Source organism: Solanum lycopersicum, chromosome 3, assembly GCF_036512215.1.
Source record: "Solanum lycopersicum chromosome 3, SLM_r2.1".
NCBI classification, from domain to species: domain Eukaryota; kingdom Viridiplantae; phylum Streptophyta; class Magnoliopsida; order Solanales; family Solanaceae; genus Solanum; species Solanum lycopersicum.
This window is the reverse complement of record NC_090802.1, coordinates 57373193-57440048: the sequence shown is the minus strand read 5'-3', so window position 1 is coordinate 57440048 and position 66856 is coordinate 57373193. Positions and strand designations below refer to the sequence as shown.

General features: G+C 32.0%; 6 protein-coding genes across 7 annotated transcripts; 2 read left to right on the top strand and 4 right to left on the bottom strand.

Annotated features, from left to right (window-relative positions):
• Positions 1-7963: 7963 nt before the first annotated feature.
• Positions 7964-11094, bottom strand: LOC101254770 (transcription factor MYB54-like). The gene is made up of 3 exons (XM_010320038.4): positions 10710-11094; positions 8986-9366; positions 7964-8291 (listed from the first exon to the last, which is right to left on the bottom strand). The coding sequence occupies exons 1-3, from the start codon at positions 10822-10824 to the stop codon at positions 8065-8067; spliced, it is 723 nt and encodes a 240-aa protein (XP_010318340.1). The 5' UTR covers positions 10825-11094; the 3' UTR covers positions 7964-8064.
• A 7344-nt stretch (positions 11095-18438) lies between these two features.
• Positions 18439-24307, bottom strand: LOC101254462 (DNA polymerase epsilon subunit B). Its single transcript, XM_004235337.4, has 13 exons — positions 23945-24307; positions 23666-23846; positions 22481-22634; positions 22233-22364; positions 21712-21789; positions 21099-21203; positions 20912-20992; positions 20675-20805; positions 20497-20591; positions 20314-20413; positions 19895-20009; positions 19694-19804; positions 18439-18948 (listed from the first exon to the last, which is right to left on the bottom strand). The coding sequence occupies exons 1-13, from the start codon at positions 24108-24110 to the stop codon at positions 18808-18810; spliced, it is 1590 nt and encodes a 529-aa protein (XP_004235385.1). The 5' UTR covers positions 24111-24307; the 3' UTR covers positions 18439-18807.
• Positions 24308-25107: 800 nt separating this feature from the next.
• LOC544313 (glutamate decarboxylase) lies at positions 25108-29373 on the bottom strand. The gene is made up of 5 exons (NM_001247112.2): positions 28938-29373; positions 27419-27619; positions 26564-27032; positions 26377-26429; positions 25108-25870 (listed from the first exon to the last, which is right to left on the bottom strand). Exons 1-5 carry the CDS (start codon positions 29229-29231, stop codon positions 25379-25381), a joined length of 1509 nt encoding a protein of 502 aa, NP_001234041.2. The 5' UTR covers positions 29232-29373; the 3' UTR covers positions 25108-25378.
• Positions 29374-30098: 725 nt separating this feature from the next.
• Positions 30099-40859, bottom strand: LOC100191113 (D-cysteine desulfhydrase). Of its 2 annotated transcripts, NM_001247439.2 has the most exons (10): positions 40478-40741; positions 40314-40379; positions 38779-38973; positions 38363-38473; positions 35673-35764; positions 34240-34332; positions 32722-32779; positions 32529-32642; positions 31967-32064; positions 30309-30648 (listed from the first exon to the last, which is right to left on the bottom strand). In NM_001247439.2, exons 1-10 carry the CDS (start codon positions 40721-40723, stop codon positions 30444-30446), a joined length of 1278 nt encoding a protein of 425 aa, NP_001234368.1. In that variant the 5' UTR covers positions 40724-40741; the 3' UTR covers positions 30309-30443. The 2 variants fall into 2 exon arrangements, with proteins under 2 accessions (XP_019068125.1, NP_001234368.1); XM_019212580.3 differs by lacking the exon at positions 38363-38473 and having other exon boundaries at positions 30099-30648; positions 40478-40859.
• Positions 40860-44821: 3962 nt separating this feature from the next.
• On the top strand, positions 44822-50673 carry LOC101254177 (serine palmitoyltransferase). Its single transcript, NM_001329228.1, has 12 exons — positions 44822-45098; positions 45202-45267; positions 46858-46946; positions 47216-47361; positions 47438-47562; positions 47635-47728; positions 47833-47996; positions 48193-48354; positions 49156-49282; positions 49405-49571; positions 49677-49784; positions 50327-50673. Exons 1-12 carry the CDS (start codon positions 44973-44975, stop codon positions 50420-50422), a joined length of 1470 nt encoding a protein of 489 aa, NP_001316157.1. The 5' UTR covers positions 44822-44972; the 3' UTR covers positions 50423-50673.
• Positions 50674-52532: 1859 nt separating this feature from the next.
• On the top strand, positions 52533-66223 carry CNGC15 (cyclic nucleotide gated channel 15). Its single transcript, NM_001329227.1, has 13 exons — positions 52533-52621; positions 54447-54966; positions 56080-56271; positions 57410-57508; positions 58251-58388; positions 58710-58958; positions 59188-59448; positions 60034-60179; positions 60670-60747; positions 63559-63688; positions 64617-64863; positions 65580-65742; positions 66115-66223. Exons 2-13 carry the CDS (start codon positions 54463-54465, stop codon positions 66221-66223), a joined length of 2316 nt encoding a protein of 771 aa, NP_001316156.1. The 5' UTR covers positions 52533-52621; positions 54447-54462.
• The last annotated feature ends 633 nt before the right edge of the window (positions 66224-66856 follow it).

The following is a 66856-nucleotide window of genomic DNA, read 5'->3' as shown; positions in this document are numbered from 1 at the left end:
AAACAAAAGCCAACTCGTAACAAAACTAAAAGCAATATCCCAAAACTAAATCCAAATACTCGTTAAAATTAAAAGAAAAAAGAATTATTATAATATTTTGTGTAATTATTTGTTATTTGACTTGTACTATTCATATATTCTCTCTCTATATTTGATGATTCTAATGGAGTTCATGGAGTAGTATTTTTGTGAGGTTAGTGGAGTGATGACGTGATGAATGGGTTAGTGGACTTATTTATTTTATATTTTCTTGATCATGTTAAGGCCCCGTTTGGATTTATTTATGGTTAAGTGTAAATGGTAGTTACGATTTAATTATATGTATTCTTGTGAGTTCTTTGAATTTAGCGTCTGTGATAGTCTTTTGACTTTAGACATATTGATGTGTTACGTTTATATATATGTGTTTTAATATATAAGGTCAAAATTAAATGTAATTTATTTCAGATACAACAATTTGTCTATGAGGATTTGAGTGTGTCTAGGATGCGTTGACTCTCTCGCTGTATTTCTATGTTTCATAATGTGTCTGGAATGTATTTGATATCATAGATAATGTATTTAGTGTGATTTGTATGTATTTGGGACTCTATCTCTCGCTTGTCTCTCTTTCCTCTGTTCTCGCCTCTCTCACTACGTAGTTGTATTCCAGAGTTTATAAGGCATATATATATAGATATTATAATTTGAGAATATGATCTAAAGCTATTAATTAGTAAGACAATATGTGATTTGGAAAACTAATTCTACCTATAATATGAATGTTTATGTAATTAAATAATTTTTCTCTGTTTAAAAATAATTTCAAGATAAAATTATTTTAGCTTGTTTATAGTGTTTAAAAAAATAAAAAATAAAAACTTAAAAGCCACTTAAAATTAGTTTATTTGTGTTTACACACTTGTCTTTTTTCATTTATTTATTTTTAATACAAAGAAAACAAATTCCTAAGTATATATATTTTAAGGACAAGCAATATTGGACTAGACTATTCTTTGAATAGATATTCTAGATAAGTTTTTTAAAAAGATATAAAGTGCTCGAAAATGATTAAAGTAGTTTGAATCGGACAATTATTATAACTATACCCTTGGGTAAATTTATTAGAAGTGAGAGAATCTTTGAAAGAACTATTGATATCTTTAACTTTAGAGACTACTTTCTTAGTCATTGCTAAAATATATTTTTTTTCTAATTTAGAAATATAGATTAAAGTGATCTTCACCTTGAAGAAAGGTTGACTAATGTTTGTCTTAAAAAATTCTGATTAATATTACAAAATATTTTTTAAAAACAATTTAATTTTTAGTAATATTATCAAACAAGCTCTTAATATTAGAACTCGTCTGAACGTGAACTTTTTCTCTTTAAATAAAATTAAATTTGATTAAAAATTTTACTTATTTTTTTTTTAAAAAAAATTTAAAAATTTAAGATAAGTTTTAAGTTTGAAGAAAAATTGTCTTGACTAGTTTTTAAGAGAATGCATTTTATAAAAGTTAATTGCATGTTTAAATACAATTTTAATTTTAAAATATTTTTTCAAAATATGTCAAACGTCAAAAGTAATACATAAATAAAAATAGTATATGGTACATGAACATTTAATAAGGAGTACTGTAGTGTGTATCATTTGGCTCTTAGCACATATTAATAAGTAATTGCTCTTAACTTTATGCAATGTGCCAAATAAAAACAATATCCAATCAAAGTAAAAGAAACCTTTTTTTTTAATGCATTAATGTTTGCCATAGAGGGTTAAATATATTAATTATTATTAACATCCTTTTTATAATAAGAAATGTCAGGTGGATATAGGTGTCTTTTGAAAGCAATAAGAGTGTCAACTAATTTAGATAAGGTGTGTATTTATTAAATATTTTAGTGGGACAATGATTTTAATTAGCAATAAAATAGGGGTTGGATGTTTTTTTTACATTTTTCTTTATTTTGCAAAGGTCCAAATTAGTTTTTGGGACACTAACATGACCATATAAGAATAAAATGAAATGGTTTAATTGTTTGTTCTTAATTTTAATTTTTAAATATCGTATTTTGAAGATAAGAAAATTTGAATTTATTTAAATTTAATTTTGTCAGATGAATAAATTTGAATATGTTAAGACACATTATAAATAAAATGAATGATGAATAATATATTATTATTAAATTTATTTTTGAAGATAAGAAAATTTTTGAATTTTATTTAATTTCGAATTTGTCAGAATAATAATAATAATACACATTAAAAAAAAAAGATGAACGATGAATAGTATATTATTATTGGATTTATTAAAGATGTTTGGTTAGAAAATAAAGCAAAAGTACACAAATAATACGTTTGATATTTTTAAATCTTAAATGCAACTCCCATTCATACATTACTAATTTTTTACTTATTACCCACTAACAAGACCTACTTTTATGTACTCATTAATTGTTGTATTATATACATACTTAATAGCCGTTATCATTTTTCTCGTGAATATATTATTGTCGATTATTACTTATTATTATTACATTCTTTTTTTGTCTAATCACTTTGATTTATTCAATATTCTAAAATTAGATTTTAATCAGGTTTAGTTTATTATAAATAAGTAAGTAAATTTTACCCTCAATATTAATTATATATTTTTCGGGTTAAATCAACTCCCATTTTTTATTATTCATATTTGTAATTATAGGAGTAATGAGATGATTGTAATTTGATAACTGTTTAACTTGAAAGATAATATATATACAATTATACTATTTAAATATAATTAGAGAAAATGTTATATTAGTGTGTGTATTTCATATATTAACATTCTGATTCTTTTTCTATTACTAAAAAGATAATCTAATTCATTCGATAAGTTGTGTTATTTTTATGAATATATAATTTGGTGAAAACTAAAATTATTTTGTGAGAACAATTTAGAAATGTTTAATCCTTATTTTTATGACTTTTTATTATTTCAACTAAGTATTTGTGTATTATCTCCATAAAAATATGTCGATGAAAAAATATTTTCTTAATTGTTATTGTTGTAGTTATTTACCTAATTTTGAACAATAATCAAAAAGAGAAATGATTGTTGGGTTTTGTTTTTCCTAAATTTCTTACCATAAATAGGTTTTTATTTTAGAAAAAGATTTTGGATTGACTAATCTTTTTCTGGTAGGAAAAAATTTAGGACTCTATAAATAAAGACACGTTTCTTCTAACTTAATGAGCATTCACAATGTAATCTTAATGCCTTTGAGAGTTTTGATTTGGAGGAAAATTTATGGGTCACAAGCTTGACACGCTATCACTTGTGTAAACCTCCAACGTATTTCGAGCAAATTGATTGAGGTTAATTCTCTCTATATTTTGTACTCTCATATTTATATTTGAGCTTCAGAAAAATTACTACATTGATCTATCTTAATCTTTTTGCTTATTAAGATTAGATCTATCACTATATGTCTGTACATAAAGCTACACTTAAAAGACAAGTAATGTGGCGGCATACCTTTAAAATTGAGAATAATATTTATCCTTTTTATTTTTTTAAATTTTTTTTGATATTTTTATTTATTTATTAATATATTAGAAAACCTAAAGTTGTTTCTTAATAAATTTTTTTACAGTTAGAAAAACTCAAAAGTCGTTATTATAAATTTAATAATAATTTATTGTGCAATAAAATACTAATATAAATAGAAAAAAGTTAAAGACACTTGAGAAAGTGAAAGATAAAGAGAGAGTATAGTTTCTAAGATTTTATTAATAGGTGATATTTAATATGTGATATGACACTTTCCCCTTTGCTCACACTTCAACCAAAATAATAACAGCTGAGGCATTACCTCAAAAACCTAATGAATTATGTTTGTGAGGAAGAATTATTTATATATAAATAATATAAAGAACTATATATAAATTTTGTAAAAATAATTACATTTTTATGTTAGTATGGTTTTTCATACTTATTATATTCATATTTTATTTTGATTTAAAAAAAAATAATGACTATTAAATAGTGATAGGGTTGTGTGAGTGGATGTCAACGAGAGTTCAGATGATTATGATTAGTTTTATATTTTTTTCTTCTATTTTTGTGATTAAGATAGTAAGAAAGATGTTATATTATTTATTTTTTATACGCATTCTCTTTATTTTGTGTTTATATGAATTTTTAAACTTTGTAGTTTGTGATTTTTTGGATCAAAAGAATTTATGACTCTGTAGAATGTAATATTTTTTCTTTACCTTTTCCTTCCTTAAAGATATTTAAATATTTATATTTTTTGGACGAATTTTCGATTACAAATCCTTTGTTTAAGCTTTAAATGACACTAAAATCTAAAGAATAATATTTAAGTCTCTTGAGTTTTTCATCTTTATTGTAATAGTTGGCTAATTTTTTTTAATTTTTTTTTTTGACGATTTCTCCTACTTCTCCATTTTTATCATAAAATAATCAAATATGATAGTTAACAATTCAATTATATTTTTTAATGTAAAACTTAATGACATTTGTTTTCATTACTTCACAATATTTTACTATCATAATTTTAAAAATAATTTAACAACTGTATTCATAAGATTTTATAAAAAAAGTAAATTAACATTTTATATTATTATACTTTTGACACATATTATATTTATACTTTAATTTGACTTGAAGAATAAGATGAAGACTATTGAATAGCGCATGACTTGTGGGAATGAATATCGACAAAAACTTAGAAGATAGTGCAATTTCTTCTATTTTTCATTGATTAAGGTCATAAGAATTATATTGTATTATTTATTTTATTTTATTATGCATATTTTTTCTTGATTTGTATTTATAAGATTATCTGATTAACGTAATTTTATTAAAAATAGTTCAAAATCACATTATATAACTTAGTTGGAAGTCTACACATTACCGATCAAGTGTTTTTCTCTATGAAATCAATATATGTTTGAATATCTTTATATGCACAACTCTTTTATTAATAACTTTTTATATATTTTATCATGTTTAATAACCACACAGGTATATACTAACTCAAAACGAAATGACAATTTACGTACCTAATGAAATGATATTGGAGTTTATATGTTCCCATACATCCAATTCACCTTCAAAGATCAAATACAATATAATTATCATGACATACCATTTGCAATGAAATTATGCTATGCTTATTATTTTAAAAATTGATAATATTGTAAAAGAATGTTATGAAATACATACTTAGTATCGATGCCATTATTGTAGAATTGAAAACAAAAAATTTTTGTAGTAAATTTGGCTTTGCACCCTTGTTCTTAATACTAGTGTCACCACATTAGGAAAATGTATAAAATATGGTAAATTGAATAGGAGGGACCAATTTATAGATTTTTAATATAATCTAGTATGTCCATTTAATATTTAAATGGACGGACTAAATTTATTCATTACGAAATGTTTTATGTTTTAACTTTATTTCACTAGTAACATATATTAATATTTTATTATCAATAAAAAGATTTTAAAGAGTTCAACTTAAATTGACTAATCGAATATATATTGCAAAAAAATTTGAATAATCGAATGTATTGTTGTGCTTCTTTATCAAATCTGTTTCTCAAGCCAAAGTTAAAGGGAGAGAAACCTTTTCCTTTTAAATATAATTCGAATTTTATTACGTCAGATTCAATCTTTTTCTTTAATTTTCTTATTTTTACTATACCACATTTTTGTATTGCATAAAATGTATAAGAATGTTTAACACTTGAATAGAGTGTAACAATTCAACAAGTTGAATATTAACTGCATCCTATATCAAAAGTTTTTCAAATTGCAATATTTCAATTTTTTTCAGAACTCACAAATATATTGCATTTTTGCATGATACATAACAAACTATACATAAATTATGTATTCGATATATAATATAACTATAAACCAGATCATACAAATTTAGGTTTAAAATAATTGATATTATGTATATTACATCAAAAATGATTATTAGAAGTTAATTGCCGCTAAATATGTACTTTTAGCGGCATTTAGCTAGCATTGTTTGTATATATTTCTAAAGTTTTTAGCGACATTAGTTTTAATGACAATTAACTAATACCGGTAAAAACTTTAGCATTTTTTATTAGTGTCAATATTTATTACAGCAAAAATTGTTTTTGTTGTAATGTATATCAATAATAACATTTGTACCAGATACATTGTACACAAACAAAGTTTGTAATGCATATGATAGAGGTGGAGTGATGCATCCGGATATTAAGAGAGAGAAAGGGAAAATAGAACTTTTGTAATTAATTCAAATGATAAAATTTTATCATTTTAAATAGTGTAATTACATAATTTATTTTTCTATTATTGAACATGTTCAAAACTCACTTTTTTTTGTTGGGCTGGTCAGCCTACCCAAAGCCCGGCTAACCAATAAACATTTTAGGGCTATGCCTTACAACATTTTATCCCCCAATTTCTATCTAGTTTATTAACATGATCGAAATATATAATAAATACACTTCAATTGCGTATGTTGTGTATATATATATAGAAAAATTTATACATATTGTGTATTCATAGGAAAATTATACATATTGTGTATATAAACTGTAGAAAAATAAATTATGTAATGAGTTTTGAACATTATACTTTATGAACATTGTTCAAATCTTATACTTATATGGTAGATTAAGTAATTTTAGCTATGAAGTATTTTTTATTCATTACAAAATTGTGTTTTTTTGGTAACTTTTTGTGAGGTTTATTATTATTATTATTATTAAAATAGCAAATAGTAAAAGGTTTATAAAAACTTCCTTGAGATGTTTATTTGTTTACTAAAAGTGTCTATATTTTAGAAGATTAGATACAATATATGCAGCCCAATGTGTGTATATATATATATTTTCATTTACAAGAAATGAAAAAGCGAATATTTGTTGAGAATTTGTCAATACATGACAAGCATGTTTAGTGATTTATGCATAACATAACCCGTTATTTTAATATATGGTAATTGGTAAAAAAAAAAGGGTAATTTTTTGTGGTTATATTATAATTTATTTTTGTATTTATAAAAAAATAATGATCGGGGTTATTTATGATAAATTTTATAAAAAAATGAGTGAAAAATTTAAATAGATGATCAAAATAAGAAATCCAAATGACCCGTTGAATTAAAGAAGTTAAAAAAAAACACCCTTCAACTTTGCTAGAAAAACAAATATATACCTAGTTTTTTTATTTAAATAAAATATCACAAAAAATGAATGTAAAATTTAACTTATTTATTCACTGATGTTTTGTTAGACAAAGAAGGTATAGTTAAGCCATTTATATAACAGTAGAGATATATGTGAGCTATTTCTATGTGATTTAAAAGGGAAAATGCACAAGTACCCCCTCAACCTATGCCCGAAATTTCAGAGACACACTTATACTATATTAAGGTCCTATTACCCCCTAAACTTATTTTATAAGTAATTTTCTACCCTTTTCGGCCTACGTAACACTAGCTTGAAAAAAAAATTCAATCAGCGTTGGGCCTACAAGATAATGCCACGTAGACCGAAAATGGGTAGAAAATTATTAATAAAATAAATTCAGGGGTAATAGAACCTTAGTATAGTATAAGTGTGTCTCTGAGATTTCGAGCATAGATTGAGAGGGTACTTGTGCATTATCCCAATTTAAAATACCAAAATTCAAAAACCTTTGGGACATGAAATAGTACTTTAAGACTGTTCATGTTCCTTTTTTTGACGATCGGAGCACAATGGCAACAATCTATCTCTATGGCCATGAAGATTGAAACCACAATATATTTAACTCTTTTTCTCATCTCATTTTTTTTTTCCCAAAGTCAACTAGTAATAATTATAACAATATATCCACGCCATACACGTCCCTTATGCATGCAAAAAAACTTCATAATTTTACAGGATTTTCTAGTTATAAGAGGTCCTAAATTGTGCAGCATATTATAAATATATATATATATATATATATATTGTCTTCACTGAATTTTTTCAGTGAGAAGTTTTTGTCTCATAGATTTTTTAAAAATATAAAAAAATGAAGAAAATTAGGATGAGTCTCCAACTGATAGAAAATCTATAAATCTGACTGGAGCCTTTTTGGTTTGTGAAGAAATATTATTATTATTATTATCACAGCCATTTTCTTGTTCCACTTCTTCATCAGTGCCCCTTCTAATTGCAATATGATCTATCACTTCACTTTTATTTGAGCCTGCAGTATTATTATTATTCACTTGTAGAAAATCATAACACTCCACTTCTTCATTCTTATCTGCAATTTCCACACCTAAATTAGTCACATGGCCGTAAGCTGATAACACGTAAAATAATTTATACACTATCAAGTCATGCATGCATCGTCTAAATATAACTACAATAAATAACAATCCGTCATGACTTCATTTATGAGGTAGTAATAATTAAGGTCGATTTGCATTATATCCTCCCTAGACTTCATTTATAAGATTTCACTAGATATATATAAATATTCTATAGTCTCATCTTTAATATACTATTCCAATAATATTCTTCACTCCAGCCAGCACATGCACTAAACAATGTAGATTTTCATCTTCTATTGTTTTTTTGAGATAATGCACAATTACCCCCTCAACCTATGCTCGAAATCTCAGAGAGAGACTTATATTATACTAAGGTCCTATTACCCCTGAACTTATTTTATTAATAATTTTTTACCCATTTTTAGCCTACGTGGCACTATCTTGTGGGCCCAACGATGATTGACATTTATTTTTCAAACTAGTGCCACGTAGTCTAAAAAAGGGTAGAAAATTACTTATAAAATAAGTTCAGGGGTAATAGGACCTTAGTATATGTTACTTCAAGTAAGAAAATCAATCATTATCCTCAGGAAACTAGATAAAATATTTTCAAAACACTTTGACCAACCGATCGAACAGAGATAAATAGGTAAATAAAACAATGAATAGTTTACGTATACATACCTTGATCGATGTTGAATCGCCGAGGATTAATCATGTGGTTGAAATGAAGCTCTTTTGAATAAAAGGAATTATAAGTAGTACTGAATTGGTATTGTTGATGATCAATATAATTTTTTCTCATATTGTTATTGTGATGTTGTTTTTGGGCAGCTCTATTGGAATAAATCTTGGATCTTTCTCTACATTTTCTTGACATAATAACATGCCAATGATTTTTGACAGCATTATCAGTACGTCCAGGAAATAACCTAGCTATCATTGCCCATCTATTCCCATGAATTCTATGTGATGAAAGAAGTCTTTCTTCTTCCTCTTCTGTGAATGGACTTCTGTTTATTCTTGGATCCAATTGATTGTACCATCTCAACCTACAACTTTTCCCTGTCCAAAAATTTAATGAACATCATATTACATAAATATACCTCATTTGCATATCATGATATTAATACCTAAATCTTAAATTTTTTCATTATAATAGGTAATTAGGTGATCACTCTTGCTAATGTTAAAATGAAAGAATTTTCTCAGTGTATACAAGTTAAATCCATGGTCTTTTTTATATATATATATATATATATATATATATATATATATATATATATATATATATATATATATATATCAGACGTGCGAACATGCAGGGGCGGACCCACGTGGATTCCAGGCAGAGGCGTAGCCACATGTAGTGAAGGGGTGTTGACCGACACCCCTTCGTCAGAAAATTATATTGTGTAGCTAGGATAAAAATATTTTTTATGTATATATATATTACATATTGACACTTCTTGGCTTCTACACGATTTTATTTCTTTAGATTTTGACACCCCTTAGACAAAATTCTAGCTCCGCCACAGGTTCCAGGGGTTCAACCAAACTCTCTCGGAAAAATTACATAAGGTAAATTTTTTATATTTCTCTCAATATATATATTTTGAACCCCCTCAATAACAAAAAAAAACTGATAGTGCAGTGGTAAGCCCCCCTGAAATTAAGCTTCACATCACCAATTTGAATTGTTGTGATACACGTACTACAAGTGTGGTTTTAAACCCAAAAGAATTTAAGAATTCCATTTCTAAAGACTTAGTTACATGTTTATACATTTATTTTTTGAACCCTGAATGAAAATCATAGGTCTGCCGAATGCGGACGTGCATGCAGGGCTTAAGAGGTTACGTTCCATCCAGATTGATCTCTTTCGACATAAAATTATTTGTATTATGATTGATGTTTAATAGTATTGATTTTTTCGTGTGTTTACTTTTGATGAGTTCCATATATAGGCTCTTTAAGGGTGGGATGATTTCTTTATATGGGATTAGATAATTAATGATTATCATGCGCGCGATCACCTCATGAGCTAACTTTTTGAGTTAATTGTTAAACTAAGCTTAAAATCTGTGTTTTCTTAACATGAGGTTAACCATCTATCTTGATTTATGTGAATGAATTACTTGAAAATTTTATTTTTCCACTCATTTTCCGATATCATATGGATGTGTTGATATTGAACTATTGAAGCCCTAGAGGTATGTGTTATAAAATAGAATACCGACCATAGATGTTTAAGCTTAGAACATAATTAAGATTATAAGATAACCACATAATTAAAAAATCTTCTCTATTTATAAACTTAAGTATCGTGCTAAATCAAAACTAAACAAATAAATTAAAAACCGTAAATCGTTGAACAAAAGAGTATTAGATATGTTCATGATGGGTACCTGATCTTCCTTGCAAGTTTAGAGCAATAGCGTTCCAATTATGAGGTCCATATTTAGCAACTAACTCTCTCAATTTTTCATCTTCATGAGGCCTCCAATGCCCTCTGCTACACATGATCGATCGAACGATACGATATTAATTGGTAACTTTTGACCTAGCTAAGCTATGTATATATATATATATAAAAAAAGAAAAGGAGAAAATCAGATCGCGAAAACTTGAAATTAAAAAGTTTGTAGATGAGATTGAGATAAAGAAATTAGAATGAAGTTGTGGTAATTATAAAAGGGATGATGAAAATGAATTTATATTTATGGAAGAGAATTTTAGGTTGCGTAGTTGGAGAGAATCTTGTTCTGCTTTCAACGTCTTTACTGTTTTTCTAACCTACATGACATCTGCTCATAACCCACCTTACACTAATCCTTTTTTTATATATTTTATTCATTAATAAATTAATTAACAAAAATATTTACACTTACCTTATAGTCTTACCTTATCCAATATATTCTCCAATTTCCGTTAAATATGTATTTTTTAGCAGTAATTGTCACTCTTTGTATATGTATCTAAAGTCTTTAGCGATATTGGTTCTAATGACACTTAACTAATGCTGATAAAGACTTTAACACTCTTTATTAATGTTAATATTTAATGGCGTTAAAAGTTATTTTTGATGCAGTATTTGTCCCCCCTTAGCTCTAAATACAAGGTATAGTTCTTTCATTAAGTTACGTATCATGTCAATTTAACTAAAAACAAGATAGGATTGTTTTCTTTTAAATGTTATGCATTCTTCTTTAATACTTCTTTCGTGTACTTTTAGTTGTCATGTTGCGTTTTTTGAAAGACAATTTGATTAATTTTCAGAGTTAAATAATTAGATTACATTAACTCGATATTTTAAACAAAAAATTTACATATTCAAAAACTATATGAAAAGTACTATAAATTGCAATTTTTTTGCATATCAATATGATGAAAAAATACATCTTAAAATGTTAGTCAAAATTTTTATAGTTTGACTCTAAAAATAGAAACCATGACAATTTCCATCCACTTTTAGTTTTCATAGTTTCCTTTTTAGAGTTAAACTAGAAAAACTTTGACTAACATTATACGATATATTTTTTCATCATATTGATACGCGAAAAACTGTAATTAATTATAGTACTTTTCGTATAGATTTTGGATATCAAAATTTTATGTTTAGAATATTAAATTAATGTAGTCTAATTAGTCAAGTTGATTTTTGAAAAACACAAAATAACAAATAAAAATGGACGAAGAGAGTATTAATTAAGGTATATATAGATCTAGATAAAAATAATTGTCAACTTTAATTATAAATTTTAAATTATTTTGGGGGAAAATCTTCTAAGTGAAAATGACTATTGATTTGGGAGGTAAGTAGCCGTAAATAGATAATTTGTTTTATTTTCAAAAAAATTATTACAAAATTTCAATTTTACGGAGTTATGTACATCTTAAGGTGATTTTATGATATTAAGAAATCATTTCCAATATACTACATAAAAGTCATAAGTTTATCAACAAAAGAAGCTAAATGAAATTTGAATATTCTTTACATAATATTCCAGCCTAAATATTACAAACTTTCAACCTATATATAAGACACGAGTAGTAAATATTTTTCAAAATTAGGGATAAGGCAGAAAATTAAATCTTCTTTAACAAAGTGAAAATCATAAAGTCAACAACTTAGCTACACTAAATATTTTGCATATAAGATGAGTATCTATATTGTATTGGCTTGTGTTTTATTATTTATTTATTTATGCAATTGAACTGTGGATTTTTTGCATTCAACTTAATAAAAAGGCGACTATAAGTAATTGTGATGATAAGTATGGATTATATGACCTAGAAAAAAGATGATAAATGGCCTAATACATAAGTTTTAGTAATAATATTACATAAGATGATTAGAGCATTTTCTTTATAACCATGATTAAGAAATATAAAGAATCTAAAACAATTTAGTTTAAATACTAGTACTAGTAATAATGTCAAATGACTAGCTTGATCCAAACTTTATAATCGCGCTAAAAAAATCCACTTAATAGTATATATATATATAAATAATTAGTTCAGAATTAAATAAACTGTATTTCTAAAATATAAAATTTGTAAATTCGAAATTTTAGATAGCTGGATCCCTAGCTAATAACTCAGGTGAAAAAAGTAATTAAAATTTAAAGGGAGTCATTAGTGCTAAAAAGGGAATTAACCCTCTTAGTCATGGGTCCTCTTAACAACAATGATGTTGATAATCGATGACTAAACAAAAAAGTTAATGTTGCTTTTTCTCGTTAATATAAAGTTCAACAAAATAGATTATATATGTTATTATAATCTGTTAAACATGAATAACGAAAATGCAATATTATTATTAATAAAATAAAGAAATAAGCAAAAAGTTGGTAATTGTTTTGTTTCAAAAGATAACGAAAAGGTGTTGTTGACTTGTCATAAGACTACTTTCATATAGTTGGCCTAACTTAGGTTATTTTTACTATATTTTATTTTATGTGAAATTGGACTTGTTACAATTAAGGAAGTCTACATCTTTCTTCATCTCTCAATCTCCATTTGTAAGCAAAACTTTACAAGTTTCTATATATGTCATGTATCAACTTAGTCCTTCTGGTTCGTAACAACTACCAACAAAAATAAAATTAATTTCATATTTTTATATATTATATCGAAGATAGATTTGAATAAAAACAATTTAATTAAGCATACGAAAGTACAGATTCAACAGAACTTGAGAAACTCTCTAAACCATGTATAATTATTTAGAAATTCGTTGGATATGTCGATTTAATCAACTTCAAATTATATATTCGTATTTATATTCTATAGAGGATTAACAAGTAATTGCCTTATCGTTACCTCAAAAAAGATAACCTTAATAATAATAAATTTATACATAGCATATATATATATAGTTGACTAATCAATCAGGGTTGTGATAGAGTGGCCGGTAAATACTCCTTCATCCTTAAGAAGAAGTCTGATTCAAAAAATTCAAATTTAGTCAGAATTCAATATAGATATCGAAAAACAATATAAAAAGATATATGTTGGACTAGACTTTGTGTCTTCACCGGTTTTACCTACTTCCTTAATCTCTTCATTTTATTTCTCTTTGATATATATGATTTACGCATGCATATCTACGTTTAAAGGTTCATCAGCATATATATATATATATATGTGTGTGTGTGTGTTGTCAAATTTAGGATATATATATATTCTAAAGAATTCCCATTACGTACATATGGATACATATACAACTAAATTAAAGATCCGCCTCGAGATAAAATTGATTTATTATTAAGGATGTGTTTGGTATGACTCGGAATATATAACATTTTTTAATTTTTCTATATTTGATTGGTTAAAAAAAATTTCTATGAGAAAATAAATTTTAGAAAATATAGAAAATGACTTCACCAAGGAAAGTAAAAAAAAAAAACAAAATTCATGAGTAACATTTCAAATTCGTTATTTTTAGCGAAATATATTAATTCCGCGCAACAAATATATATACCACAAAGTCTTATTATGTATAATTCATAAAAAAGAAAGTAATCGACTATTCATCTATGTGTTGGCGCTTAGCCTTTTACACTCATACAGTCGTACCTATAAAAAGTTGGTTCATTTTCACAGAGAGTAGTTAGCACACATGTAATTTGTACATGAACCAATGGAAGTTAAAGGAAATATAAAAGCTAACGTGCCATTTAATTTGGTCTTATCTGACATATATGCATTCTCAATTTATATGTGCGGAAATAAATATTTATGGGGTGTTTGAATTGACTTTTTAAAAGTGATTTATAGTTAAAAGGTATAATTTAGGAACACCCAGTTTTTACTTTTTTTGGTATTTTTTTTAATCTTAAAAATGTATTTTTTAAAGCATAAAAGCCAAAAAATCACTAAAAATAGGTTATTTTTATGTAATTAGGTTTTTCGCTTAACTCACACCACAAAAGCTAACTTAAAGGGTGGAGGATTGTTCAAGCATTATAAGGAGTCCACTCATTTCATTAACCACCGATTTGAGATTTTTTGTCATTCTTTAACAATTTTAACCATTCATTTACTATCATAAAATTAAATATGTATATATACACATCCTATGTGACAAATCCCGTGCGTATTAGTGAATACACATTTTCCCATTATACTATATACATTAACTTTACAACAATGTAATCATGCAATTATACTTTTCTTGTCATTCAGTAAGCGTTTGATCACGTTTATTGTGAAAATAAAAAAATAATAATTTATTTTTAAAGCGAAAAATAAAATTTGAAAATTATTCAAATTTGATCTGAAAATAAAAAAGAAAATTTTCATGATCAAACATCCGCTCGTTTTTCTTATATATGAGTATGTTCACCTAATCAATATGTTAGCTTGTCTGTTCAATTCATCATATCATTTTCTACACATTCTTTTACCTGAATTGAAATTTATAGGATTTGAAGCTACACAATTAAGTTTCTCAACTGCAAATTGCTAACTGAAAACTAACAGCTTAACCATTTACAAGTTAAATAATTTTATTTTCCCTCTTGACATTTAAAATTAGGTATACACCTACCTGACCTAATTTATCTATTCTCATTAAGAAACTTATACTTCTTGTTTTAAGTAACACAAATAAATTTGTTATTCAATCATCTTCATTAAATTCCAAGATTGCACTTTTCTGTTACTTCATTTTAATTTCAGGTGAATAATTCAATGAACAATTAGTTTTTGGAAAGTTAGATACAAGTATGTTAGGGCAGGGTGTTCGCGAAAAAATCAAACCAAATCGATCGAAAGAACTTATATTTGGTTTGAAATTTTAAAATTTTCATAATGTTTGAGTTGATTTTTACTAAAATAACCGATAATTTGTATACATAAATTTTATAATTATTTAAATATATGATATTCATTTTAATTTTCATAAATAAATATTTTACTTATTTTATACCTTTCAATCATTAATTTGATTTTGATCTACTTATTTCATATGCTCTAAATAACACCTTTAAAAGTTCATTTCTTTAAAGATATATCCAAACACAACACCTCTAAGTTTAATTTTAATTTCTATATGTGTTATAATGGTGTATAACCAATTTTTAATTTTCACTGCTAAAATAATCATCTACTCACTTTCCCCTTTAATGTTCAAAGGATTGATCATTTCATTTACAGTGGTATATTGCTGATGTGGATATGGAACAAATGAGATGGAGGAAGCTCTACAATTAAATATGTTAAAAGTATTATAAATTAAATATGGTAAAAGTATTGAAAAATGATAGAAAATTCAGATGTATTCATGTTGTGATAATAGAGAGAATTTTTATCAATTCCTCATGTTCATGATTTGAAAATAGTTGTTTCATGCCACTATTATAAATTTTCATTAGTTAGTTTATAAATTAAAAAATTGAACCAGATCAATGATTTTTATTTTATTTGATTAGATTTGATTTTATAAATTTTAAATTTAATTTAATTTTAATCAATAATCGATACGATGAATAGAATCATTTACTCTAATAACTTGCATAGGTACATACATTCTTTTTGTGTGAAAATCTGTACCTAACACACGTCTAGTAAAGATCCTGTTTTGTATCAACTGATAATATAAATAATATTTGTTCTCTATCCTCCAGTAGGTTACCACTCTATTTCCCCAAATTTTTAATTGTAACTGACTTTCTAAGCTAATATACTAAACTCTTAATTCTGAGAAAACAAATTCCTAAATAAATTATGCAATCCATTGTAATCTTGAGTTCGGAGCCTAAAGGTATAAAATATTAACAAAAATTTTAAAATGATATGTAAAATTTTATATTTCAAAATGGTAAAATTGCTGGAACAACATTAATTTTCTCCGCCAGAAAAAGCAAAATCGTTGTTATTGCAGCGATTTTGAAAAATGTGATTTTTTTAAAAAAAAATTGTGCCTAGGTAGCGATTTAAAAAAAAATCAAAAAACTAGGCAACGATTTTCATTTTTTTTTAAAAAAAATATAAATATCAAGGAAATCGCTACCTAGAAAAAAAAATTCAAGAAAATCGCTGCGATTTTCTAATTTTTTTTTAAAAAATGATTTTTTAATTTTTTTTTTGTTTTTAAAAAATGAAACTTTATTTTATTTTATTTTTAAAAAAAATCACATTTTGCAAAATCGCTGCAGTACTTTTCCGGCGGAGGAAATCGCTGTTGTTCTAGCGATTTTATCTTTTTGGTTAATATAAAATTTTATATACCGTTTTGAATTTTTTGTTAATATTTTATACCCTTTAAGCTCCAGACTCTTGTAATCTTTGTGTCACGGTATAGCTAGTCAGTTGTTAATTAATTAGTAAATATTTGATTATTAAGATGTACGTTGAGATTTAAACATTGAAATCGGAATATTATATATATGGTTGGCAAACGGCATGGTTGTGAATAGCGGGATGATGTTGACTCATGGATGAATGTGGATAGTAGCTAGTAGTGATAGTGTTGTTCCGATGGTTGATAAATGATAGTTATAGTTAATGAGAGTTGGTAAATAATGACGATATTTGTCGTCAGATGAACAGTTATTGTAATGGTGTTTAGTTATGATGACGATAAATGACGGCTAGTGATAATGACAACAAATGATTTGTAATGGCCAATAATGGTTGTTGTGGTTGAGAATGGTGGTTGATATGCGGTGATGAGTGATTGTTGTGACAATGACGGCTAAAGATAAAACAACTAATTATAGTGATTGACAGTAATGATGGTTGTGGTTCATGATAGTAATTGATACATAATTGAAAATAATAGGCAACAATGATAGTTGATAATTATAACGATGATGATAACAATGAATGAATGAATGAAATTGACAAACCACTATATATGAAAAATCTTTAAATAAACATTTTAATTATATTAAAACTTCGTTACAAATCTTATTACACACTAGTTTTGTTATGAATGAAGCTTAGTTAAACAAAAAAAGTTTATTAATTTAATATAATATTCAATGATGAGATATTTTATGCTACGCCTCTGATGAACTTCTAATCAATTGCTAAAACCTATGAAAATACACACATAAGATACTACTCTATATATATATATGTGCTGAAATAAGTAGGTGTTGAATAATAATTTCAAAGTCCTCCTATGAGATCAAATTTGTCTAAGATTAGGTAATTGTTAGTAGTTTATTCAACTCATGTCTAAATAGAATTTGAGTTATACACATGTGATCAGTGTAAAAAGATATAATAGCATATGGACAAATATCATAATAACTACCGCATTAACACAAATAATCTTATCTTTCGGCATAAATAAGTGTGAATTAGTGCAATAATCTCACAATTCCACAATGATAACAACATTTGATACTTTGTAGCATCCACACTTGACTAACACAACACATTAATCATAACAAGAACAGACCCTCCTAACAGACATGTGAAAAAAGTCTTCTCAATTACTCAAAAGGAAAGAATATTATGCCATTTTGCACAAATATGTTCACTGATTTGATAATGTCCAGTTATGCAACATACATTCAAGCTACACTAAAATTTCAAATTCTAACACAATATAATCTGCTTACACTCTACCTTGTGGAATTTCAGTGGATTTGTTGATTGTAACACAAAGGAGAAAAGAAGAAATCGAACCAAAATAGTGTCTTGAATGAGGATCTGGATATCCAATTTTATGTTACAACAACATACCTAATATAATCCTACGGCAGCCTTACCCCTTGCCTTGAGATGGTAGAGCGGCTGTATTAAAAGTACTCATCCGTCCAAGATTTTTTTACTTTTGAAAATCAACTGATTATAAATTGTCTTACATGAGTTACAACCTGTAAGAATGAGTATACTACGAGCTTAACAATGCAGTAGACAACCAAGGACAATAAATTAATATACAGAACCATTCTATGAAAGAGCAGAAAGGGAATTAAGACTAACTTAGCCACCAAAGAGTTAATCACTAAGCTAAGATGCCAGCTTGAAGTTGATGCTAACAAGTTACAACGCTGATAATTCTACTTCTTGATTGCACGGCCGGTATGCCACAAATGTGCCATCGTTTGAAAAGGAACCAGGATTAAAACATGTAACTCCTGTGTATCTGAAAGCTTTCTGCTCACTTTTGTCCCCCAACACTATCTGTTTGGAAATATCAAATTGAACTTTATCAAGTAGGGCTCGTTTGGTGTTAGGGACAAGCATAAATAGTCTTGGGATAGAAATATAGCCCTGGGATAAAATTTAGATGTCTTGTTTGGTTTACATGTTTGGGATAACTTATCCCACTATTTATAGCATAGTGATGAGATAAGTTATCCTAGGATAACTAACCCCAGGATAGTTTATCCGGGGATGACTAGTTCCCAACCAAACGACCCCTTATAGTTCAAGCGCATATCCTGTTATCAGTTTCAGGCACTAACAGTATGAAAAAAAGAGAGTTTCAGGCAATAACAGTATGAAAAAAAGAGAGTACATATTCTCAGCTTGAGACAATCTACAAAACCATTTAACCACATGGGATACATTGTGAAACAAAATCACACACGTTAGTCATAATTCTGCAATCATATATCTCATTGGGCTCTTCAAAAGATATTGTTGGGTGTATAATCAAATTTTCAAAAAGATGTGCATTTTAGGAGGGTCCAGACAACATAGCCAGGAAACTATCGGACTTACCGTGTTAGAAAAAAAAACCTCTTTGTTCAAGTAAAATCAAATTTGAAACTTCAACTTAGTTGCTAGTGCAATATAATTTCATCACAGCTTTTAAATAGGAAGTTATACATGCATATTGTTTACTTTATCTGATGGAGGAATATAAATTTTGAAGAAACTCTGATTTCGAAAAAATCTCTTTATAGAAGAAAGAGGAAAGTACCGTATGCGGGGTTGGATATAGGTGTAGACCGTGATCATAATTCCAGATAATGGGTTGAACCGTCAAGGGGAGGGGGCAGAGATGGCTTTGATGTATTATAGTCGCAACAAGCTGCAAGGAAAATAAAACATGAGCATATCCTGAATTTCGACCTATGATACCAAACAAAATCCAAAATTTGAGAATATGAAGACAATTTACATGCTCAAATGGATCACTGGTTTCTTCCATTGAGGGAGGTATCAGACACGATCTTCGCATTCTATAAAGCATATCATGGCGGAATAGAACAATGTCTTGGGTATAAAACTTGATTCTGTTTCAACATAAAGAGTTAAAATGCATCATTTAATCTATAATATAATATGCTAATGTTTCAGCAGAAGATGCAATCCTTTGTGGTATGCACCTAAGCACCCAGAATGCATCCTACGTTAACATGAGCGACTGCATAACAAATTCTGATTGTGCTACTTTAGATTGGGCAAATGAGGGAAGAACTAAACAGTGAACTATACCACTGCATTACTTGTTTTCTTTTTGTTAAACAATTGAAAATAAGCTCAAAGCTTTAGCTCTCATCGTTTAATTTAAAATAGTTTGCAGCAAACAAAGGATACCTGCATGGGTTACTGGAGAATATTGCGTTAGGAACATATTTCTGAAATTCTTCAGTTAGGTATTTAGGCAAAGTACATCTGGGTAAGGCTGTTGAAGGACCTGGAAAAACAAGAGAAAACTTCTCATTATTTTTAGAGCTGGTAAAAGCTTAAACGACAAACTGTGATGATTTATCAACACACCTACATCATCAGGACCAGGGATAAAAAGAAATCGACTATGCTCTTTTAGTCGTTGGTGCGATGCAATCATTTGCCCAAGCTTTCCAAACTGAACTCTGAATATTATGTTTGTTGGTCAGTTACTTTATCAACAAATACTTGTAGCAGTAATACAGCTAAATTTCAAACTTGCACTTGCCTGAGACTGGAGATGGACTTGAATGAAAGATTAAATGGCTGAGAGCAGAAGTTTCCCATGAAGACAAATAAAGAAGGAACCACCTCTACATTTTCATAACCATTGAGGATTGTCTCCAGATTTCCCAAAGTCTTCTCTAAGGATAGGGGAGAGTGGTGGATCAGGCAACCATAACTAGTCCAAACGTATCAAAAGAAGGAATAGAGGGTTAGAAAGAGAAAAAAGAAGCATATATACCTCCTCATTGTCCAGCCATACATCAGATAGTATAACAAACATATCATTCACAGCATTTTTCTCTAGCTCTACAAGCCTTAGCTATTACAGAAGTTAGGGAAGCTTCATAATCATTCTTAGCTACCATGAATAGTTCTGCCATGGCATTTTCAATTTTCATCTTATTGAACTTAGTAAAAAAGGATACAGTTTCCTCTTTGGTAAGAATACCACCACCAAAGAAGTCTAGTCCCGAAAAAAACGCCATGGACTTTTCTCTGTCCTCTAATGGAGGAAAACCACATGTTCTGACCTGCATGATAATCTTAGCAAATTAGTTATAAATTAAACCACCAAACAATTTTACCATATTCAAAACTCAGCCAAACAATTTGACATTGAATCCTATGTGGTGGCTTATATCACTTTTGGTACAATAATTGCTTAAAGTTGCTAATTTCTGAACAGTCACACCAGGATAAAAAATATATCAAAGCACGACAGATTTGGCAAGATTTTCATGAGAGAATTGTGAATTGGCATGCACAGAATCAGCTTTGGCAACTGGCAAGCTTTATTGGTCTTATTCTTCACTTGTAGAATTAGGAATATAATCGGTTCTAAACAAGCAGAACTTCTCCTATAGTTTACTTCGTCAGATATTGATAAGAAACTAAAAGTGAAGACTGATGAAATTCTGCTAAAGCCTAAGCACCACAAAGTATGAAAATTGAAATTGCTGTTGATTTATCAACCTCTTCCCAAGTATTTATCTAGTTCAAACTTGTATTTCAAAGAAGAGATTCAGCACAAGAATTGACCTGGAAAACACCATCCAATTGCATTTCACCTTCTGCCAAGACAATTGTATTTTCTAAAAAGAAACCTGTAGTTATCTTGTACTGCAGGTTATGGAAACACAACATGTAACTTTCAATACTGTTAAACCTAAGAACAAAATTTTCGAACACTACCATCAACAAAGAGGGGGCAGATTCAATGTGCTTTAGTACTATAACTCTATTATAGGATGGACCGCATTTAAGGAATAATAACATAAACAGTGAAATTGGAAGACACTAAGACTAATTACAGGAGTAAATGCAAGAAGCAAAAGCAACTAACAGCTTTAGAAAAGAACCATAGCTTATGTAAGCAAGTGAATAGGTTTCTAAGACAACCAGAAAACTAAAGAGAGAGGAACAATCATCAGTAATGGTTCAACATCAGAAGAGAAAACTTGCTAATGAAGTCATCAACTACTCAGACTCAAGTATACTAATCCCTGTTGTTGTATCAACTATCATGAGCAATGAAATAAGATAAACATTGAAAAGGATATTGCACTCGATAAATTTACTTCAACAGCTGCAGTAAGGTCTTCCAAGTAGAAATGACCATCCTCCAACTGAGATATTACTCCCATTATCCATCTTCTCCCTACTCGTCCAACAAGTGATTGAATGGGAGATATCTGCAAAACAACAATTTCCTACCGTGAGCATCATTTGAACAGGAACTTGAAAGCCATAGCTCTGCAATCCATCTAAAGAGATGTGAATCTAAACTAGGACCATTGTTGCCGCTCACCTCACAGCTGCCATAATCAGAAGAAGAGGCATCAAAAGCAAGAGTTGAAAACCGTGGATCACGAGATACCCTTTGAAACAATAAGAGGAATCTATCCTTGTATAAGGTGGCTTTTGCAGAAGCATCACCATGAATGGGAAGCCTCCCTGTGTGCCTACACACAGAAAATGGATTCTTCTTTTAACTTGAAATTCTAAGCATAGGAGGCTCCAAAATTATACACAGAAAGTTTTTGTATCTAATTATTTCAGAACTGATTCTTCTTACTAACTAAACTATGAACAAATACTATCATAGTTAATATAATTAAACTATAATGCTAATTAAGGTTTCAGCCGCCTCAATTTGTAAAACAGTTCAAAAGAGAATATTTTGAGAAGACCACACCAAATTGAAGTAATTGAGCCTCGAGAATATTTACACAAGAGTCAAACGATGAAATGTCCCAACAAACCATTGATAGACTATGTTCGGGTCCAGGTTGATAAAGGAGTGTTGAAAGGCTACCGGACAAGTTCGGAAGAAATTTAGTTTATAACTAGTGTTCCGCAGTATGATGAGGGCTATGCGAATTACTGTGAGAATCCCTCTCATATCCCTTCTTCTCTGGCTTCTTATCTCCGCCTTGTCTATCTCGTCATCTCCTTCTGCTCTTCTCTATCAAAATTGCTTTATTATAGTAATTTCCCTATTTCAGTTTGTTAATTATAATCAATCATCTCTGCTGTTGAATAATTCTAGTAGTATTTCCTACAGAGAACTAACTTTTCAGTACGCCTATTCCTGAAAAACGTCAACTTAAACATTTGGAGAATTTGTCTTGAACTCTAGTTACATTCCAATGAAACAGTTGAATTCTTTTAAGTCATACAGCAACATTGTCTAGATTATGCTCACTTATATGCACTCAAATTAACCAAAAATTCTCTAAGTTTTTGCTATTTCTTTTCAGATTCACAACGGACTGTAAGAGATTTTACATATATCTTAGCTATAAATAATATTAGAGGTCTCAGATAGAAATCAAGTAAACTTCATGAGTGAATTCGAGAAAACAAACATTTCTACGAACAAATAACTTACTGCTTATACCCAAATTCATAAAGTTGCAACCAGGATAAAGGCGCTCAACAAATTGAATTTTAAAAAAATAGGGAAAATGGATAAAAGAGTTGAATAGCATACTCATGAAAGAACTTCTTAACAGGATCGTATCGAAATTTAGGGACGATAAAAGTATCAATAACCCGAAGGGCAGAAGCAGATGAAGAACTTGAGCTAGGGTTCTCTTCAACGGCGGCATCTGCTTCCAATAAAAGGCTCACCACTTTATGCACCGGTTCCCTATCCAAAATCGAGGACTTCACTGCCCAAATCAAACAAATAGAGACAATAATTAATAAAATAACAATCAAATTACAAAAGAACAAAAAGGGTGTCCATTAAAATTAGAAATATACGGACATGAAAGATGGTGAAGCTCATCGAGAAGGAGTTCAAGAGCGTCGTCGAAAGCATCAGAAGGGAAATGGGAAAGGAAAGAGAGGACTTCGGAGAGAGCTTCAACTTTGAGAGAGTAACCTCTCATCTTGAACTTCCTCTGTACTTTGTTTCTTAAAACTCCGCTCATTTTTTCTTCTTCAGATTTTCCGTTTGAAATTCTCAGAGCTGTAAGAATCTCTGGATCTGATATCAATGGCGGTATGGGCGGGAGACGGCACTGGTCTTAGGTATTTGTCGATGCCAAATTTGGCGGGAAACAAAATATCCCTTTTTCTGATGACGATATTCTCCGACTTGCAATGTGATCTTTTTCACTACAAGAATAATGTTTTTAAATTAAAGACAATACACTATACTATTGTACCTCCTTTTGTTTCGGTCCGTCTCAATTAATTTATCTAATTTTTTAATTTTGATTTTGAGATAAGAAAAATATGAAAATCTTTCAATTTCATAATCTTAAATTAACAAACGTAAAGAATGTATAAAAATGTTTTTGATTTTATATGGTTGAAATTTAAAATTAAAGACTATAAAAAAAGATAACTTTATAAAAAAGAAATCAAAACAAATGAATTACAATATAGAAAGTTAATATTTTTCATAAAAACTAAAAAGGAAATTAAAACATAGGGAGTATATTTGGAGTGAGGTTATGGATTTCTTGCCTTATTTAATACGCTTAAGTCTGTTGTGGAATAATATTCACCTGTTCAAATACAACTCTAAATCTATATGGATTTCTTGCCTCATTTAATATGCTTAAGTCTGTTGTGAAATGATATTCACATGTTCAAATACAACTCTTAATGTATCCTCTACATAATATAATAACCTAACAACGTTTTGTAACTTATGATTCAATATAATAAGCTAACAACGTTTGAGCTAGACCACAAAAAAACACCTTCAGTCAACAAAATGGAAATAATCTCTTTTCATTTGAAAATAAGTTAGAAGTAGAATGTCTTTTGTGTCGAGAACACATAATCGTGTTTGAATTCAAGACCTATAGATCACATAAAAATAACTGCTTCAATATACCTCTCCAACTCTCCCTTTCTCTATTATCTTCCTAAAATTATAGTACTTCTCATCCACTCAACACAAGGAAAAAACATCAATTATAATAGGTGTAGATTTCAAATATTATTGCACGTGAAATTCAAAGATGACGCAGAGAGGGCATTCTACCAATTATGCCCGGATTGATTCATACATAAATACTTCCAGGAACTTGAAATGCAGTGCTTATTTAGCATATACAGAGCCAAGATCATGAAAGCATTTACACAGATTACAGTACCAACTACTACATAAGATGGAAACAACACACGTAATACATACTACAGGATGGCGATGGAAGCGGAGCCCAGATAACAAGTGTGGCCAGACCTAGCAGACTCCGCTGGTCTTCTTCCCTGCGATTTTCCTCCAATGTTTGATAATGTCTTTCTGAGTCTCTACAGTATCCATGTGAAAATGATGAAGCCCATCACCCTTGTCATCACGCACTTCCTCAGCAGTGACACGGACAGCTTTGGTGGGCAAACGAGGAGGCTGTGTGTCCAACTCTGACAGAATTTTCTCAATGTCAGAAACAAGTCTCTCAGCTAGGCTGTGGCTGAAATCCTCTCTAATGACAACCCGCAGCACAGCAATGTGTTCAGCATCCGGTGGCATTGTGTATGCAGGGACGATCCATCCAAATCTTCTGAGATGCTCAGATACTTCAAATACCGTATATTTGCTGCTGTCCCTGAGAGAAAATGCTACAACAGGAACACCCACATCCTTAGAGACAATATCGAACCGCCCCATTTTTGTGATTCCCTCTGTTAGTACTTTTGCGTTTGATAAGCAATTCTTCATGACGTCCTTATAACCCTTGCAGACAAAAAACAAGTGTGTAAATCATTTATATCATGCTTAATCAATACGATTAATGTCAGATTTACTTTGTTGCACAAAATGATTTATCAACCACCTCAGAATTCAGAAGGAAAATAGCTGTTGACAAACATCATTTAAATATTCCACTGTTTTACTCCATAACTCTTTATGGGTAAAATGTGTTCTAAATTCAAAGGCGTTCTGCATAATCATAGGAAGCACGACATAAGATCTAAAAAAATTGCCCCTGAAGAGTCTCAGCTTTCGACTTATATTAACAAATGATAGAAAAAAGGGTAGTGTAGAAAAAAGGGACAACCCCGTTTACTAAAGCTCCCGCTACATGCAGGATCCGGAGAAGGCCGAACCACAAGGGTCTATTGTACACAATCTATCTGCAAAAGGCCGCTGTCGACTTATATTAAATAATATAATCCAGGGAATTGTTGTTCAGACTTGAAGAAACACAGAGTCGTCTCGAATGTGATATCGATAATTACCTCAAAGCCAAGTCTTATTAACTGATAATACTGTGCAATTATTTGATAGGAACCTGAAATTGGGAGACAATATTAAAGCTAACATCCACATGAGATCTCAAATAGGAATTAAAAATTGCTTCTGAGTGACAAATCATAGCTTATTTTCTTTCACTACATGGAAATTTATAAGTGCACTTGATCTTACCTTTAGAGAAGTTGAGAGTAAAAGTAGGCTGATCAGACCCAAGGTAGTTTATATGAAAGACGAGTTCATCGGGCAAGTCTTCCTTGCTCCGCCATATCACCCAACCGACACCAGCATATACAAGGCCATACTTGTGACCGCTGACATTTATACTTTTCACAAGAGGCAAACGGAAATCCCATTCAAGATCTGGCCAGAGGAAAGGAGCAATAAATCCTCCACTCGCAGCATCGACATGAATCGGTGTCTCCCATCCGGTTTCCTTGTTCTTTTTTGTAAGGAGCTCGTTTAGGAGCTTCACATCCTCAAACTCCCCAGTCAGAGTAGAACCAAGGATTGCAGCAACACATATTGTATTCTCATCCACTATCTCTACTGCTTTGGCAGGGTCCATTACATAGTATCCTTCTTTTAGTTTCACCTCCTTCAACTCAACCTCAAAATACCTTGCAAATTTTTCCCAGCAGACCTATACCCCATATTTTAAACATAAAAGTTTCAGCAGAATCGAAAACAACAGATAGCAGAGAAACCAAACTTTAGTAATCAGACAATTATACAAGACTAACAAGATTCTAGTAAGCTTGCTCCAAAAGGGTGGTTAAGGGACTGGTTTTGACAATTGACAGAACATTTGTTTAAAAGAGATCTACTTCCATCTGATCAGATTTAGTCACTTGTAAGTAACAGAATACAATTGTCAACAATATCACCACATGTTACAAGACTAGGATTACAAGTCAAAATCGGATATATTGACCCAATAAACAGAAGTAATGAGCATTCAAACTCATGTTCACAGTTCATTTACAGTACAAGCAAGACATTGCAAAGTTGACTGGAAGTCTGATTCACCTGCACATTAGCTCCAGTGACTATATTAGGCTTATCGAAAGGTTTGCCTTCTGCTTTTCTTTTCGATTGCCATTTGCGTTTGAAAGCAAGGCCAGCAAGCATTATTGCCTCTGATGAACCCACTGTACCAACTCCAACTGCAGTCTCATCATCACCAACCGGGGCATGGAAAAGATGTGCTAACATGTTAACACATCTATTCTGCAGCACAAAACCAAATCACTCCCAAGTATCAACAGCATCTACCCAAAAACATAAATTATCATCTCCTTTCTCCATAATTATATGGTACTATTTCAATTTTGCAACTCCAAAATTTTAATTTCATTCAACAACATTCCTAGTATAATCCCGCAGGTCTGTTTTTGATAGACCCTCGGGTTCAGTAGAGAGGCTGTTTACGTTTCAATTACTTCAATCCAAAATCATTGAACTATATCTACACTTTGATGTGGCATCAATCTAATTTTTTACCTCAATATTTTTCTAGTAACATTAAGAAAAGGACTCAATTTTTTTTTGGTAACCAACAAAATTGTATTAATCAATAATTTTTTACCTCAATATTTTTCTAGTAACATTAAGAAAATGACCCAACTTGCTATTCTAAAAAAAAACAGAGACAACCAGAAAAGAGGAAAACTAAGCTAGCAATCTAAAAAGCAAACTGATGAATGGCTTGCATAGTTTTCTGGCTGGCCATAAACACAGCTAATATAAGCAATCTCCCTGGCTAGACATCCCCAAGTTCTGCCTTCCTTCTCGAAGATTCTGTGATTCCTCCCAACCCAAATCGCATAGACATACTCAGTATACACTGTCTAGTTTATAGATCTACCAAGTTAATTTCAACTTATACAGATTATCAACTAATCTTCATCCAGAGATTTATCTATACTTACTTAATTAATAAATCTGTAATTACTTAATTGATAAATGATCTAATCATCTCAGTACATTGATCTTGCGAAATTATAAAGTTGATTTTGTGGAACTACAAAAAATCGTAGATTTTTACGAGTGTTTCTAGGGTAATATAGTGTAATCACTTGAATAAGTATCTTGTAGAAATATATAGATATTCTAGAGTATAATATAATGTTACTAGATAAGATATTTGTAGAGAATCGTAGATTTTGTGGTATCTAGAACCAATATAAAAAAGGTATGATACCTGTAACAAACCCAAATATTTCAGTATCTTTCATAAACAAGTTCTCCACCTCTTGGGTTAAATCTTCCGATCTTAGTTAACGATTTGGACTATCAGAAAGTTTTCTGATTATAATTTTCTCCTGTCATTCTCTGCCTATATTAAAGTAAGCTCCTATGGCCATCAAAAATGTCAATAGAATATCTTTCTGCTGAATAGCAATTTGAAGTTAAAATTTCTTATTTTACTCCCAAGAACAATTAATTAATAGTTTTTAAATCTCAGAAAATCAACAAAAAAAGTCACTCAACTAATAATCATTATTTGAGAAAGTCAATTTTGAGGGAGGAAGCAATAAGTACTGACTTGAAGTTCAGTGGTGACAGGATACTCATCCATGTCGACATAGTTTTTATTAATGGATGACATGATGAGCTTATCGCACTCGGGCTCCATCCATGTGCTAACAAAGGAAGCTAAATTCAACCTGGGGTTACCATCCAACATAAGCTCGTCGTTTACAATCTGATAAGCTGCTTCCTTCGGCATGGATTTTTTAGGGATTTTGAACTTAGGTAAAGGTTCCTGTACATATCTTGATGCAAATGTACAGTGCAAGCTCTCTTCTGAATCTCTTATCGACGTCGTTGTTAACACCATTTTTTTTTTACAATCTTTTTTGTTTCGATTGATCGGAGGAGAAAATGGGGGATAAATAAGAGTAACAGAAGAGAGGTATAAATGCGGGAGCGACACGTAGTGCGATGTGGCGGTTGGGAAATGGGAAGTTTCCTTACCTGTTGCATTTAATATTCTCTACACATAACTGAACGTTGCAGATTTGAGATATTTTAAATGTTTTTATTTTGGATAATGCATAACTATGCCTCCGAAATCTTGCTGTATTAAGGTCCTATTATTTTCTTGAACTTATTTTATTAATATTTTTTTTTATCTTTTTTCAGTCTTATTATTCTCTTGAACTTATTTTATTAATACTTTTTTTATCTTTTTTCAGTCTACATGGCACTATCTTGTGGGCCCAATGCTGATTGACTTTTTTTTAAATAGTATCATGTAAATCAATAAAGAGTATAAAATTACTTAGAAAATAAATTTAGAGATAATAGGAGTTAGTAGTTGAAGGAGTACTTGTGTGCAGTTTTCCTTTTTATTTTTGTTATTTAAAATTCAATTGTCAAATTAGCCTGATTTGATTTGATTGGCTTTGTCTATTACAAAAAAATAAACATATATGGTTTTAAACCAATGAAATTATTTACTCTTTACCACACGTAAACAATTTGCAGAATCAGTTTAAGGAAATTGAGAGATCGATCATCTTCTTTTTGGATTGTGACGTTGCCAATATCCAAAGTGGGAATGGTAGTAATTAAAATGAATATGAATTCCTTTGAGCAGATGTTTTGGCCCCCAGTGGTGGTTCTAGAGACGCCACTGGGCCATAGTCCTTTGGTTTTATTTTCTACACTAGATTCCTCTAATACGTAGAGTATAGAGATAACATAGTTTAACCAGATTTTTTACTTGATGTGATGGCAAAAACTCCATTTACAATCAAATTATTCAAGCAAAAAATTGAATGAAAGGGAACACAAGTTCAAATTCTAGGAAAGCAGAAAAAAGAAAAGTTATACATGTGTTAGTGAGTAGTAACAGTAACATGTATACAATGAAATAATCGAGGGGAGCACAAGACTATCCATGCATCCATAACTCAACTAGTCTTGGATGTAGGCAGAAAACATCTTTTTTTTATTCATCTGAATCTAGAAATGTTTGGAATTTGATTTTTAATCTTGTAAGCGTTGATAAATGACAACACAATTGGTATCACCTTTTTCGTCAATTTCAGAACATTTTGCCGATGCCATCTTGTCTAGGGATAGATTCATTGATATCCATTTTACGCCATTTGCCCATTAGTGACCCTATTTCATCAGCTTTGTCATACAAACCTAGTAGCCCACCTGTGTGTATGAACAGAATCTTTCTTCCCTCCCACTTTGTTGGATTCTCGCCCATGTCTTTCATCATTCCATAAGCTGCTTTACCACTGTGAGAATTAACAAACACAAGAATGTGTCAATAAAGTATCCTCAATATGAGTAGTGTGACCATCTCGTCTTTATTAGTTAACTGCATTCTCAACACGCCCCTCACGTGCAGGCCCTGATTCTTTTTCATGGACCAAACACGTGAAAAATCTTTTTGATATGGGCGACGGTGAGATTTGATTGCCTGCTCTAACACTACGTTGATTGTTGAAGTGTGTGACCGTCTCATCTAAAAGCTTATAAGGAGTTCACCCTATCTAATTTCACATGGTATCAAAGCAAGACTCATCTCATTCAATGTTGGGGCCCCCAAAATAAAATTGTCCACGCACTAGATGCTAAGCACTGGGCTTGAGGTGGGATATTAAAGAATGACAAAAGTCCCACATTAGGGGTTAATGAGATGGGTACTTCTTATAAAGCTTGGACAATTCTCCTACCTTTGGAGCTAGCTTTTGGGGTGTAAATTAGACCTAAGACCTAAATTCACAAGTAATTTGGTAAAAGTTCATGTGTAAGGGTTGGTTTTCTAGTCTAGATGTTGAAAAAACTCCAAAACAGTTGTAGATCAAAAGACTGAAGACCTTTACTTCTCTTGGAACCTAGTCAGTCTCAAGACATTTCTCCACTTAAAGAATCACTTTTGCAAACCTAAAACAGACTCCCATACAGCTAAAAGTTTACAACAGCAAATGTCAATAACCTTGTCTCAGAATCACATAAAAAAATTGTATTCGTTATCTATAGCTTAGTAATCTTCAATCAAAGAATAAGTTTATGTTAATAATGTACGCTTAGTACGTGATAAATATTATGAACTTTTCTTTCTCTTTATTTTCCCTTTCCTGGTGGGATTTTAGTCTATGTATTTTGAGATCTCAAGTTACCTGAGTTGGAGATGCTTTTGTAATAAAACATTAAGATCTAAAATACAAAAAACAGCAAAAAAGGATTCCACTATTTTATTTTATTTTTATTATAAATAACCCAGGATTCTACTATTACCGGTTTTATAGTAAATATATTATTCTCCAACCTCATTTGAGATTTGGTACATTCATAAGTTATGCTTGTCGGACACTTTAAAATGCTGAGTTAGATCCTCAAAAAGTACTGTAGTTTTTGGAGGATCCGACAAGGGTCGCGGCAACATTTTTGTAGAGTCCAAACAACATAGTTCCAAAGAACAGGCAGTTTCTAAGATTGGAGGACATTTAATGCAATAAGTTTTACATAGTACAGACAAATCCTGTGGGACAGTCCGTGAATGGCTGAAATGGCGTGACGTAAAAAATGAGAAGGCACAATTGGCCATACCTGTAGACAGGGTCAAGAATAACACCTGTGGTTTCAGCAACTTGCTTCACAAATTTAAGCTCATCAGTGGTGCTCAAAGCATACCCAAGGCCTTTTGCCTGTTAAAATACCAAAGTGCCAAGACAAGAATAGTTGATACCAAGAGGTTCCTTAGAGAACTAAACTAATTTTTCATATGCAGAACTACTTCCATAATTTCCTCTTGAAGATGGATCAGGACATGAATGATTACTGATAAGATTTCGATGACTAACAGGGAAAATACCCATCAAAGATTTCAACCATGAAGGTCTTTCAGAAATTAAGTTTATTTTTTTAGTTTGAGCATTGCCATTCACGTTAAAGATCATAAGCTCTGTAAGACGTATAACATGGGAAGAGAGAACATTTACAGTTAGAAAAGAACAAAATATCCATGACTTACAACCAACAGTTGATGTCACATTGTTTTATCATGAATTAGCATCTCAATAGTTATTGAGCAACAAGAAGTTACACAATGAAATGGATGAATGTAAAACGGTTATTCTTAAAGAATAAGAGAAAACAATGAAGTCCTTACAGTTTTGATGCTAACAATATCACGGGAGCTAACTCCAGCAGTGATTCCGTCAAGTAGGCCTTGAACATATTCATAAAAGTAATCTGGATCGTCGCAGACACAAAATGCATTAATCTACAAATCAAAACCAGTTGTTAGTGACATTTGTTTTTCGTGAAGATGGGAACAACTTCAAATAAGACAAGCAGTTTACCTTTGCTTTCAAGCCACTGAGCATGGATGCAATTGACAAACCAGCAACCGTACCCCCACTGGAAACCATTGAGACATAGAACTGAAGTTAAAACACTGATAGATAATTTTTTTTGGACTATAATTAGTAAATCTTCATTCACTTCTATTCATGAGAACTTTGCAAACAGAGATCCAAAGTGTAAACAATAGCGGTCAAAAACGAGAACAGTAACAGTAACCACGGTAAAACCATAAACGTAACTTCAATCAAACTTCCAAAACATAAATAAGTTCAAACGAACAGTGAAAGATAATTAAATCATGACTATCACCATAAGGTAACTCCAGCCACAACAAAAGATAATTTTTAGGAAGTTGACGTTACTCATTCCAGAAGAAGAGCAAACATAAAATAACAAATATTCTACTAGAGATACACAACTGAGGCATCTAGAATGCAAAAAAACAAATGTCTTTAGGTTCAATCAATAAAATGTACTAATAAGTAGCAGTTCTATAAGAATGCACCATAGTAGATGGTTTGCATGGAGAATCAGTTGAAGACCTTTTTTTTAAAATAATGGTGGTGGCTGGGCCAGTTTTGGGGCTTCTCGCAAATTCCACTGGGTATCTGCTACCTCCCACTAGCTAAGTTACCGAGTAACTCTTGCCGCCAAGGCTTAGGCGTATAAGAAGAATTCATCTAGTATTTCTGTCTCCACCATAATTTGATCCTTCTTTTAATTATTATTATTAGAACCATAGCTTGGGTGATTTTACTGCGGCAAACAAGAATTCAAGCCTTACCTCCATCACCAAGAAAACTGGAACGAACATTCCATTTTAAATGTGATGATACAGACATCTTAAGCTTACAAAACACTTTAGCTAAAGCCACACTCTTGGGTGCAAAGATTCTGTTGAACCTTCAAAAGCACCTATCATGGAGAGGCTCAACTGATGCATGTAGAGATGTAACAAAAACATTTTTGAACTCAATCTGATTTTTAAAGATAGAGATTCTCAAATGACATGCTTTGATAGGAAAACAGGTTACTAGGAGGCATTAAAAAGTTGGTCGTCGTCAAGAAGAAGTAACGGAACTAATGTCCAGGGAAAAACTCAAAAGCTCCCCCAACAAGGTTATTTAATTTGTCTACCAACAAATATCAATAATCCCTAAAAGGTGTCAGACCCTATCAAAAGGATCAACACATGCATTGATGTATTAAAGAACAGCCATCAGGGAGACACTCACTGATAAAAGTATCAAAGGGGGGAGAGAGAGAGTATGTGTCCTAACAGAAGTCAAGCAAAGATTAGGCATATCATGGGTCAAATTGAATATGATGTTCCTTATTAAGAGTACGAGTCTCGATCATTCTCTATGTTCATAGTGTATTCCTATTTATTTTGGGACAAACTTCTAAACCATAATTTAGCAAATCTTGCTTTTAATTTTAAGCATGAACAATTTGAAATGCAACAAATTCATGTATAACATACTATTACAAAATTATGCAGAAGAGGTGCAAACCTGCCACAAGCTACAACAATGTCGTCGAATTTCTGTTCAATGCTCAAGTGCTGAAGTTGTTGCTCCAATTCCCTAATTGCCTCAATATAGCCCCTGAGAAAATAGTACACTTAGCAAAACGGTGAACTAAGGCACAAATTTTGTATTCCTTCCTGAAGTAGGGCAAATTTTAGAACAAAAATTTGCTCAGCTGTGAGCAGTAAATCACAATGTATAACATCACTCTCCATTATTTAAGGATAACAACCGAGGGTCAGAGCGCAACTCAGTACAAGATCCGGCCAAGGGGGAGGCAGTTGGGTCATGATCAGACTATTAATTCGATATGCTTTAACAAGGTATAGGCCTTTGAGGAACTTCCTAACAAATTAAAGGATGAACCCTTGGTTATACCACTAATGATGCCAATGATGACATGTTGGATCTTTTTCCTTAATCATGTATTTTATAAGTCTATGAATGATGGTTTAAACATCAGCATATAGGAGGTACAACCCTTGGCATGTATTTTGACCAGGCTACTGGCTTCTGAACAGCTGATAGCTCTGTCAATCAAGAAAATAAGTCATCCTTGGCTCCCCTAGTGCCATCACATTTGTGTTGAAAAGGAATAACAGAGATATTTGTCAAGCGGTAAAAACATCAACTACTGATCAAAAGAAAAGGCTGAAGAATGCTAATGAAATAATCCATGAAGTTATTTGACTGTACAATGTTAAGAGGCCAACGGAGAGGGTTTCATCCAGAAAGAAGAACATGAAATGGTTGAAATGCTAATGCAATAATCCATAAGGTTATTTGACTGTTCAATATTAAGAAGCCCATGGAGAGGGTTTCAGCTGGTAAGAACATGAAATGGTTGATTATACTTCAAACTTTCTACATGGCATCCATTTCAGGGTAGCAAGCAGGCCCTTCTAAGTATATCCCTGGAACTCAGGGTGAAGCCTCACTGGAGTTCTAAAATTAACAGCATCCAAATATAAGTGTCATTGTAAGAGACAAAACAGCAGAAAAGAGCGAATGAAATAAGTCAAGCCAATGTTTGCATCAGAAGTAACCAGATTAGACTTCACTCTATGGCTCAATTTGGGGCCACGAGATGGAAAGAATATTCGTTATTGAAGGAATCACAATGAATAATGAATGGGCTACATATTCATTTCAAATTAAGGCAAGACACAATGAGTACAGAGGCCGTATAGGGTACTCTAAACTCAGAAACTGAAGGTTAATTTTTTTTTTTTTTGAGAATGTCAGAAACTGAAGGTTATTATTGAGAACTTTTGGCAACATGTTGATGCTTCAAGCACCCAATAGTCCAATACACATATCAAGGTGGAAACGAAAATAATGGAAATTAGGAAGAAAATGAAGTAGGTTTAGACTTATCAGCAGAGAGAACAAGAAGTGGCTAACAAAATGAGCCTCACCAGGTTCCTAGAGAATTGGATCCACCAACAGGGATGACATATGGCTTTCTCCCTTCATTTAACAGCTTTTCTTTCAATATTTTGGTAAGAGCCTGTGCCATAATACACATTATGATCAGTACTACAATAATAAAGTCTATCAGCTTAAAAACTATAGAAACAAACAGAAGGTACAACTGAAAAAATTGGCCGAAGTTCAGATACTAGTTCCACTGGGAAAATCAGAAACACGTCACAAAATTGGAGGGCAACACTAGATCTCACCTCACCAATTAATCAGCACTTTTTTCTATTTTTTTATTTTGTAACAAGACTACTGATTTGACATGGTTGCGTGGTATCACATTCTTGCATTGACTAGCACTAGTCCACCAGAACCAGAATCAGTGAAAGAAATACTCAACCAGTCTCCATATAACAATGGCAAAGGGAAAAGTTCTGCCATGTATTTTCATTTGGGAGAGGGGAAAGACGGAAGGGCATTCTCCTGTGTATTCTGAAGGAAAGGAACACCCCAATCTTAAAGGAAGAAGGAAGAGACAGAACTTCTTGATACTTCAAATGAAAATTTAACTAGGTGAATATTTGGTGTTGGTGGGAAAAATAGGTTGCAGGATTTTGAGTCAGTGGTTGCAAAATAGAAAGGTGCACTAAAAAAGAATCGTTTAAGAAATATACTGTAATGCAAAAAATGAATAGAAATACAAATAAACTACATATGGAATATGAAATTGGAAAAAATGCAATTAGGTAAAATATATATGAAGCAACAACCATGTCAATAATTTTTTAAAAACCATTTTAAATATCTAAATTCATATGTAAAAATCAAGTATACAGTTTGTAATTCACAACCTTTTCTTAGAAATTAGTATGTCATTTTATGAAGTACTTCTATTGTAACTTTTCCGTCTGATAAGAAAGTTATCTATATTGTTAGTCCTGCGATCTATAAGATAGTGTATCTGGTCACTAAGTCATACAGCTGAGTGTCTTACTGCCTGCACTGAAGGAATAGCTAAACACGTGAGACGTTAAATAGCACTTCACCTAGCGTCATGGTTCAGCTATGCGACAGGTTTTAAAAACATTGGCACCTACTACTACTATGTTGAAAGCAGGTGGGAATTTAGTACAAAGGTATACTTTATCAAAATGCTCAACTGTCCAATTATATTTCAAGTCGAAGGCAACCTTTGTGTCCATATTATATATGTCCCTGTTGATAGGTTAAAATGAAATAGTATCTTAATTTTCCTGAACTTAGTACAAAGGTATACTTTTTCAAAATGCTCAACTGTACAATATATTTCAAGTCGAAGGCAACGAGTGTGATGGCAACCTATGCATCCATATTATATATGTCCCTGTTGATAGGTTAAAACTGAAATAGTATCTTAATTTTCCTGAAATTAGTAGAGTTCTACTTTTTCAAAATGTTCAACTGTACAATTGTATTTCAAGTCGAAGGCAATGAGTGTGACAGCAACCTTTGTGTCCATATTATATATGTCCAAGTTGATAGGTAAAAACTGAAATAGTATCTTAATGTTCCTGAACTTAGTACAAAGATATACTTCTTTCAAAGTGTTCAACTGTACTACGAATTTCATGTCAAAGGCAATGAGTGTGACTGCAACCTTTGTGTCCATATTATATATGCCCTGTTGAATGGTTAAAACTGAAATAGAATCTTAATTTTCCTGAATTCCCATATAAGTAGATGGAAGTATAGAATCCCACGTACTGTACTTTCCTTTGTGTTTGGACTTGGTTAAGCATTGTATGGGGGAGCAATTCCCTTGAGTCTAATTCAACATTTCATACCTATCAACCCAAGTACCCAACGAGAGAAGTGTAAGAAATCATTTGTAACTTAAAACAACATACTGGCTTAGGGAAATAATTCCAATGTATTGTTAACCTTTATAGTAGAGTCACTTTCATGTGTACCGCTGTAATATAAAGGTCATCAACTCCAAAAGGAGAAAAGGATGGAGTTTGCATTAAGTTCTAGATTTTGTCAGTTTAAAATTTTCATTACTTGGGATTGCTGATGCATAGAATATTGTCTTCACACTGGTATCTATTTGGACATGAAGTCACAAAGCCAGAAGATTATTAAGGATCAGTAGGTGACAATTAAAGAAAATAACATGGACCACAAAATAATACTTGCTCTATCCCAATTTATGTGGCACTTTTCATTTTTCGAGAGTCAAACCGTTTAAATTTGACCAAGAATTTGCGCATGAAATCTTCAATTTTTTTAAACGAAATTTATATATTTATAAACTACGTAAAAAGTACTATAAGTCACAATAGGTGATAATTCAAAATGTTTAAAATATCTATGAAAAATTATGGTCAAAGATACACTTGTTTGAATCTCGAAATCCGAAAAGTGTCACTTAAGATGGGACGGAGGGAGTAGGTGGTTTATCGCTTGACAATTTCCAGTAAGATATTCAAGCACATCATAAACAGCTGATGCAGCTTGGACATATTATACTAGAACAGGGTGCACAACTTTGCAATCTAATCAAACATCTTCAAGAAGTCTCTGCGCAGCATCAAACTACCTTTACCTCAAAGTTCTCCTTGTGCAAGCAGAGGAAAGAAAGAAAGAGAGCTAAAAACTTAATGCATTAGAAACACAAGAGGAGGAATGTTAGGAATAAAGACCAGACCTCACCGCCAACTTTTGCATATTCTTCTTTTGAAACAAGATCAATGTGTGCTCCAACTAAACGGTCAACAAGGAGGTTCCCTGTTAATCCAGGATCTTTATCTACAAGTAACTGTGACATAACTAAAGAAGTTATTCACATAAACGGGAAGATGTGACTTGCAGAAGATGTATGAATCAAACAGTACTTTTTTGGATACAGGTAATGTTGTATTCTTCAGCATCAAGGAGATGATGGCTACCATGAAAAGTGATTTACAGCTGGCTCAAAGATAAGACAAAAACTTGCTACACAGAAACCTATAAGGATCTTATAAAATCTAAATCTGCTCAGCATCCTCTATACCCTCCTTTATACACAAAAAGGAGAAAGTCCTTTGAAGTAAACAGAATACCAAGAGAACAATTATGGTATACCTTTGAAGTGCGTAAGATGAGATAGCAGTCAAGGTTCAAGTACTTGGCAGCGACAGCAGTAGCACGACAGTGATTACTTTGTATGCCACCTATAGTCACTATGCAGTCAGCACCCTGTGCTACAGCATCTGCCAACAAGAACTCCAGCTTTCTGACCTTGTTTCCACTTAATTGCATTCCTGACATATCATCACGCTACAAATTCAAAGTTAGTTCGTGTTATAAAGCGTCTGGAATAGTGAGACTGGCATGAAAACAGCCTAACAAATAAGAGAAACAATAGAAGAAAAAGAAATACTCAGGCTCCGGCTTCCTATGAAACAAGAACTTGCACTTTACATATACCATGAAGTATTTTCCAATGAAAGCCTTCTCTTGTTTTAATATGTATAGTTTCTAGAGGAAGGTTTACCATCTATCTTCTAAACGATTGCCGTCTAAGTGTACCTCTTTGCAGTGACCCAACAAAACGCAAATTATCCAGATAATCAAGCTGCAAAATGCACTTGATGGACATTAGTTTGAGACGACATCTAGGGAAGAGAATGGATTAGACACCCCACTAGTCCTTAATTTATTCTGATATTTTCTCAGTGAGGTGTATTCAATCATGTCTTTTAACTTGTTTTCGTTGTATTCTGTTTTCTTCTTTTTACCCCAAAACACATACACAAAAACATACACACACACATATTAAAAAGTACTCATGTCTAATGCCACTGCAAATAACTTTGACAAGATATTTCAAAAATTAAGGTTATCCTACTCTTCATTATTTGCATGAAATAGTAGGATACTTTTACTATCATTTTACTCCCTAGTTTCATAATAGTTGTCACAATATATTTATCATTTTACCAGTGTACATCCTCGAAAGAATATTTATATGACATAATACCAACATCCAACTCATTTATAAAAAAGTACCAATACCCAACTTTTTATACTTCTATATGAACACATAAACTAGGTACTCATGTACTACATATAAATGTTTCGAGTAATGACTCCATAAAATTTCATTTGAATGATTTATCTGCAATAGATTTAAGAAACTCTCTCATACAATTCGCACCAGGCTTGCCTAGTGCGGGTTACCTCTCCTATGCGGTTTGCGAGCTATTGCATAGGAGCGGGGTTTTACCCTATGTGCACCCAAAAAGGGTAGCGGCTGCGGATTTTCCTTGTCGTCAAAAAAAAAAAACTCTCTCACACAATTAGTATCAGTAACAACTTCACAGATACTTCATTCAAGCAGACACACACAAACCAAAATCGTGAAATGTTTGATATACAATCAACATTTCTCAAATCCTGAAATGATCGGAGCAGATCACAATATGTTTGCATCGTAAAAATCAGAAAACCTCAAATAACATTGTTTCATTGCTCAAATAGAGTTTTATCAAGTAATAGTGTATATACACTTCCTCCAGTTTTTTAGTTTATGGTGAATGTTTTTGCATATCTTACACCATCATTATTTCCCAATGGATTAGCTTCAAATAGAGAAAAAGTGAAAAAAATGACTATACCTTTAACCAAACCTCGGTGTTCTTCGGTAAATTAGGCAGGTTCCACTTGTGAATTGGAGTCGGAAACTAAGACAAAAAATACAGAATGATCAGTTCACTCGTACGATTAACACAGACCGAGAATAACATCAAATAGAGATTATAGAGAAAGACAGTTATCTCACATGACCAAGCGAAAAGGTGTGAGAGGGAATTGGGCTAAGAAGCGAAGCCCATGGAGGAGGCTCGTAAGGCTTCTTCGTCAGAAACTGAAAGGCCGATTGGTGACCCTGGGAACTGGAATCCTCCATCGATGATTTGGTAAAGCAACACTGTTTCTTCAAGTTTAATGCCGTATTGAGTTGTGCTGGCTGCAAGGGAAATGGAGATAGTGATACTCTAGTGAAGCTACTCCATTGGCAACTCGACATTTTTAACCTTTCCCCTTTTTTTTTTTCTTTTTTCTTTTTACGGTAGTTATATTATTTTAACAAAAAGGATATTCCGTTGCTTGGCCGGCCGGCCGGCCGGCATACGCCCCACTATCGGATCCGCCACTGTTGGAGAGATAATATTGATCACTTAACTAAAGTTCTTTTTTTTTTCAACACAATTATGAGTTAGTTATTTAATTTTTTTTCTATAACTTCAGTCATTAATAATGAATTATTATTTTTTCAGAACTTACCAACTATTAATTTTTTTCTCAAAAAATTACTCTAACTTTTATTTACAATTTCAGAGTTACTTCGCTATAAATAGTTTACATAAAAAGTTACTTTACCTATTTAATTGAATTTTTCATTAAAATTTGTTTACATGTAATTCTTCTACTTAAAAAAAAAATCAAAAATTGAATCATGAATTTGGTGACTTTGTAACTAATATATTCATAATTGAGTGCCTTTTAGCGTTATAAACGAATGTTAAGTAACTTTCTAAGAGAAAAACTTATAATTGAGTGACTTTCGGAGAGAAAAACTCATAGTTGAGTAATTTTGAGGTTATAAAGAAAGTAGAGTAACTTTCTAAGAAGGAAATACTCTTAAAACTATGTGAAAGGATAAAAATATTCTCCATTTATAATTTGATTCAAAAATGTTCTTACCGTCAATACGTTGACTCAAAAATGCCCTTAAACTATAGAAAGGAATAAAAATGTCCTCTGTTTGGTCAAAAAATGTCCTTGTTGTCTATACTTTGATCCAAAAATATTGTTATGTTATTTAATGGGTCAAAAATATATTTTTTAAAAATAAATATATTATTATTTTCTTTTAACACATTTTTATAAAAAATATATTTTTTAAAAATTAGCAAATGTTAATTCTACTTCAATTCAAAAAATAAAATAAAAATATTTCTTATTTTATTATAATTATTTTATCGTTATATAAATATAAATTAATGATGGATATTATAATTTTATATATATGAAATATATTATATGTCGAAAGGGTACATGAAATTATTCTGTTTTAATTGATAAAATAAGATTAAGAAAAAAAAATATTTTCTACATTTTTATTTGTTAAAGTGAAAGAAATAAAACAAGAATGGTGTTCTTTAATAATATTTTAATTAAAAAGAAGATGTCTTTAAAAAGAAAATATATATATTTATTCGTAAAAAGGCGTCGTTGACCCATTTTTAACTATAGAGGCATAATTGGATCAAAATATTGATTGCAAGTGCATTTTCGAGCCAAAGTATTAACGGTAAAAACATTTTTTAACTAAGCTATAAAGGAAGAACATTTTTGTTCCTTTCACATAAGAGCAGTTGTGACTCTTTTCCCTTCTAAGAAAAAAAACATTTAGTTGAGTGACTATATGAGATTTTATCTCCACTTTTCGATTAAAATGAGGTGATTTTGTGTTTACAATTACAAATTATTAATATTTACTTTTTATATCAAATGAATAATCTCATCATTATAATATCATAAAATTCATCTTATCTTTATAACTATTTTAAATAAATATCTAAATTTTAAAATTTATATGAAAATAACTCACTATTTCTATTTACTTATCCATTTTGACAAATTAAGAAAGAACAATTTTTTTTCTATTATATCCTTATTTAAATTTTTTGAAAATTTCTAAATTTTAATTCATTGTTTTTGAAATCATATTTAATAAGGATAAAATTATAACTTTACTATGTTAATTATTTTTATTTTAATATGTGTGCTTTTTTTAAGATAGCTTCCCTAGGTGGTTTAGGCTGGAGCCATAAATTAAGTCTCATGTCTTAAATTCTTAATTAAATGTGCACATTGTGGGGAAAAATCATACTTAGAGCTGTACAGGTCATGCTGAAGTAATTGGGTGGTACACATATATTAAATTTAATTTGTTTGGTTTCAGTTGTAGATGAGAGACCTATTGATGAATATTATTATGTGTTATTTGTGCTTAAAATATGAATTCATGCAACAATAAGAAAAAAAAAATTGCTACTAATCAATTGAATGTTGAAGCAAATTATACGGCCATGACATTGATCACACGTGAATTATTGTAGTTGACACAGTTGCTTGTGAAATTAGAAGTACACCCTATAATTATATAATGATAATATAATATATGGTCTTCTATACTGCATTAAATTTATTTTTCTTAAGCATTTTTTTTAACAGTAGATTGATGTTTTATTTGATTTTTTTTTTAAAATATGAGATGTTTTTTTTTTTTTATGATTATGATGTCTGGATCAACTATCGTAGACTTTAATTATTTCACAAGAGATTTATCACATCCCATCAACAATAGATATCAGGTAACTTTATTTATTAAATACAAAGTGCACAAATTCATTTGTTAGGTTGAAGAATAAAGATGTCTATGTCTTCTCCAAAGCTCTTCGGTACATATTTATCCCAATTTTAGATATTGTGTTAATATATATAAAATTTAGAATTGTATGTGTATAAATAAAATGTTCGAGTGTACATATATTTTTCTTTTATGGAAAAAAAAGATATTAATACATGTATATCAAAAGAGAAAAATATTGAATAAGGTAAGTATAAAGAACATAGCTCCATAAAATGTGCATACTACATTTATTATGTGTATATTAATATCTTTCCTATTTAATAATGATTATTTAAATACATATAGTTTTTTCTAAAAAACTGATAATTCATAGTTAATTAAATTTACTAATTAATATGTTAGTATATCCATATAGCTTAAAAAAATTAAACTGTAGCTACACATACGTTTCGTTCCAATTTCTCTGAACCCAAGTAATAACTTTTTTATTTTATTTATTGAGCTCCCTTAACGATTGAATTAAATCCATCCATGTTAGTTGGTTAAACTTTAAATGCACTCATATTAAGAGGATCGGTATAGAATAAAAGAAAACTTCGAGCACGAAAGTTTATAATTTTTTAAATGTAAAAAAATATCCGAGAAAATAAGTCCACTGATAAAAGACATATTTGGACATACGATTTGAAATCAAAATCATATAAACTAAAAAAGTTGTTAGGACATATGTTTTGATTCCTTAAATTGTGTTTTTTATAACAAGCATAGAAAATTTATAAGTTGTGCAACCTTTCTTTAATTCTTATACAATCTTCTTATCAAATTAGCAAATCATAGTTAGTAAATAAAACATCAATTATCAAAATTTCTGAAGAAACTATATTGACAAAACACATATATCTATGTTTATTTTAATTTTTAAATAAATAATTACAATTATAAATTTTCAGATATACGTTATTTTATGTTAAATCAATTGATCAATCATAACAATAACTAGTTAGTATAGTTAGACTTATTAATCAATCATATATATAGAAAGAAAGAGAAAAGCTTAAAATTATTATTTAAATTCTAATTATTGTTTTAAAAAATTTTATTACATGAAATCAATATTGCATATTCAAATACTAATTTTAAATTATAACGTATCCAAATGCACGCTAAAATATGACACGATTTGAACAACGACAAAGGGAAAATGAAGAGCAAATTGGCTGTCAACTTGATATTTAAGTATTTTTTTTGACACCAAGGGACCCGTTGTCGTTGCTTCATATGCATATACCCAAATTTGAAACAAAACATTCAAAATTGGTGGGTTTTGAATTTTCATTTCCTTTTCTTTTTTTATATTCAATTATATATTTAATATTTATATTTGAATAGATAAAATGTTGGTTTGAATCAATATAATTATTATATTTAAATTCGCATATTGATATTTATATTTGAATAGATAAAATGTTGATTTGAATCAACATAATTATATTTAAATTTAAATAAAAAAATAACGTAAAATTCAAAATATGAAAAAGTATTCGACACTACATTACAATTTTCCTTTCCATTGCTTAGACGAATAAAAACGAAGTACAATCATCAGAGCAAAACGTAGTGGTACTTCAAAAACGGTCTATAAATTTCCAGGAAAAGCACGAGTCAAACATTCCCTCGTTTTTGAATAATCAAAAGAGCAAAGAAAAAAAAGAAAATAAAAATAAAAATTAGAGGGGATTGGATTTTGTCAAAACCCAATCCTCTCCCTCCCTTGTTCCAGCTCCCGCCCCCTCCCTCTTCGTCCCTTCCACTCTCTCTCCCCTCACTTTCTCTCTCTCTTCTCTGATCAGAGATCTCGGATTCTGCTTCTTCAGATCCGATCTACACCGGTCAAAAAATGATCACCATTCCTTACTTGACCGCCTTGACAACCTACTTCAGCTATGGATTGCTCTTTGCATTCGGTCAATTCCGTGAATTCTTCAGGAAGATCTTTGATTGGTGGCGTGGAAGCAATCTTCAGGTATTACTTTCCCTACCTCTGCTTCGTCCTGTTTGATACTGAGAATGAGCTTGAATTTGTATTGATTATTTTTTTTAAAAAAAAAAATTATTTTGAATGTTAGGGATATGCTCCGATCTGCTTAGGACTTGAAGATTTCTATATCCGTCGGCTGTATCTTCGCATTCAGGTAACTTCTCCTGATTGCAGACTTTTTTAAGGCATACTTTTAGCTGTTAATTATGAAGAAGAGCATGTGTAGCATATTTGCTTGCTTGTTGCCTTTTGTGTTGTTATTATGTGTTTCCACTTATTCAAATTTAAGCAAGTATCTTGTAATAAGAAGGGTGATTATATGGGAGACCCAAACATACTCCGCTAATGGCTGCGTTACACCTTTCTGTTTGTTCTTTCTGAAGCTTTTCAAGTTTGCTTATGTGACAAACTGAATAAAAGTATTTTGAGTTTGCTTTGTTCACTCAAATGATCAGTATGTAAGATTTTTAAATTAAATATGTGCCACCATTAGGGAATAATTTTACGTGGAGAAGTTTGGTTATGTTACAAAAAAGTTGAGTTACTTTACCTACTATTCACCTAGCAAAGAGGAAACAATAAAGTCCAGATGTCCAGTCATCTAGCCCCTAAGTGAAATAGAGAAGATGCACAAGTCGATTGGGATGAAATTCAGATATCAGCCACCAAACAGATCAGCATCTATTTGCAGGGACTTTTCAAGAAGAGGAAACAGTAGAAGGTGGATTGTATGTGCTTTTGTCTGAAAAGGAAGACATGAAGTTTATTTCCCTTAGAGCTAGAGAATATTTAGGTTTTAGTATCCATATGTAAACGAGAGGATGGCTTTATAAGTAAAACAGGAGGGCTTCATCAAGTAAACGAGGTTGAAAATTTCTTTACAGTTTACTTCCTATTGGTGTGTATCAATCTGAATTGTTCTGTGCTTTATATCCTGAGTTCTTCTATTTCTAAGAAACCTTAATTCTTGGTATCCATGCATGCAAGAGAAAAAAGTAAATTCTTTACCAAAAGTTAGCTAGCGTTTGGCCATAGATTTCCAAATATTCTTGGCAAATATTATTTGAGTGAAAATTTGGGTGAAATTTCACCATGTGTTTGGCCATAAAATTTGGGAAATATATTTCACCTTTTTAGAAAAATATGATTTATACACACAAGTTTTAAAAACTATCAAAACTAACTAAAAGTTTGTATTAGAAGTCAATTGAATGTTAGTTACAACAATAACAAATAATGTCCATGACACTGAAGCAATGTGGTAATTTGGAGTGAGTGCAACAAAAATTATTCCATACATCGTGAAGTAGATGAAGTACATGACTTTGTTACCTAAAGCCAATTTTTAATAATTTTCATCAACAATCATATCATTATTTAATATTCACTAAATATTTCATCACTATTTTGGTGTTCACGTAAAAAATGATGTAATACAACGCAAGCAAATACTAGAGAGGGTGTTTTTGTAAAAGATAAAAGATTGGGGTAAAATTTTAATTTTTAAAATATCCCAAATAATGATATTTGGCCCAAATACTAGAAAAAACTAGTATTTGGAAATTTGGGATATTTGCCAAAAATATTTGCCAAATAATGACAAATTGTATGGACAAACATTATTTGCCAAATTTTTCCCAAATATTATTTGGAAAATTTATGGCCAAACGGGCGTTGCTGATTATTCATTGCTGTGCAAGCATTGGTTTTTGGTTCATATACATTACACCATCATTACTTGTAGGATTGCTTTGGACGGCCAATATGTAGTCCTCCTGATGCTTGGTTTGATGTGGTGGAGCGTGTTTCTAATGATAATAACAAGACACTAAAGTGAGTATGGGTCTTTGCGTTCAATTAATTTTATTTTGATATTCTGTAAATTTTCTCCTCGGTATTGTAATTTCTCCCATTGTCTTTTCATTACTACAATTAGAGAACTATGAAGGTAAAGTTACTTTGGCTTCTCTGGTCACTGGTCCTGTAGGGCTACTTGTCTGTTTTTTTTTTTTTATATATTATCCAAGCTATTACCAACAGTTTTGGAGAAGTTGATGTTTCTGTACTTACTTCTGTATTTCATGTACTTGCACATTGTGCAGGCGAACCACTCAAGTTTCAAGGTGCCTAAACTTGGGTTCATATAATTACCTTGGTTTTGCTGCATCGGATGAATATTGTACACCTCGTGTCATTGAGTCTTTGAAAAAGTATTCTGCGAGCACTTGCAGTGCCCGTGTTGATGGAGGTAAGCATGATTTGTGGAAGTTGCGGCTGTGTCTCCGTGAGTAGGAAACTCTGTTTCTAAAATTTTGTCATCTCAGGTACCACAAGCATCCATATGGAATTGGAAGAATGTGTGGCTAATTTTGTTGGCAAGCCAGCTGCTATTGTCACAGGCATGGGTTACGTAACAAATTCAGCCATACTTCCTGTCTTGATCGGAAAGGTACAAATAGTTTGTAAAATTTGTTCATGTTTTATTCGCGGTATATTTATCTTTTAATTTGGTCATTGACAGGGAGGTTTGATTATCAGTGATTCTCTCAACCACAACTCTATCGTAAATGGTGCTCGAGGGTCTGGAGCTACTATTCGTGTTTTTCAACATAACAGTAAATTTCTGCAACTTGGGCTTTGTCCTTTCAGCCATACCATGTGTCTATGATGAGTGCTTCTGATTTCTTATTCAAGATTTGCTTTGCCCTCAATTCTGTAGCACCTTCTCACTTGGAGAAGGTTTTGAGAGAACTTATTGCTGAGGGACAACCCAGAACACACAGGCCATGGAAGAAGATAATTGTTATAGTGGAGGGCATATACAGCATGGAAGGGGAGCTATGTCAGCTTCCAGAGATTGTCGCCATATGCAAGAAATACAAGGTAGTCCACAGTATAACTATGGGTTCGATCATATCATTAATTGTTCTAAGAGCTAGGCTTCTATTTCTTCATTGTCTCAACTTTTACCGAACTCTCGTTTATTTGGGGACTAATTTCTTTTCTTATGCTATTCGAGACTCCAATAAGTTTAATTTTCTTATGCATCTTTGTCTGGGTTGTATTTTTCTCATTGCAGGTATATGTTTACTTGGATGAGGCACACAGCATTGGAGCTGTTGGAAAAACAGGAAGGGGAGTCTGTGAGCTCTTGGGAGTTGACACAGCTGATGTGGACATTATGATGGGAACTTTCACAAAATCATTTGGTTCATGCGGGGGTTATATTGCTGGATCTAAAGTATGTTTCTTCAGTGCATTCTTATAATGGTGCTAGCTGACTTTCTTTCTCATTGTCTATAGATAAAGTCTTTTTTGTAGAATTCATTGAAGTGCATGGTCCTATGGCAAATAGGGTGGAATATGAAATCAAAGTGACATTCATACACTACTTTTACAGTGTCAGACAGTTATGCTATTAGTCCTATCTGTAAACTATTGACACTTCTGCTGACGCACTTCATCTTAGTGAAAGATTCAAAGGGGCAACAATGAGATTATTATCTTTCAGATTTTAATTTGAGTGAATAAACAGCTGCCTTTTGTTCTTTATCCCCAAAACAGAGTAGATAAAGAAGAAGAAAGCATCTGTCTTTTGTTTTCTGTTCGAATTCCATGTAGTCTTTAGCTGGTATTGAATTCCCTTTACACGTTGTTTGAAGGCCTGGATCTGTTAGAGATATCTTCATCGGTTGTTCTTTTTATATTGTTTTCCAGTCTTATCCAGAAAACCTAACTTTTAGCAAGTGAACTATGTTTATCTTGCCTTATCCAGAAAAAACAAGTGAAACTATGTCAAACTTAGCAAACCTAATTTGATGCTAAACATTCCATTGATGCAGATATGTCTAACTTTGTGTTTGTGAGCCTTTTGCTTATTATTTTGCAACATAGCATTCGCTTTACACTGCTGGTGGACTACTTTGCGTATTTTTTCTTATTCTATTTTTCTTTTCCACCTTATCAGCTGCTTCTTGAAGAGCCCTTGTTTAGGTAAATGTGATGTTATTTTATAGTTGATTTTGACATTTAACAACTGCAGGAACTTATTGAATATTTGAAGTATTCTTGCCCAGCTCATCTGTATGCCACATCAATATCGCCTCCAGCTGCCCAACAAATCATTTCTGCTATCAAGGTTATACTTGGTGAAGATGGTACTAGTAGAGGTCAGAACTTTGACTATCAAAATTCGCTCCTAGTTAGCAGCTTGTGATAATTCTAATGGCATCTGGACCACTGGCATTGTAAAAATTGTGTACTCATCATAAGAGCTACTTTGTTATTATAGGAGCTCAGAAGCTGGCTCGCATTCGTGAAAATAGCAACTTTTTCCGATCAGAACTACAGAAGATGGGTTTTGAGGTCCTTGGGGACAATGATTCTCCTGTGATGCCCATCATGATCTACAATCCTGCAAAAATACCTGCCTTTTCACGGGAGTGTCTCAAACATAATGTACAATATCTTGTCATTTCAGGCTCAATTTTTAGTATATTGGCAATTATTTAAATTTACCAGTAAATCTTATCTGGGAATTTACTTCGTTTACTGTTAATATAGGTGGCTGTAGTGATAGTTGGTTTTCCAGCAACCCCTTTACTTTTGGCCAGGGCGCGCATATGTATTTCTGCAGCTCACTCACGGGAAGATCTTAACAAAGCACTGGAGGTTAGACCTTGAATTCCTTTAGTCATTTCTTATGAGCAAATTCTCGTGTCTTCTACTCTCACTATGTCAACACAAATTGCACTCAGGATAACCTTTTGCGTAACCTTTGATCGATGAGTTATCAGCTATCACTTTGTCACTTGCACTTATGATATTTCTTTAATGGAGTTGTCCTTGTAATCTTTTTAATTTAGACAGTTTGAACTAAAACATTGCCCACATAATTTAGTGCTAAATGATGAGGTAATTATTCTTTCATCCATGCTCCTTTTATAAGAAACTGCTAGGTTTGAGCTTTAGTGTGGAACACCAACCTTCCTATATTCATCATTTTTTGGTTAGTTGGTCCAAGCTGAGATCCTATTTTTGATGATCGAAGAATTTTTATTGTGATCCTCATATGCATGGATGACATATTTTTAGATATCTCAGTTAATAAATCTTGTAATAGAGAACATAACCATATCAGGGCGCGGAGTATCAATATAAATTTTTTTCCATATTAGCAATACTGATAGCTCATTACAAGTTGCATTTATCAGGTTTTCAGCGAAGTTGGTGATCTAACTGGAATAAAATACTTCCCTGCCGAGCCACAGAAACAGCAGGTAGAAGAAAACAGAGTCAAGCTGGAATGAGTACTCTGGTTTTTTTTTAGTTCTCCGAAGGAGGTTCTAAGCTGTTAGTTATTCTTCGTGTATGATTTTGAAATCCTTTGGATATGATGTGTGGAAATTTTGTTGTTTCCTTGTACAGAAAGTTGTAACTTGTTAATTCAGATAGTGTTACGTTTTATTACCTTAATGTAAAGCACTGTCCAATATTTCTTGAAAGGCTGATAAACTGTGAATAGTGGAGATTTTGTTGGATTTTGGTTAAAAGAAATTGACGACTGATTGTTGGTATTGATATGGTGGTCCTCTTTGCGTTGTAATTCTATCTATTTGGGAGTAAACGCCAGTCGTTTATTCGACGGTTCTTGAAACTAGTTTTGACTCGTAGTTGAAAATCTTGTCGTAAATGTAGGTTCTGTTATAAAAATTTAATTATAAGTAAATACTAATAAAATAATTTTGTTTGTTTGAAGCAATAATCGATAAGAGTTACTACACAGTTTGATTCTGACATCATCATTTTATAAAAATAAAATTATTTGTAGTATTGAAGATTTTTTAGATGAGGCGGAGATAGAGAGAGGCAAAAAGACGAAACAAGGGGCGACAAGAGCGCAATATTGCCAATTCGTTCACTCCTCTTTTGTATTTTTTGCTAGAGTTTATACTCACTCTTTTTTTTTTTTGCTGCCGATCAATGAGATTATATGAATTTCATCAAATTTGTTCATTTGTCTTCTAGATATAACATGGGGCTTAGTTTCTACTAGAAAAAACAAAGGAGCCACACTTGAAAAAAATATAATACAGTGCTCCTAATAATTAATTTGTCATCTAAAGAATGAGATTTCCCCTTCTGTTCACCAGGTCTTTATGTTGACCGGTTAAATGTTTAGAGACCTCAAAAAGGAAAATAAATAAAGAAATAAAAGTAAATCGTGACAAGAGTCATATATAGTTATGAGGATCATTTTCTTAGTTTGAATAAGTTTTATCCAATTTATGTTACACTTATAAAAATAAAGTATTAATTTTTTTTTGTTTGAAATCTCTCTTTATTTTAATAAATTTTGCTGGGTCAAATGAGTTGAAAGTAAGAAGGGAGAAATAGTATAGTAAAAGGAAAAAAGGAGGATGCAGAATGCATGACATATTGAATGCCCTAATTAATAAAATATTGAAAGAAACAGATAACGACCCACGCAGATTATGCCTACAAGAGAATAATAATTATTTAAAAATATGAGGTGTTACTTTGGTCAGCCCTATCAAACAAAAAAACATATACTTAAAAAGAGATAATTTTCAGTTTTTATTACTACTTCATTAATACTCTTAAGTATTTTCCTATTTCACGCATAGAGCTCTTTAAGTTATAATTATTAGGTTCAAAAATATCTATTGATCTATATGGGAGAAGAAGTTGAGAGTGGTGTCATTAAATTTTTTATTGAACTTGGCAAAAGTGATAGACTTTTTTTCCCTTTTTTTTAATAATTCTTTTTAGTTGTTATTGTGTTTTCATTATTTTATTGTTTTTTTTATAAGTTTTTTTTTTTTCGTGTGTGTGATATGCTATACTTTTTTTTAATATTTGGAATATATATATTTGAATCGAGCCTCTTTTGTAAACAGTTTTTTTACCTACATAAAGTTATAGTAAAGTCTGTGTATATTTTATCTTTTCAAACCTTACTTCTGAAATTTAATTAATATTATGTTGTTATTTTATTTAAACATCTTTCAATAACATCATTTGTTTTTCACTTTTATGGTATGTCTTTTAGTACTTCATTGTGAAGAAAAATCTATTATAAGTAAGTATTAAAGTAAATCTAGAGTTTTGATATTTTTTTGTTATGTTTTAGATTTGTATGGAATAAAACAATAGAAATAAAAAAAAAAGTGCTAACAAATTTCTTTTCTCTATATAATAATAGAAATAAAAATGTTTGGGGTGTCATAGAAAAAGCACGAGTTGTTAGAGACGACGACCAAGTAATAAATTTCAATTCTCTTTCAGTCAGTCTTCTTAAAGTCGTGTTTTTAATTTTTTTTCCCTTCTCCTACACGGCTCCTTTTGTTTCTCTATCAATTTTCTTTTTTTTAAAAAAAAAATAAAATTGTTGGTCGTTTTAATTGGCCATTGCTGTTTCTTTGCTACTCTGATATTCCTAATGCCGGAAGCAGATTGAACCCATAATTCTTCTGGAGTTGTATCAGGTTTAATTTACTTACTTTCTTCATCTTCTGTGTACTCGAAATTATCAGTTTTACATAGTTTCTTAGATTAAATTTCAGTCCTTTTGCGTAGAATTGTGGGTTTTGTGATTTTTTTTTTGTTTTTTACGTTGAAATTGAAGTGTGTTATCCGCTTTTCGTTTTCGATGTTTACAAGAATCTTGCGTCTGTTAGTCAGAGTAAAGTGTATACTCTGTTCATGCATAAAAAATCCTGCATTTATCCCAATTAATTCATCTTAGAAGCAAATTCTAAATCATTTCATGATTTTAAAATTGTAAAAGCTTTGCACTGAATGGTGTGATATAGTGGTCAACGAAATGATTGAGAATCGTAATCTCTCAAAGTTCAAAACTCACTAGAGATAAAAAAGAAACATTTTACTTGCTACCTGTCACCGGTGATAGCAGGTGGTTTGTGGCCGGTACCGCATGGAATTAGTGGAGGATACCACTGTCATTAAAAAAAATAAAAGCTTTTCCCATTCTCCATTCTTGTTTTTTTTTTTTTAAAGATAATGGAGGGAGATGATGGGTATGAGATAAGGAGGGTTTTATACGATGTACTTCTTTTTGTTGAAAGCATTTGACTTGCCTGCAATGCATATAACAAAGGGTTTGAATCTGATGATTTTGACAGATTGTCAAATGATGCTAGAGATATTATTTTGTGGTAGTAGTGTTCTGTTTACTATTTGTTATTTCATGTACTTCCCGTTACTTCTTTTGCTAAATTGCTTTGGACTGTTTTTGCTTGAGCTGAGGGTCTATCGTAAACAACTTCTCTACCTCTAAAGTGAAATAAGGGGTAAGGTCTGCATATACTCTATCCTCCCTAGACCCACTTTGTGAAACTACATTGGGTATGTTGTTGTCAAATGATGTTACACTCTATCAAGTGTTGCATAAAATTTTCCAGTTTAGAGTGAACAAAATTTATTCAGACACGTTAAACTAGGCTCAACGCAGCATGTTACTGGTCGTGAAATCTTTCGAGGCATCAATTATGTAGGAAAAGCATTCCCCTTCCATAAAAATCATATATATAATACATACACACAACACACACATTACTGTAGGAAAAGCATTCCCCTTCCATAAAATTCATATGTATAATACATACACACACACACACACATTTCCTATGATGATCTCATACCTTTGTGAATATGATTTCTACTTGAAGAGAGTTTTAGGTTGTTGAGCTGCTAGACAACTTTTTATAGGATTGGAAGAAAAGGCGAATTAAGAGTGACAGTTATAAGATCATGTGACACCTTTCGACAATCATTAGAGTCTAAGGAGAGCAATAATCTATTTCATAATGAATCTAATTTATGATTTTCTCTTGATACAAGCTTTTATCTAAGATAATTTAAAATTTTCAATGCATTCTAATGGATTCCCAGCACTGTGGAAGTATTTGAACAAAATTATACAGATTTATATGTCTTGCGAGATGAATGCACACTCACGTAAGTGTCACTTCACAACTACTGAATAATGTATGTTGCAACTTTTTCAGTTCTCACCATACTTTTGTCTGAGAACTTTGGTTTGCTTTGGGTGGTAGTTTTCCATTTTCCTTCTGCAGTCTTGGAAATCTGCTATTTGCTTTACTAATTTGCGTCAAGTAATCTAGCTTACTTTAGAAATTTGTTTTGGGTACACTTTTATTTTTTTGTTAGATTTTGTAGTTTTGGTTTACAAAGACTTGTGAAGTCATTTTGCATCTTTTGTTCTTTAAACAGTCAAGATTCTGGCAAAAGCTTTTCTTCAAGAAAATGCTGTTTAAATTCCTCTTGCAGGTTGACTATATAAGGGATGGACACCTTTGAAAAAGATGAGATGCCGATGTTATCACCATCATATCCACAGTCTGATGGAAATGACGCCTTTCAAAATCGACGTTCTACGTACAGGACAAGGAGTGCATCCCTGTCAATGCCAATGAGCTCTATAGATTCATTTGAAAATGATAGTAGTTATGTAGGCTATACTGGTCCTTTGAGAAGTGAGAGGCGAACTTCATTGGTTCAAATGAGTGGGCCATTATATATTGGTCGCGAGCCTGAGAATAGCTTTCGGCCCACTCCCGCTGCAGTAGTGCATAAATCAACTCTGCCTCCAACAGAAAGATATCCTTCAATTAGCAGTGCAGAACGAAATGGTTGGCGTAATAATGACTACACTGGGAAAAATGAACATCTCTTTAAGTCTGGACAACTGGGCATGTGCAACGATCCGTACTGCACAACATGTCCAACCTATTACCATTTAAAAGCACGGCAAAATAATTCGAAGTCTTCAGATATATTTGATCACAAGGTATTGCACTTTGCTCAACTTAAATGTATGTCTTCCTAGCTTTCTGCTATGATGTGATTTTCAGTGTCCCTATTCTAGCGTTATCTACCATGAACACTATTTTTAAAATATGCATCTATGGCCCTCGTTCCTCGGTAAACTACTATGCATGGCCAATTGACTTCCCCTATTTATGCATTCAAGTTGATGATATACTGATTAATCCATAACGATCAAACTTTGGGTCATCTTCGATTATGGTTTTGGCAATAATGAAAGCTTTGTGGTTTCCAGTTCCAATATCCGTTATTAGAATGACTTGTCCATGTCACACTATAATTCCCTGGCACCAACGTAGTGTCAATTTCCTTTTTTTAATAGAATTACTACCTTACAAGTTCAAAATAAGTAAAGAAAAAGAATAACCTTAGTTCAATTGAAAGTATATTTGTCCCTTTACCTATCATCCTTGTGTGCCTAAATATTTACTGAATTTACGCCCCTGCGAGTTTACGGTGCCTCTTATATCAATAGTAGATAACTATATGTCTGTGATACACAGATATTAACAGGCGACAAGTATGATTATAAGGTATAACTGACTCCCAGTGTCAATTCTAAAATACACCGACTTTTACCTATTTGTCTCTGTTTGTGCTAATTGTAGTCTTTCTAGCCTAGTGGAAATGTTGAAAATAGAGATGAAAGATGTTCTAGAAACTTCCTTCAGTGATGAGTATAAAGCTCCTCCCAATTACGCTTCTACAGTTGTGATGAGTCTTGAATTGGAATGGTTGCCTCCTCAAAGTTAGTTGAGGCTCTGTGCAGATGGTGTTCCATGTCGTTTCCTGAAATGGAAATATAAAGAGAGGAATAGAGTAGTCACACTCTGTTGTCAGTTGATGCAAATTTTAAGCTTAAGAACTTCATGGGCCTGTGCACATTGAAGGCTTTAAAGCCATTATAACTTCTTTCTCTTTCATTGTGGATTTCTCTAAATTTTCGTTGTTTGAGGTACTTCAGCTGTTGCTCTTAGATATTATTTCATTTCGCATGAATTCCAAATATTTCACTGGATGTTAAGCTGTCTAAATTATCGTGTTTTTTTGTTGTTCTTATTGTGCTTATCTACAGTTCCATAATGTGCTGTATGGAGATGCAAAAGGATGGGCGAAGAGAACTTGTTCTTTCTTGCATCCATATATTCCTGGCGTCATGAATCCTCATGCAAAGATTGTGCAGAAGTGGAACAAATTTTTTGTCATCTCATGCCTATTTGCAGTATTTATTGATCCTCTGTTCTTCTTTTCGCTTTGTGTCCAAAAGGTATTCTTTTATAGTTTAATCATAGAGAAATTACTTTCCTTTCTTTAATTTGGTTAAGAGGGAAGACAAATATAAATCTGTATCATTATCTGTCACTTAGCTAGTGCTACTTAATCTAGGTATATGCAGTATATTTTCATAGTTCACATTATTTGGCATGATTTTACTAAGAAAAGAGAATCAAGTGATTCTGTTTCTCACCCACTGAGGCTTACTACTATCTAAGATTTGCTAATTCATTTCTCGCAGATAGGAAGTGAATAGGTTGGTAAGAGATGATAACTTTTGCAGAAACAGAACTGATTTAATATAGTGAAAGTATTTTTCCTTCTGAAATTTTAGTGAACACTACAGGACATTCACAAATGGGTATAATGTTCTCTCTGTAATTGTCATGCATAATAAAGAACGCAATTTCATGCAAAAATATCAATACCACCCTCAGTCCCTAGGATGGAGATGATCAGTCAATTATAAAATACTACAAAGGTAAGCTGCGAAATACATGAACAGTATTGATTAGCTGTGTAAGACAGGTTTGTGATTTGACTATTAACACAAGATCATGCCATGGATAATCTATTTGAATCTAGAGTAGGCCATTCTTACCTCAAGAACATAGAGCACTTTCTTATGCCTGAGATTAATGGACATAATCTGTTCAATTGAAGTTATTCTCAATTCTCGGCATCTCGTAAGGTTTTATGCTTTCAGGATATGAGTTAAAATTATTTGTTGGGATAGGATAGACTAGGATATCCCATGGGTTGGGTGATCCTGTGAGATTAGCTATCCCACCTTCTATATGGGATAACTATAAAATAATCCCACATTTTATCTCGGGACTATATTCTTATCCCACCAACCAAACAGCCCCAAAGCAGAAGTCATATGCTTTTGTAGGCATGTTTGTGATCTTGAGACATTTCACTCTTTAAATTTTGTTCATATGAGACATTCCTTTCTTTCGTGGATCTTGAGTCCAAAAGTTCTGTTGTTATTAGGTATTAACATGGAATTGCATTCTCTCTCGCTCATAGGATTATTTTTCACAGTGCCAGAATTTTCTATATATAGTAAACAAGATTAGTAGTTTAATTAATTCTCTAAAAGATTATTCTTCTTGTTCTGATTCTAGGGGAACAAATGCATAATGCTAAGTTGGCCCCTGACAACAACTATTGTGATTTTGAGGAGCATCACTGATATTATCTACTTAATGCACATTCTTCTTCAGGTAACAGTTCCCACTTCATTCTGCTGAATTCCTTTTCCTCTCTGATCTCCTCTCTGATTAGCAACAACAGTTTACCTGTTTAACATTAATATTCTTTGCGCACGGTTGAAATGAGTGACTATCTCATCTAAAAGCTTAAGCGGTTAGAAAAAGTACACTTCCATTTACTTAATTATAGTCTCACCATGCCGCCTCATGTGCGGGCCCAATTCTTTTTTCATGGTCAATCACATGAATCTTTTTTGATCATGTGTGGCGGTGAAGTTGATCCTGGGACTTCTGCTTGCTCTGATACCATATTGAAGTGTGTGACCATCTCATCTAAAATCTTAAGCTGTTAAAGAGAGCACAGTTTTGTTTACTTATTATTTTATCAACACGGACGATATGAGATGTCATCTGTTCTTCCTTTTTGCTGGTGACCTGTCAGCATAACTGGCTCTTTTGGTCATTTCTCGGTTGGTTTTACAATATTTTTATTTTTCCAGAATTATACTGCTAGAATGACGTTTTTTTACTTCTGCAGATTAAAGCTATTCTAAATGTATTTATTGACAATTCAGCTGCTTCGCATTTAATGCTCGCTTAATTCAATGAGCCAACTAAATAGTTAATAGATTTTCAAAGCTGGTTGACCTTGCTTCCTTTACTCCCACTTTCCTGCATAGAGACAAGTGTTTGACACTCACTTTTGTTCTCTTGTCTATTATTTCAATAATGTGTGATGTCAATTTTCATGCAGTTCCGATTAGCTTATGTTGCCCCTGAATCTAGGGTGGTGGGCGCAGGTGACCTGGTTGACCACCCTAAAAAGATTGCTATAAACTATCTCTCGGGATACTTTGTTGTTGACTTCTTCATCGTATTACCACTTCCTCAGGTAAATGTGCCTTTCCTCAATTCTATTTCTCTAACCTTCATATATGTGTACTCCATAATTTAGATATTCTTGGACTCAATGCTGATAGAATTAGTAATGAAAAGTTATTTCTCTCACATACTAAGTGCTTTTATGTACACCATGAACGTAATAACACCCACTTTTTAATTGATTGTAGTAGGAGTGTAGGACAACCTTCTTTTGGCTTTATTATACCCAACCTGTACACCGGCGTTTATTTATTAGTGAAGTTAATTCCCTTTGTGTCTTCTCTGTCTCTTGTTGGTTTTGAGGCATAATTATAATATTCACAATGTGCAGATCATCATATTGCTGATTTTACCCAAGTCTATAGCATCATCTGGGGCAAATTACGCAAAGAATCTACTGAGGGTTGCTATATTACTCCAGTACATTCCCAGATTGTGCAGGTTTTTGCCTTTGATAGCTGGCCAGTCTCCAAGTGGTTTTATATTTGAGTCTGCATGGGCAAATTTTTTCATAAATCTTCTCACTTTTGTTTTATCAAGCCATGTGGTGGGCTCATGCTGGTATCTTTTTGGTTTACAGGTGAAAACATGCTCTTCATAGTACTGTGTTGTTCTATTCTTACTTCAATTTCATTATGTCTTTGTTTATGATATAGCCATTACTTTTGCTTCTTTGTACACTTCTGAGGCTAGAGGGGTTTGTGGAAATGTGTGAAACAAACATATTGGAAATTTTGAAGTGCTTCCTACCAATTGCTTTATCCTTGTTTTCAAAATTATCCTCTTTAACTTTTTTCCTCCATCTCTAGAGGGTGAATCAATGTCTTCGAGATGCTTGTCGTGAATCAAAGATAGCGAGGTGTGTGGAATTTATAGACTGTGGTCATGGCAACGACTACAGAAAGTTTAGGTGGGATACAACATGGGATCAGTGGAAGAACAATTCTGATGCAGTTGCTTGTTTTACTAATGGTGGTTTTGACTATGGAATCTATGAACAAGCTGTTAACCTAACCACTGAAGGGAGTATTGTCACAAGATATGTGTACTCATTGTTTTGGGGATTCCAGGTATCTTTACCCAGTCTTCACGACTGTGGGTTTATGATCTGCATATTTCTAATATCAGCTGAATTAAAATATGAAATTTATATAACATGTTCTAGTGGATTATAGGTTTACTGCAGAGCTTTTGATAAATTTCTTAGAGTACTTCTTCATTAAAAATTATTTACCTTTTTGGGAGAGTACCTTAACTTGACTTCTTTGTCAATTGTCCCCAAGCAGTTTGTCAAGTAATATGGTAGGCAAAAGTTTCATTGTTTTGTGGGGACTTCCAGATTTAGATCCAAATTGCATATTATGTTGTTTAGATATTGCCATACCCTTATCCTTTGTTTTGAAACTAGGGCAGTAGGAAATGGCATAGAAAATTACAAGTAGGAAAAATAGCACTGAAGTAATTGAGTGAAAATCAGAAACATTTCGAAACCCAGCTTAGATTGAGCATATTTTGGCACAATAATATCTATACAATTTCATCCTGTATGAGTCAACCCAGGAGTTTTATACATTGCACTCGTTGAGTTTCTTGTGTCACGTAGAGTGGTAATTAACTTCTGACACATATTTTTTTAAAATGGTGTTTTGAAAAAGCAAATTAGTACACTAGCTGGCAATCAAGTCCCGAGTTATTTTGAGTGGGAAGTTTTGTTCACAATGGCTATCATCGGAATAGGACTACTGCTTTTTGCCCTCCTGATTGGAAACATGCAAAACTTTCTGCAGTCTCTAGATCGCAGGTACAAATTTTATTATTCTAACTAAACTAGTGCAATATATGTGTATTCCAGAGAGGCTCATTTTTAAAGGAACATATTTGATGCTTGTGGATAATCATGATTGCCATTCTATTTTTAGTCTGTTCAGGGAACACTGACATTTAATTAAATAAATATATTGTGCGGAAGAGTAGCTATATTATTCTGCCCCAAGAGTTATACATAAGTATCTTGTATTTGTTTCTCTCATCTTAAACATGAGGCCATTGCCTCCAGGAAAAAGATTAGTTATGTGTTGGGAATTAGAAAGTGAATACTTGGAGGAATATTTTTGGATAACAAAACTATTTGGTTGTGTGGAAATTTTGGGACATTGTTCGCCTGTCTTTCTGTATAACATGATAAACATCTCTTACTTGGATGTAACTGTTAGACTGTTAGTATGTCTTTGTGTTGATTGTGCACCACTTTCTGTGCAGCTGTAAATGAATATTCTTTTTTTTCTCTGCAGGAGATTAGAAATGTCTCTGAGACGTCGTGATGTTGAACAATGGATGAGCCATAGGCGCTTGCCAGTAGAACTGAGAAGGTAGCCTCTGATGCTCCTTTCTCTTTACATCTAACTTCTATAGTCGAGTTTTTCTTCTAATATACTTATAAAGATTGATTGCATCCCTGGGTTGAGTGCGTTCCTGATCTTTGTTCATCATCACATCTCACAGTCTCACACCTATCTTCAATTTCATTGATTCTGGATCTCAGTTGAATCTTGAAGTGTTTGGCTTGAAGTTTCTGTGAGATGGAACTGTGTTTGTCAACTCTGCTTTTTCCACTTTATAGGATCAAAGTTAAAGAATTAGTACAATGTATTAATTTAGCTCAATGTGGCCTCAAAGTCCTGAATGTGTAGTTATGTGGGATGCAAGTACAGAGTAAACTCAAATTTTTTATTATATCCTTAACATTCCTTTCTTGCAAGTGAGTCTTGGTGTTGGATGCCTAAATGTACTTTTTATTGCTTGATTTAGTTGGAGTTGAATTTTGAGAATTGACTTTCCATACCCTTGTGAGGCTCAAAGTTCCTTCTTCCTTCTCCACTTATTTCGAATTGCACTTGTCTTGTTCTCCAGCATCCGAAGTGTTACACCCATTGGAGTTGTAAGTCACTTTGTTCTCAATAGATTAGTACATTTCATCAAACATTTTAGATTTGCAATGCATGGTATGCTAGCTGAAAAGGGGGAAAGAGAAGTTGGTATTCAACCTCTATCTGTGTAACAATAACAACAACATACCCGGTTTAATCACTCAAAAAGGGGTTTGAGGAGGGTAGGTGTACGCAGACCTTACCCCTAGCCTGGAGGTAGAGGGGCTGTTTCGATAGACCCCGGCTTGATGAAACACAAATAAAAGCATTTCGGAGAAGCAAAATAAATAGAAAGAATGACAAAGCATCCTGTAGACCTGTACAATAACTATACCAAAAAATACGATGATAGAAATACAAAAAGCAGCAAATAATAATAGAATCGAGGAACAAGAGCTACAAGAGTAATACTGTGGCTACTAGTGTAGAAGGATAATCAAGACTGCACTCCAACCTGCTAACCTGTATCTGTGTAATACAGCAAAAAACAAAGTGAATCAAACGACATGATTCATGGGGAAAACACTACATTTAAGATTACTACTATTGCAGCTTGTTAGATGAGCATCACTCAGCTTAACTTACAAGTCAGAAGAAGCCTTTTCTTTGGTCCCTTTTTAGTGGCTTATTCTGCTTGAGTAGTTAAAATGGCAGAAAATATCAAAATATTATTTAAACAGACTTCTATTGAATGTGACCTTACTTACAAGTTACAAATAAGCCTTTCTAGGCTTGGACTTTGTTTCTATCCTTTACAGACTTGCTAAGATTGTAGATTTTCTGTATACTACCCTTTCTTGTTATTTCTTATTATTGAAAAAATGATTTCAAGTATTATTTCTGGTTGAATAAGTTATAATTACCTGGAAAATTTTCTTTAGCAACTTAGTTTTCTAAGTGGCAGTTGAATTGTATAACACTCCTTCATATATCCTTTCATGACCTTTGCTTAATATATCAGTATGATGTTGCACTATATGAAAGCACACTGTTGATCAGAATCTGTTCACTGCCCAGAGAAGAAATATTGACTTTTCCATTCTGTTCATCTTTACTCACATCTTTCTGTCACTCCAGCTATTTTTCCTGTAACTTATTTTTTTGCACCCAATAAAAGACTCAAATAGTTGCTGAGGAACCAACTTGTCAGTCCAGTGTACCAGCAAGTGATGAAACATCCTGCAATTGGTTCACAGAGAACATAAAACTCTTCCTCCAATTTACTTTTAGACCATACAGTGCTTCAGAACCAGTTTGTATAAGCCTTAAATGCCTTTTTTGTTCCACACTAACATCACATAATACTAATGTATCATCAGCATATAGTAGATGTGTGATTTTCATCGTGTTGGACCCACTGCCCACTGCTATCTACTTTAAAATCAGTATCCAACCATTATGACTGGGCTATTCTTATCATTTCACTGAATCCCTGACCAACAAGAACTGGAAAAGAGACAAAGGGTCTCCTTGTCTAAGACCCCTTTGTGAAGGAAAGATGCGCATTTGAAAATCATAACCAGTACTAAATATCTTTTTCTGCTGGTACAAAAGAATATCCATTTGATCCATTTCCTTTGGGAGATTGAGTAGGAAATCCAAATCCAAACATGACCAGGAGATTGAGAAGAAAATCCAAATTCACATGGTCATATGCGGATATGCGTTTTCAATGTCCAACTTGTATAGAATTCCAAGCTATTTACTTTTTTAACCTGGTTCCTGCACACTCATTAGCTATAAGGGCACAGCATCCATGATCTGCCTCTCGTTGAGGAAATCCATCTGATGTTAACCAACTTGTGCATCACCACCTTCAATCTTCCTGTCAAAAGCATGAAAATGGTTTTGTAAATTGGACCACCCTTTCCACTTCCGAGTCGTGGCTTTGCTATTCACTCTCATTATATTAAGAATAACAAAAATTGTATGGATGAAATTGTATTATTTGGGAACTAAGGAAAGACTATCTATACTTCTAGTGAAAGACCATGAGATAAATTACTTTTAGGAGATCTGTAATGCGAGGGTGATTTCCTAAATGGATCACAGGGAGGCTTCTTTTTAATTGTTCTAGAAGTATAGAGGGGGTGTCATTGTATATCTTTTATTCTTGCAGATTAAAGCACCAGTAGTATGAGATGTTAATCCAAAATGATAAACTATCATGTGCATTAGAAATGAGCTTTCTTGGAATCCATTCTCATTACTGTACTACAAGAAAATCTAATAGCATGATCCTCTCCCCTGTAGGCGAGTTCAAGAGGCGGAGAGATATAATTGGGCAGCTACCCGAGGGGTCAATGAAGAAATGCTACTAGAGAATCTTCCTGAAGATCTTCAAAGAGATATAAGGAGACATCTTTTTAAATTCATCAAAAAGGTGAATTCCAACTGGACTATTATTTGGATCTTTTATTTCTATTTATTATTTTATTCCTCATGCTCTTTATAGATGAGCTCACATGCAGTACATATATTTTTCATTAGAACCATTGATCTAGCCAATCAAGGTGTGGTTTCTGAAACATTTCATTTTTGTGTGAATTTTAGTTTAACCAAATTGAACGGAAAGTAAAAAAGGGGCTTTCCTTGTTTGGGTTAGATTTAAGCTGTTTGGCCTTCCCTCTGCATGGAAGATATTCATGATTGGAACTTGTAACATCACGGTTACTTTGCCTTCCATTGAGACTTGCTTCTCATCAAGTCTGACATGATATGTGCTCTTTAATGTTTGGTATCAATGCAAACTCAGATACAGATAGGAAACAAGGGATATGTGCTCTATAAAACTCATTTTTACTTGCTCAAAAAACAACAACTCATTTTTAGTATGATGAAGATATGGAATGAGCTTAAATAAAGAAGTGAGTATTCATATAGCCAAGCCCAACTTGTTTGGGACTGAGACATAGTGTTTGTAGAAAAATTGGAAGTAATCAATCAGGTCGATGCAAGAAATGTTTAGAAACATATTTAAAAGGGAGTCAGGGACAAATAGATAGAAACTTGGATTCAGATTAAGTAGAGGTCTGTCTAAAGCAGGTTTGGGTGTTCATAGGGAGGAGGTACAAGGTGGTGATTGGGTGGAGCCGTGGAGGTGCAACTGTTAAGGAGTTACTTTGTTTTCCGTACATTAAAATACACATTGTTTTATCCATGCAAATTTCAACTTGTCCACTTATTTATATCAGATAAATGGTTGATCTCTCCCTTCATCAACTTCAATTGGTAGTAAATGGATCTTTATGTTGAACGTATAATCTTTGATGCTTTTGTCATGACTTCTGCATTACGTTATTTGTTTGCAGGTTCGAATATTTGCACTTCTAGATGAACCTATTATAGATGCCATCTGTGAGAGGTTGAGACAGAAAACATACATAGCAGGAAGCAAAGTTTTATACCGTGGTGGTCTAGTTGACAAGATGGTTTTCATAATTCGAGGTAAGATGGAAAGCATTGGAGAAGATGGAAATGTGGCCTCCTTGTCTGAAGGGGATGCCTGTGGGGAAGAACTCCTCACATGGTGCCTTGAGCATTCTTCTATAAGCAGAGGTGATTACACATCTTGTAAAGATTGTCTTGTCGGTGCATTCATATTTGGCATATATGCATGATACAATGTTGGATCTAAGTTTGTAGTTATGACTAATTAGACTAGCAAAGCATCTAATAGTCTCAAATTATAACGTTATTAAGAATTCCCACATCGAAAAAGGGATGGGAATTTGGTCTCCTTACATGGACTTGGACAACTGTTTAAAAATGTGAACAAACTGTGAGATATCAATTGTGAAATAGTTAAGCTTAAACAAATGGGAGCACTACCTAAAGTATGTTCCCCACTCAATTAACATTGTCTATGTTGTCACTGAACTTTGAGGGTTCCCTCTCGCATTCTAGACTAGTTCAATTCAGGATGCAATAGATCTGTGGATTTCCAGGGTCATTAAGTAGTTTTTTCAAGTCTGTATTTTGATGATTTTGATTTTCAGATAAATATTTGTTTTGAACTTTCAACCAGTCAAATCACAGAGGTGACTTCCCCATTTAACGAAGATGAGTGTTCACAATTTAGTGAAGATAATCCAAGACCATACGAAGCACGGTTAACACTTTTTCTGCCTTTAGTCCTCTAGATTATCGAATAGGCCATCTGAAAGCTTCAATAAGCTTAGAGTTTTTTCCTGTCTTAGTAGAGACTAAGTTGTGTGAATGAAATAGATATTGCTACGTTTTCGTATCATCACTTTTCCCTTTTGTTCTTTCAGATGGGAAAAAGGTCAGAATTCCAGGACACAGATTGCTGAGCAACAGACTAGTCAGGTGCCTTACAAATGTTGAAGCATTTATATTACGAGCTTCAGATCTTGAAGAAGTCACTAATCTTTTCGCAAGATTCTTGAGGAGCCCACGTGTCCAAGGTGCCCTAAGGTAATTCTGTTTTACAGTTATTGCTTGTCCAATGCATTTTATTTTTGTTTATTTCTTAAAAACACTCAAAACATGGTGATAACTGAATATCGCGACTTCTAATAATATTTCACAACCATACTCATGATATTGGAGATCCGTTAAGTTGGCATACAGAGTATGAGAAGATCAACTAGTAAGAAGCCTCTATAGAGGTGATGTGAGACTTGCATATTTATGTTTGAAAGTTGAGTTGTAGCTCCAATTCATCGGGCCTTTACAAGGTCGGGAATTGAACTCCCCCCAACAAGGTGAAAGTTTAGGTAGTCAATCAGCTGAGCTATCATGATTCGTCAACTCTCTTATAATTTCATCTTGTTGATAATATGTCAGGTATGAATCTCCATATTGGCGAGGGCTGGCAGCAAGGCAAATACAAGTTGCTTGGAGATACAGGAAGAAACGTCAAAGCCGAACAGACTCTTCCAGCCCCCAACGCTAATATACTACCATCAATGTTAACTATTTCTTCTTCCAAAACATTTAAGTCTGTATATCTATATTTAGTCTTTGTTGTATGTAGTAATATATGTAAAGTACTTATTGCCAATCAAAACAGAGACTGAGATTTTGTATTGAATAGCCTATATATCCCAAGAGAACAGATTAGTGGAAGTATCAACGTCATTTCATAAAGTCATTCGGTCTAAATGCTATACAAGCATAAAAGTCAGATGACGGAATGGGATGATCCATGAAGTAGAAGAGCATAATATGAGTGATTCGGCAGGTTTGGATCCGTATATATATCCAATCATGTGGTACTTTTCTACGACATATATAAGATCCATATATATAGATATTATTATCTACGTCTAGAAAGTCGTATTCTTTGAAGAAGCTTGTATAGTTTGAGACAGGAGTTTTGATTGATCAAAACTTCAATCTTTTCCTCCAATCCCAATTAAAGAAGTGCTATAGGAAGCAAAAAAGGTAGACAAGTATTTTTTGTTTTATTTTTTTGTCATCAATTCTCTGCAGTTGGTTATGGTATACGTTCCTTTGTTTTTTGGCCTGACGGTTCATTAATTTACCAATAAAACTATGGAGAATTTTCTGAAGAAATTATAAAGTA

Excerpts from the sequence above, each read along its gene's own strand:
- LOC101254462 (XM_004235337.4), bottom strand. The coding sequence starts at position 24,110 with ATGAGCGGAGTTTTAAGAAACAAAGTACAGAGGAAGTTCAAGATGAGA. Across the intron at positions 22,635-23,665 it reads GTTAAGAAGTTCTTTCATGA|GCACACAGGGAGGCTTCCCA; the intron begins GTATGCTATTCA and ends TTCTGTGTGTAG. Across the intron at positions 21,204-21,711 it reads AATTGGATGGTGTTTTCCAG|GTCAGAACATGTGGTTTTCC; the intron begins GTCAATTCTTGT and ends ATTATCATGCAG.
- LOC101254177 (NM_001329228.1), top strand. The coding sequence starts at position 44,973 with ATGATCACCATTCCTTACTTGACCGCCTTGACAACCTACTTCAGCTAT. Across the intron at positions 45,099-45,201 it reads GGCGTGGAAGCAATCTTCAG|GGATATGCTCCGATCTGCTT; the intron begins GTATTACTTTCC and ends TTTGAATGTTAG. Across the intron at positions 47,997-48,192 it reads CCATATGCAAGAAATACAAG|GTATATGTTTACTTGGATGA; the intron begins GTAGTCCACAGT and ends TTCTCATTGCAG.
- LOC100191113 (NM_001247439.2), bottom strand. The coding sequence starts at position 40,723 with ATGTCGAGTTGCCAATGGAGTAGCTTCACTAGAGTATCACTATCTCCA. Across the intron at positions 38,474-38,778 it reads TCATCTTACGCACTTCAAAG|TTACTTGTAGATAAAGATCC; the intron begins GTATACCATAAT and ends GTTATGTCACAG. Across the intron at positions 30,649-31,966 it reads ATTCTTGACCCTGTCTACAG|TGGTAAAGCAGCTTATGGAA; the intron begins GTATGGCCAATT and ends TAATTCTCACAG.
- LOC101254770 (XM_010320038.4), bottom strand. The coding sequence starts at position 10,824 with ATGTGTAGCAGAGGGCATTGGAGGCCTCATGAAGATGAAAAATTGAGA. Across the intron at positions 9,367-10,709 it reads AAACTTGCAAGGAAGATCAG|GGAAAAGTTGTAGGTTGAGA; the intron begins GTACCCATCATG and ends ATTTTTGGACAG. Across the intron at positions 8,292-8,985 it reads GCGATTCAACATCGATCAAG|ATAAGAATGAAGAAGTGGAG; the intron begins GTATGTATACGT and ends TGGAAATTGCAG.
- LOC544313 (NM_001247112.2), bottom strand. The coding sequence starts at position 29,231 with ATGGTGTTAACAACGACGTCGATAAGAGATTCAGAAGAGAGCTTGCAC. Across the intron at positions 27,033-27,418 it reads TCACTGGAGCTAATGTGCAG|GTCTGCTGGGAAAAATTTGC; the intron begins GTGAATCAGACT and ends TATGGGGTATAG. Across the intron at positions 26,430-26,563 it reads TACTCTCAACTTCTCTAAAG|GTTCCTATCAAATAATTGCA; the intron begins GTAAGATCAAGT and ends TCCCAATTTCAG.
- CNGC15 (NM_001329227.1), top strand. The coding sequence starts at position 54,463 with ATGGACACCTTTGAAAAAGATGAGATGCCGATGTTATCACCATCATAT. Across the intron at positions 63,689-64,616 it reads TTTTTAAATTCATCAAAAAG|GTTCGAATATTTGCACTTCT; the intron begins GTGAATTCCAAC and ends ATTTGTTTGCAG. Across the intron at positions 64,864-65,579 it reads GCATTCTTCTATAAGCAGAG|ATGGGAAAAAGGTCAGAATT; the intron begins GTGATTACACAT and ends TTGTTCTTTCAG.